The sequence below is a fragment of the Megascapheus bottae genome, chromosome X (genome assembly GCF_031878675.1).
Source record: "Megascapheus bottae isolate mThoBot1 chromosome X, mThoBot2.hap1, whole genome shotgun sequence".
Lineage (NCBI taxonomy): Eukaryota > Metazoa > Chordata > Mammalia > Rodentia > Geomyidae > Megascapheus > Megascapheus bottae.
Window position 1 is genome coordinate 80,623,625 of NC_143547.1, and position 70,154 is coordinate 80,693,778.

At 44.3% G+C, this 70,154-nt stretch overlaps 4 protein-coding genes across 6 annotated transcripts in view; 2 read left to right on the top strand and 2 right to left on the bottom strand.

The window, feature by feature from the left end:
* Positions 1–2,001: 2,001 nt before the first annotated feature.
* On the bottom strand, positions 2,002–22,866 carry LOC150041437 (double-strand-break repair protein rad21-like protein 1). The gene is made up of 13 exons (XM_090327160.1): positions 22,787–22,866; positions 19,611–19,767; positions 18,099–18,228; positions 15,913–16,006; positions 14,236–14,309; positions 12,675–12,845; positions 11,964–12,059; positions 10,718–10,840; positions 8,576–8,802; positions 8,277–8,370; positions 6,873–6,979; positions 4,146–4,244; positions 2,002–2,190 (listed from the first exon to the last, which is right to left on the bottom strand). Exons 2-13 carry the CDS (start codon positions 19,752–19,754, stop codon positions 2,002–2,004), a joined length of 1,548 nt encoding a protein of 515 aa, XP_090183286.1. The 5' UTR covers positions 19,755–19,767; positions 22,787–22,866.
* Positions 22,867–25,503: 2,637 nt separating this feature from the next.
* Positions 25,504–29,933, bottom strand: LOC150041438 (uncharacterized). 2 transcript variants are annotated; one of them, XM_090326887.1, is made up of 4 exons: positions 29,269–29,933; positions 28,070–28,115; positions 26,704–26,922; positions 25,630–25,713 (listed from the first exon to the last, which is right to left on the bottom strand). In XM_090326887.1, the coding sequence occupies exons 1-3, from the start codon at positions 29,670–29,672 to the stop codon at positions 26,728–26,730; spliced, it is 645 nt and encodes a 214-aa protein (XP_090183013.1). In that variant the 5' UTR covers positions 29,673–29,933; the 3' UTR covers positions 25,630–25,713; positions 26,704–26,727. The 2 variants fall into 2 exon arrangements, with proteins under 2 accessions (XP_090183014.1, XP_090183013.1); XM_090326888.1 differs by lacking the exon at positions 26,704–26,922 and having other exon boundaries at positions 25,504–25,713; positions 29,269–29,928.
* A 20,113-nt stretch (positions 29,934–50,046) lies between these two features.
* On the top strand, positions 50,047–54,477 carry LOC150041439 (uncharacterized). 2 transcript variants are annotated; one of them, XM_090326885.1, is made up of 4 exons: positions 50,047–50,711; positions 51,862–51,907; positions 53,059–53,277; positions 54,268–54,351. In XM_090326885.1, exons 1-3 carry the CDS (start codon positions 50,308–50,310, stop codon positions 53,251–53,253), a joined length of 645 nt encoding a protein of 214 aa, XP_090183011.1. In that variant the 5' UTR covers positions 50,047–50,307; the 3' UTR covers positions 53,254–53,277; positions 54,268–54,351. The 2 variants fall into 2 exon arrangements, with proteins under 2 accessions (XP_090183011.1, XP_090183012.1); XM_090326886.1 differs by lacking the exon at positions 53,059–53,277 and having other exon boundaries at positions 50,052–50,711; positions 54,268–54,477.
* Positions 54,478–57,293: 2,816 nt separating this feature from the next.
* LOC150041440 (double-strand-break repair protein rad21-like protein 1) overlaps positions 57,294–70,154 on the top strand; it is a 22,281-nt gene continuing 9,420 nt past the window's right edge. Inside the window, exons 1-8 of the mRNA XM_090326884.1 lie at positions 57,294–57,373; positions 60,400–60,556; positions 61,948–62,077; positions 64,167–64,260; positions 65,847–65,920; positions 67,311–67,481; positions 68,097–68,192; positions 69,316–69,438. Of these exons, the coding sequence (XP_090183010.1) occupies positions 60,413–60,556; positions 61,948–62,077; positions 64,167–64,260; positions 65,847–65,920; positions 67,311–67,481; positions 68,097–68,192; positions 69,316–69,438 (832 nt within the window). The 5' untranslated portion in view covers positions 57,294–57,373; positions 60,400–60,412. The remainder of the gene's footprint in view (positions 57,374–60,399; positions 60,557–61,947; positions 62,078–64,166; positions 64,261–65,846; positions 65,921–67,310; positions 67,482–68,096; positions 68,193–69,315; positions 69,439–70,154) is intronic.

The following is a 70,154-nucleotide window of genomic DNA, read 5'->3' on the forward strand; positions in this document are numbered from 1 at the left end:
TATGCTAATTTTTAAGTGGATGGGTTAAAATCAGACATAGCCCCAATATACACATGTAATATTATTCTGTCATATGAGTTGGAGACAGACATTAAAGACCATGAAAAAAGGTCATATACTCAGAAGCCTGTTTTAAAATTGTTTCAGAAAAAACCCCCCGAGATTCTGAGATGCTAGTGTTAGCATGTGCTCCATTTAAGGACCTCAACCCCTCCCACAAAACAAGTTGATGTGGCCAGGACTAAACACAGCTGGCCTTCAGCCCTGGCCACGTGTTCCACTTCACTTCCTGCAGCCAGCTTTACCCCTAATCCCCTGACTCTAAATCTGACCCTGAGAAAGGAATGGGTACCATCTCTCCCTCTTCTGAGGGTCAGGCGGCCTTGTCAGCCTCAGCTGGCAACAAACTGCCTTGACTGTGTGACCGTATCCATGTAGTATTCTGACACAGGTGCTTTCATTGGTGACGTGACTGTGATGTAGACTTCCCCAGTGAGTTCTGCTCTTCCCCTCTGGGGAATCTTAGCTTCCCCAAAGACCTGGTACCAAGCTCAGGCCAACCCAGACAAGCAATGAGGTGAATTCCTCTTGACTGAGCGCCTTTCCTACACTCAACTCTGGCTGATCCACTCCTCTTCAGTGGTAAGGGACAGCTGAGGGCACAGACACAGGGGTAAGAGCTCAAGGCCAACTTCCACATCTACCCCAGGTGGCAAAGGACACTTGCCAGCCAGCTTAGGCAAGGGATGCAACAACTGCATGGTGATGGCTTCTCTTGTTGCTTGCTCACCCAGGTGGTCCCTCTGGGGACCCTCATGGAAACACTAGCCAAGTATGCACTCCCCATGGAGGGGCCCCATCTGAATTCCCAAGATTCTCCCCTAGGCTGTCCTTGCCATAATTTGGATGGAGCCTTTAAAGCTCTGGCCTTACCTTAAGTCTCACAAGATTATACACATGCAATCAAAGTTAGCATGAATATTCACTGGACAATGGGTACACATGGCCCCTTCATGGGACACTGGACCCCAATATTTTATGGGACCTATATATAAGCCCACAGGCTGGTGAAAAAGCCACCTATGTACAATCCCTTTCCCCCATCTGTGCTTGTGCCCTTGAAAAGTAGATATGCAGCACGCTCTTCCCCACGTTGGGTTCCCACTCAAGGCCAGCTAATCTACTTAAAATTCTCTTAGAGAACATTAATTACAACTTTCATTTTCTTAACAAGCTGGAGTCCTGCTTAGATATAGGCTCCTTCACTATAATTCACTCCAGTTTCTTGTAGTTCTTATCATCTGACAGACCACTAGAGCCGATTACTTGAGTTAAACACCTTTTATTTCTTTTTATGTTCAGCAAAGTTCAATTTTCACTTCTACTGCACATGACCATGCAATTCAACCCCTCTATGTACTCAATGAAAGTGGTAAAATATGCAAACAAAAACTTATCCACTGGGCTGGGAATTTGGCCTAGTGTTACAGTGCTTGCCTAGCATGCACGAAGACCCAGGTTCAATTCCTCAGATCCACATACACAGAAAATAGCCAGAAATGGTGCAGTAGGTTCAAGTAGTAGAGGTCTAACCTTGAGAAAGCCCAAGGACTGCACTCAGGCCCTGAGTTTAAGCATAGGACTGGCAAAACAAAAACAAAACAAAAACTTATCCACATACATTAAGAGCAAAGGCACTCTTTAAAAACACATACTTGTTAGAAATATACCCTAAACAAAGTGCAAATGTAACATCCAAATAACAAAAATGGTGGATGAAATATTCAACAGAGCTAAGAAACAATTGCTCATCTGTAACTATGTACTTCTACTATACACATATAAGCTTCCAATTCTGGATATGATTGTTCAAACTTTACAAAGAGGGAATAGGAAATCAGCATGACTAAGAAATGGATCACACCTTCAGTTTTCATCATAGACTAAACATCCTCTACAGAAAAGCCACCGGCAACACATCCCACAGAATCTGGACTTCTTTCACACGTCATGGAACTTAGGCCCCACTGTAACTAGAATGTCACCATAGGGAGAACTCTGGTTCAGCTCAACCACCTGCTTCTTTGCTAGGATTAACAAGCTACTAAACCTGGCAGCTACTTCTTTGGGGTTATTGTATTTGCAGAGCTCCTTCAGGCTAAAGGACCGTAATCCCATCTTGTTGTATTCCTGGGAAAGTAATTAGGAAAGAGAAAAGTAAAGGGAAACAAAATCATTAGAAGGAATGCAGGATATGGCTATACAATAACCAACACAATACTGACAATTTTCATAATGACTATGATAGCCTTCAAAGGAGCAAAACAGCATAATATACTTAGAATAAATACCACTGGTCACACAGCAAAAAATATTTCACAGAGGAAATACATATAAAAGAATTCCAAAGTGTTCCATCATTGTGTAGTGTGACAACCAAATGTTAGCTCACTTCGAAATGCATGTTACTGCTGGGCAGGATGACACACGCCTGTAATCCTAGCTAATCAGGAGGCTGAGATCTGAGAATCACAGTTCAAAGCCAGCCCAGGCAATAAAAGTCTGTGAGAGTCTTATGTCCGATTAACCACAAGAAAACCAGAAGTGGCACAGTGGCTCCAGGGGTAATGTGGTAGGTTTGAGCTAAAGAGCAGATGGACAATACCCAAGTCTGAGTTCAAGTCCCACGACTGACCAAAAAATACTGCATGTTAGTAAAAATGCCTCCCATCAAAATTGCAACTAGTCTTGCCTACAACTGTAAGAATAATCCACAGTGCATTAGGATGCTTCAAATCCAAAGACAATGATCACATTAGGTTTCAAATTAGTTTTTAAAAGGAGTTAGTGGTGGGAAGGACTGTAGAACCTCTTGGGTAAAGGTAGAAAGCATTTGAAGGGCAGTGGTAGGGGATGGGCAAACTTTGTCAGGCTGGGGCAGGGACTCAGGAATCTTTAGGGGTGGTTGGATGTGTTAACTACAATGACAATGGTACAGTATACTATGCCTTATACATGTACACACTGTTAACCATACCTCAGCAGAGATTTGAAAAAAACACCTTAATTATGATTCTATGAATTCCTTATAATGTTATCCTTTGCTAGAATAACTTTATCTTGGTGGTTAATTAGAGATGCGAGTCTCACAGACTTTCCTGCTAATGTTAGCTTTGAAAAGCAATCCTTAGATCTCAGCCCGCTGAGTGATTAGGATCCTAGGTTTACTCTCCTTGCACCCAGTTTATTAATCCCCTTTAGAACACATCAGAATAAAACAGGACTAAAAAATTCTCAGTAAAGTAAAGGTAAAGAAAGAAGTGCAAATTTCTTCAAAACTGAAATATGAAGTAGTCACTGGAAAATATAAAATCAGGGGCTGGAAATTTGGCCTAGTATGCATGAAGACCTGGGTTTCATTACTCAGTACCAAAAACACATAGGCAAGGCTATTCTGGAGGCTGAGATCTGAGGATCCTGGTTGGAAGCTAGCCCATGCAGAGAAGTCCCTGTGAGACCCTTATCTCCAATTCATCACCCCAAACCCAGAAGTGGTGTGGTGGCTCAAGTGGTAGGGACCTAGCCTTTAACACAAGGAGCCTCAAGGAGAGCACTCAGGTCCAGACAAAAAAGTATGACAGAAGTGAATGCCATATCTGGAATTATGTGGTGTCTGCTAAAATAAAAATGGGACACACAATAGATGTCTGGGGACATGAGTGTGACTCCGAATGTGATTAGACCTTTCTGGCATCACTCCCAACTTCTATACTTCACAGTAGGTACCATTACCCAAAAGCATCTCTAGTGGAATCTGCTTCATACAGAAACCGTTTCTTTTTTAGAGCAACCTGTAATCCTAGCTACTCGGGAGCTGAAATCTGAGGAACACTGTGTGAAGCCAGCCCAGGTAGGAAAAGTCCCTAACTCTAACCTCCAAAGAACCACCAAAAGGTCAAGTGGAGCTCTGGCTCAAGTGGTAGAGCACCAGCCTTGAGCAAACAATTATAGCTCAGGGACAGCGTGTAGGTCCTGAGCTCAAGCTTCATGACTAGTACAAAAATAACTAATGGTTATGTTTGTAAAACTCATTGCCTGTGGACACTGCTCTACTTCTGTTCCAAAGTAGAGCTGATAAACCTTACCTGTAAAGTAGCTAACACATGACACATCGTTCCATTCTTCCTCACTGCCTTGGGGACTTTTCTGCTGTTCAGTAAGTCCTCTTTGCTGTTCAGTAAGTCCTGTCGCAATAAACAAAAAGCTTTTTAAGTCCTGCCCAACAAATATTTACAGTTTGCCCAGTTAAAGCATTTGCATTCAATGGAGAGGACAAAATTAACACAAATATACAGCAACATGTGCTGATTTGCGTTGTTACTTGTTCTTCAATACAGGGAAACTCAAAGTAGGAGATGCTGCCATCTTTCTTCGAAGTATCTTTCTTGCAAAGCACTGTGTCCTTTCTCTATTTTGAAATGCAAACTCAGCTAATAGCCACGTTCTATCCCTGGCCAATCTAACTCAATTGACTGAAGTAAATACAAATCAATAGAAAAAATTGGATTGTAAATGTCAAATTCAGTGATGATATAAAAGTTCTAAGAGGGGGCTGTGAGTTTGGCCTAGGGGGAGAGTGCTTTCCTAGCATGCACGAAGACCCACGTTCCATTCTTCGGTACCACATACATACAAAAAAGCCAGAAGTGGTCCTCATGCTCAAGTGGTGGAGCTCTAGCCTTGAGAAAACCCAAGGGCAGGGCTTAGGCCCTGAGCTCAAGCCCAGGCCTGGCAACAAAATAAAATAAAGAAGTTCTAAGAGTAAGTGATAGTTTGTGATCATTACCAAGCTTTAGAAATCTTCAGCTTTCGGGGGAGGGAAATGGGGACAAAAATATGAGAAGGGGTATAAATGTGTGAGAAGTAATGCACGTACTATCTGATGAAGGTAATTGTAACCACTCTATACATTATCCTGACAATTAAAAAAAGAAATCTTCAGCTTTCAAGGCTTCTCCTCTTCCAAAAATGAATAACTCACTGCCTGACCTGAGAGCTATCCGAATATATTCATTTAAACATTCTAGGCCATCTACCTAATATAGCACTTTTTCTGGCGAATGAAGTATCATGTAAAGCACAGGTCACAACTTTTCAACTTTTCAGTCATTTTCTGTGATAAGCATAAAAATCCATGCTTTCCTGTACATTGGAAGTTCCAGTATAAATTAAGAAATTAACATGTCAGAGAATGCAGGCATGTTTCATCAAACTATTCACAGACCCTTTTTCTTTCCCATTTTTAGGGAAATAGGGGTCATCTGCTGTCAGAATATAGCCCAGGCTAGGCTGCCTCCACTTCCAGAATTCTGAAATTTAAATAACTGCCAACACATCTGGGTAAGTCTTGATTGTTCAGGAACGGGTGGTGTGCCTCAGGAGCTATAGTGCCACCCTGAGTGAAAAGGCTAGAGACATATCCTAAGTTTTTTTCATTCAGTCCCCTTGGGTTAGAAATGAATGCACGAATGGATGAAAAAATAAATACTTGTCTGTTCAGACTTTGAATGAAAATTATAATTGGCACAATTGTAGAAAAGGTATTTGCAAGCTAGAAACAGCTTTTCAATAAACTGCCAGGAATTCATTATCTATCAATTCAATTAGACAATTTTCTTGGTCTGAGAAAGCATGCATTAATGCTAATTTCTCAGAAGCTGGAAAAGCATTTTCATGACATCCTGTTAAGGCAAATCAGGAAGGAGAGGTCAACTTGCTGGTAGTTTTCACAGGGACAATCTAATTGGATAAATGGTCTTTTAATCATAAAATCCCACTTTTCCATTTTTAGCCTCATTTTGGAGAACTCTAGAGCCCTGTGTAGACTATGACTGGCTGCAGGAGAGTTGCCTGGTATTGGAATAATGCCACAGGAAGATCCTTGGGGTGTATGTGTGTGTGTGTGTGTGTGTAAAACTTTCTCTGGCCTCCTGTTTTTTGATAGGATGAGTCTCTGTGTTTTCATATATCAGTGATTCTGGATCTGTAACTGCCTATTTATGCACTGTCTGATCGATCTCTATCAAAGTACAGTGAGGATAGAACAAACCAGTAGCATACTGGCCCAGTTTTGCCTGGTGCTTCTATTTATACAACCAGGAAGATGACTATTGAGAAAAAGAAAGTGTATGGTATTCTCAATTACCAATGGTATTCTGAAATAACTGGCTTGCTAAAGGAATATGAACTTTTTATGCATTTTTTTCTGTGCTCCTCGAGATTGAGATAATGTTTCAGATTATAGGTAAACATGATTGGTAGGTTGGACTCATGTGACCTTACCGTGAGGGTTGAATTTAGGATGAGACAGAACACAGGTTTAAGGAAAAGGTGCAAGTGACATAGATCCATAGGAGAGTGATGGGATGGGGTGGGTCACACTGATCAAGAGCCACTGAGCACGTGTTCAATGGAATCAACGCCCTAAACACATAAATAACTAAAATGGGAAGCAAAATTTAAAACGGGCTCATTGACCAGAGTCGGAAACGATTCTGTGACATACTTATTGGAGGGAACCTACTGAATTCTCTGTAGATAGATTCAGATATAGAATTCTCAGGCAAAAATACTAGTTCAGTATAAAACTGTCTTATCCAACCTTCTAAACAAGAGTGCCTTGCAAGTGCAATCTTGTGAGATCCTGCAGTACTGAGATTTTAAAGAAGAGAACTGGAGAATGAAAAGAAATGAAGCATGTGCTGCACATGTAAGGAGGTACACTAAAATGCCCCATTCATCCACTAGGGCAATGCTGGAAAAATGTTGTTCTGATTCTCCCTCGTTTCCCTACATGAGGGGTTTATCTTTACCTTGGAATTCTTAGAAGAGAGATCCTTTGGTACTTGAGTCACATGCTTCTGAATTGGGGGGAGATTTAATTGTTCCTGGGAATTTGCTTCTTCCATCGTGGAGATATCTGAATAATCAAGGAAGTAAAGAATATTTCTCCAACATGGTATTGAGACTGGTACTGGGGGATGGCTGTTCCTAGGAAGACTTCAGACAACTTGGAATCCAAGAATACAGGCCAAGAGTGCTCAAACTTTCTTTGGTCTCCTGGAAGTCTCACACATTCATCTTCCCTTCCCCTTCTCTGACTCCAGTCAACTCACAGCTCATCCTCTTCACCAGCCCCTCCACACTCACACACTTATTCACAGGACGACATGGGGACGTCAAGCTGACTGGAGTACATTATCACAGGGTTCTTGTGTCTCCATGAACGTGATGGGGACAGGAGACTCATTCACCACATAAGCGGACTGTATTTATAATCAATCCAACAGTAATCAAGATCATTAGAAATCCATAAACCCTGCTTTTGGGTGGCAATTGCTCAATTTGAGATGAATTGCATTAGGACTCTCTCTATAACTGAATTTCATGTTGTTGTTTAAAGGACACATTATGAGGCTAAATTTGTTTTGTGTGGATTGCCTTTGAGGAAGATGGGAGATGCGAGTCAGATAAGAATCAGAACAGTACACATCAGAATCATCACGTTTCATCTGTGGAGGGTGTGGCTCTGGGTTTTGAACTCATTGCCTTGTATCAGCTATGTAAGCATCTTATCCCTGTTGCCTCACCTCCAGCCCCTTTCCCTTTAGCAAAATGTCAGATAGTGTCTTTTGCTTCCTGCCAAGTCTGACTTCATTCAGCCATACCTCCTGTGGAGCTAGGATTACAGGTCAAAAGCTTCACGGTTGGGCTAATGCTCAACCTGTGATACTCATGCAGTCACTTCCACATAATGAGAAGTATAGCATAGACCACCAGCAGTAAGACTAGGTATTTCAACCTATTAAACGTGAATCAAAAAAGAAAAAAAATGACAGACTAAAGTAACTATATTATGCTAAAACATTCTATTCTCAAGCCAGGTGCCGATGGCTCACACCTGTAATCCCGACTAATCAGGAGGCTGAGATCTGAGGATCTCGGTTCAAATCTAACCAGGACACGAAAGTCCATGAGCCTATGATCTCCAATTAACCACCAAGAAACCGGAACTGGGGCTGTGGCTCAAGGGGTAGGGTGGTAGAAGTCGGCTGAAGAGCTCAAGGACAGCACCCAGACCCAGAGTTCCAGCCCCATGACAAGCAAATCAAGCAAAGAAAAAAGTCCTATATAAATATCCCATTTTCATTGGGACATGTAAAAGATTTTTGTTTCCAGGAGTTTCTCTTCCCTATAGACAGCACTAGAAATCTCACCATGTGTTTCGCAGGATTCATCTTCCTCCTCTAACTTTCTCTTCATTGATCTTCTAGGTGTCAAAGCAGAAGACGAAAGGCAATTTGAAAACAACTGTGAAAACAGACATGTGTGTATGTTCTCTTTGTCCTTAAAACACAAACATATATGCCCTAAGGTCAAAAAAAAACCACTAACAACTCATACACATGTTCTTCAGGGTCTTGTCACACAACACCTAATGCTGATTTAAATACGGAAAACTTCAAAAGCCCATATTTCCTTCATGCCAAAGAGTGGCCTGAGTCCATTCTGTTACCTTCTTCAAGTGATCAGAAGCCAAACACTGGCACGGTGTTGATAGAAGCGTACTCGCTTTGTTCCTCTCCTTCAGCAACATGAGTTTTCGAGTAGGAGGTGCAATTTCGAAAGCCTTGAGGGTGTCCTCGCAGGAAGTAAACTGTTCACATATTCTTTGGCTACTGAGCTCCTTGACTGGATCTATGAGCAATCTCCTCCTTTTCCTTTTCCTGGTCCCAGAAGTTCCTAAATATAGAAAATAGGCATCCATGGGCCGAGGAGTTTGGCCTAGTGGTTAAGGTGCTTGCCTAGCATGCATGAAGACCCGGGTTCGATTCCTTGGTACCACATACATAGAAAAAAGCCGGAAGTGGTGCTGAGGCTCAAGTGGTAGAGCTCTAGCCTTGAGAAAGTCCAAGGACAGTGCTCAGGCCCTGAGCTCAAGCCCAGGACTGGCAAAAAAAAAAAAGAAAAGAAAATAGGCATCCATGTGATTTGGAGATAGGCTTGCAAAATGGTATTCTAGACACCACATATATAAGCTATGTAAGAAGCACACACAGACGGACACATGCACTAAACCTGCAGAGAAGTGACCGCTTCTTTTATTTCCCAGGAATATGCTTTGAAAGTTTTTGGGTTTTTTTGGTAAGTTAGAGTGCTGAGCACTCAAAAGTGTTCCTCCCAAATGCTTCAGAAGGATTTGTTGACCTGTCAGGTGGGTACCTGAGCACACTTAGAGCAGAGGCTACACTGAGAGGGAAGGTAGCCTATTTGGAGGTCCCATAAGAATCTCCCTTGAACACAGAGCCTGGGGTTTGAACACAGAGCCTGGTTGCTGTCCTTGAGACCTTCTTGCTCAAAGCTAACACTCTTCCACTTGGAGCCACAACATTCTTTCTGGTTTTCTGGTGGTCAATTGGAGTGGCAAGGGCTTTCCTGCCTGGGCTGGCTTTGAACACCATCCTCAGATCTCAGCCTCCTGAATAAGCTAGCATTATAAGCAGGAGCCCATAGGTCAGTTTAACTGGAATGGTCATTTGTATTTTTCCCGTGCAATGCTCCTTCCTCTTCTACTGAAATTCATATATCAGTTCAAAGTAGGTAGCTAGGTGCCTGGGATGGAACCACACCAGGAAATTGAATTCAGAGAAAGTAGAAGTCAGAATTTCCTTAGTAAAGCTGAAAATGAGGAGAACCAGATATTTTAGATGCAGACCCGTGTCACACAAGGCACGGTGACCTGGGGCCTGCTGGTTTGAGGTGCTTTAGGGAAATCTTGGAAACATGATTCAGAGGGCTGGCTGTGTGCTTAGGACAGATGGTCTAACTGCAAACCCATATGACTACTGACCAGGATGTCTCACCTACCTCTTCCCTCCCTCCTGAAACATTCGTACTAACATGGCTCAGGACAGAGAGGGAAGCCAAGCAGATGAACTTTTCTGCAAGCCCTGTGGAATAAAAGCTCAGAGTTGAATCCTGGAGAGTAAAATGGAATGCTCTAGGGTCTTGGATACCCGAGTCTACGATGCAAGATTCTTATCAACTACACTACTAAAATTTGAATGTTTCCAAATGTATCTAAATACAGATCGAGGTCATACTGTTTAATCCTGAAATCATGTTAACATTCCAAGTGAAAAGTTAAGGATTCTCCCCACTGCCCTTCCCATCCTGCTTTGGACTGTACTCTTAAAATCTTATATTAGCATCTCATCTTCTCTCTAAGCAGATTGAATCTTCTCCTTTGTGGTCTGACTATTGCACTTTCGGAGGCTGGCCCCAGACTATGTAAAACAGGCTGGCATGGAACTCAAAATCCTGCTAACTGAGCTGCTCAAGGACAGAAATTCTAGGGATGCACCGCCATGCTCGCCTCAAAGACAGAAGCCATTTTTCATTCCTGTTTCTAACTCCCAGCCATGCCTCAGAAACTTCCTGAACTAAAGTCAGATTGAATTTTCCAGTTCCTCAAGGTGGATGAATAATGTGAGCAGGACTGAATATCATGAATCACCTCAAAGTCATTTCATACCCTTTACCTGACAAATGGGACTGCTATTCTGCCTTCTTTAACAATCACTAAATTAGCCGTGTACCTCAAACAATGTAATGAAAGATATCCCAGACAAAAGAAAAACATGGAAATGCCACTGACCGGAAACATCCACTAGTGGAAGACTAAATCCTTCCTGTTCGGCTGTGATGGTTGTTGCATCCATCTGTCCAGTCTTAGGGAAACACGTGTCATCTGAACTGAAACATGCGCCATCTGAATTATCTGGTTTTGTTCGTGAACATCACCATAAAAAGAGTAAAAGATAAGAGTTATGTTGCAAGGTAGGAGCCTACATGAACAGTACATTCAAGTGAAAACACACGGGAAGTTTACACTACCGGGGCAGACTTTATCCCAATGATTCGAGTCCTGTGTTTAAGAGAGGAATCAGGGCTCATAATTATAGATTCTGGGAACTGCAGCATTTGGGTGAGTTCACTCTTTGTACCTGCGACATCTAAGGGGGCCCCAGCCGCCTAACCATCGTGCAAACAGTACTAGCAACTGACATACACCTGCTTTGTCTCCTGGCCAATTCATAGTCTGTTGAGTAACAACAATTGACCATAAAGACCCATGATTAAATTATTTACTAGCTTTGCTTACATTTTCTGTTCTACTACTGTTTCTGGCTGATCTTGAGGCTTCAACTCAGAGCCTACTCACCACAGTCCCTGAGCTTTTTGGCTCAAGGCTAGTGCTCTATCCCTTGAGAGCCACAGTGGCACTTCAACATTTTTCTGTGATTCATTGAGGTAAGAGTCTCGTGGCCTTTGCTGCCAGGGCTGGCTTCGATCCATGCTTCTCACATCTCAGCCTGTAGAGTAGCTAAGATTACAGGAATGAGCCACTGGGGCCAGCATGCTTTCAGTTTCTACTAGTGTGTTAAAAGGCAAATAGGCCAGCAGCAAGGTTGTGAGGAATCACAATGGACCAATTTACAGTTTCAGATAAACTTAGAAGACCTCAACTCATACGAGGTACTTTTTAGAATTTCAGGCTGGGAAAAATATCCCATTTGCCACTGCTCTCAAATTGCACCCTGTCAAACCACATCTTACAATTGTTAATGTGTACCACATGTTCTCAGGATTTGGAGGTAGAGTATTTGGGGCAGAGTACTTGATGTGCTCTCATATTAAATGCGATCCTAGTCAAATATACTTCGGTGGCCCTTCCTTAGCACCCAACACCCCAGTCCACATGACCTAGATTTAGACAAAGGGGTTACCTTCTATTTTACCTCTCACTATCCTACTCTACTAACTAAACTTGAACGTTCTCAGGTGTCGCTAGAATAGTGGTCATTTTTCAGCTTTCCGCACAGAAAGAATCTTCCACATACTCAGTGTATTCTGGTGAGGTTCAGGAGTCAGTGGGAGTTTTTCCTCCAAAGGCATGTCTTCTAACAGGCAATTCCCATCTCCGTTCCAAAGAAAGTCTTGAAAAACATAGAAATCTTTGTCATACAGACTTGAACTTGTCATTTGTCCACAAAACACTAATATTACTTCATAAAGCGAACTGCAAAGGGACAACCAGATTTTAATTCCAAACAGAAAATTTTCACAATATATTGGATATAAACCGTTTATGAACTATCTTTAAATACTGACAAGTTTCTCAGACCCTGTGTGATCCATTTCTATAATTATATAAAATTAATAATAACAGAAATACAAGAACATAATATGAAACGCTAGAAAGGGAATCTTGTAGAGCTATTCCACAATTTGTGGTAAAGATCTTGTCTACAGGATACATTGACCTCACGCCTCAGCAAAAGTAATGAATTTGGCAAAATAATAAGAGTAAGTACTTCCCAAACTCTCTGAAGGCTTTGTTTCAATAATGACTTCCTTTAGGCCTAAAAGTATCACTGTCTTCAGTGCAGGGCTGTATAAAGCTTTAGTGGATGCGCAACAACTGGTGTACTTTATTAATATGTACAAGACACACAAAGTTACCTCCAAATGCCCTTTTGATGTGACCAGCCCACGAGTATATCATAGTACCAGAATGAAGTACTTCATTTCCGCACAACCAAAGAGCCTACCTATCGTGGGTTCAGCAGCTCCTTCATCTCCAAATCCGTCTCCACTGTTGAACATCAAAGAGTCTTCTCCACTGAGGCTTCCAGTACCGTGTGCAGATAAAGCCACACTGCAGCTCGGCAATGCATTCTCTTCCTCAAAGCTCTGTCCTCTGAGAATTTGAGATACTCCCCCTAAATAAATATATGCACATAGATATCATTAAGGCATTAGGTTCAAGTTTCTATAGCAAGCATGTTCTTTAAGAGTTGAAACATATTTACCTATTACAGTTGAACAGTTAATAAACTCTAAGGAAAATGGACAGTATTTTGGTAAGGCGTAAATGCATATATTTACATATAATAAGATGTATATGGAGCATGAAACACTAACAGTAATGAGAGAAGGGAAGAGTTGGAACGACATTGATATGAAATTAAGGTGAAATTTTAAAGAATACGCTTGCCACGTGTATTCAACAAGACAGTTGGCGGCAGACCACTAGCCACCTGTAGCATAACCAGATGACATTAACTGAGTACACTGTGCACGAGATTATGCAACCGAAGCTACTGTTCTATCTCTCATCCTAAAAAGACGGGAACACATCATTGAAAGGGATTTTTGAATTGGTGCAGTTCCCACCTTAACAAATGGCATAGCCAGGACCTCAACTCAGTTTTTTGTTTCTCCTGCTGTAAAGCTTATATTCTCAATATCATACTGATATTCCTGGGCATCAATGACAGCTACCTTATTTTCAGACATTTGATTCAGATCCCATGTGAAATCTGTTGTATATGTTAGCTATAGCATGTTCGTCTCTACCCAGGCAGAAGCTGCTGGATGGCAGAGACTGCCTCTTCCAGCTGGTGCTGCCCACGCCTCCGCAGCAGCTGACCCATAGTAGAAATTCAAGAAAGGGAAGTACACTGACAAATGAAGCAGATGCCAACACCTGGAGCACAGTCCAACTTAAAAAAAGAAAGAAAAGTCTTATGCAGGATGACACTGACTTCTACAGAAATGTCCATTCCTTGGATATCCTTGGCTGAATTGGAGCTTGGACTCAGGGTCTTACATACTTACATGGCGTTTTCAGTCAAGGTGGGCACTCTACCACTTGAGCTGCATCTCTACTGCTGGCTAATTGAAGCCAAAATTCTCCAAGACTTTTCTCCCCAGACTGGCTTTGAACCTTCATCTTCCCGGCCTTAGTAGCTCAGATGACATACATGTGACACACACACTTAGATTTGATACATATTTCTATTGCATTGTTTCACCAAATAAAATACGAATACATTGGCTTATGACCTGGAATTTTGATTTCTTATATGTGAGCACCAAAATTCTGTGCTTCAAAAGACAGATCCTTGGGTCAGAAGCTTGGCCTAGTGGTAGAGTGCTTGCCTAGCATGCACAAAAACCCGGGATCCATTCATCAGTGCCACAGACACAGAGAAATCTCAAAGTGGTTATGGCTCTGTGGTAGAGCTCTATCCTTTAGAAAGCCCAACGATAGGGCTCAGGCCCTGAGTTCAAGTCCCATGACTGGTAGAAAAAAAGAACGATCCTTACCATAATCTTCTTTGAGCGTAATCTCCTCTGGTCTGCTTTGGTTTTGAGTAAAGTATTCAGGTGCATCAATACTGCTATAGACATATGGAAGTTTGAGCAAGAAATAGGAAGAGTTACTTTGCCATGTATACAAAACATGGAAAATAAAATGCGGCTCCTTACTTAAAACTACAGGAGACTTGCTTATCAGTGGTCCTATTTGTGAACAGAAACACTATTTTTTGCCAGTTCTGGGGCTTGAACCCGGGGCCTTGAGCCACAGTTCCATTTCAGCACACACTGAATCACCAGGCTCTTCGTTCTATCTTTCAAGGCTTTTGCGAGGCTGAAAATAAAGTACATCATACTGGGCAATTTATAAGCAAGAGAAATTCGTTACGCATAGAGTTTAGGAAGTCCCACATGAGTGTGCCATCAGATTCTGTGCCTGTGAGAACCTGTTCCTCCTAGGGGGCCTTCTTTTTATATTCTCAGGGAGCAGAAAATGCAAGAAAATGACCTCACACCGCGCTTACGAGTGCGTGCATCCCATCACGAGGGCCCTCTTCATGCCATCATCCTCAGAATCCTCACTTTTTAAAGTACTATTTCCCTACAGACTGGGTTTCAATATCGAAATTCAAGGGAACACAGATATTGAGAGTAAAACCATGCATGGTTCAAAACTGTTCCTCCTTCTCTCTCCTTTTAAAACCTGTCATTCTCCTTTTAAAATCTGTTCTCATTTTATTAGGAGGTAACTCAGTCAAATGCCCCGAATCAGAGTGATCCTTTGCTTCTTTCCCACATAGCCACGTTCATCATCAAATGAGGATACTCTGCCTTCCACACGTATCCAGTTTGACTCTCACAACCTTCCTCGGGTGAAGACAGAATTGCTCACAGGTTCTGTCTTCTCCTAGCTGATATTGTCTTGCTACAATGATCTTCTCACAGCTTCTCTGCTTCTTTTTCCTCTTGCAGTAAAGAGGGAACTCAGATCTGGCCACACCCCTGTGCTCTATTCAAAACCTGCCTGTGTTTCCTTACTTAAAAAAGAAAAGCTTGTACTGCACTGGCAATGACCCACACATTACCTGATTCCCTGAACCTCCTGCTACCTCTGTGATCTCATTTATCTACCCCTCAGTTGCTCATTCTCTCCACTCCAATCTTACTTGCATTCTTGCCTTAGGACTTCTACACATGGTCCTACCAGGAACATTCTTGCTCCACATTATGGTTCTGTCCTTTTAGCTTCTTCAGGCTTCTAGAATTACCACCGCAGAAAATCCTTCACCATCCTAGCATTCACCTTACTTTCCTTCACATTAAGCATTTCTTACCTCCTGGAATAACATTTTGTGTTTCCCAGTCTTGCCAATTAAAATGTAAACTCCACAAATCCAGGAGCTGAGATTTATCCGTGGCTATGTCTTCAATGCCTGAAACAGTGCCTTGCACAGGTAAGGCACACAATGGACTCTTGGAGAATACATCAGTGAATATATCGTCACCACTGCAAACTATATGCAATAACTACAGTAAGACAATTTTTTGGTCGTAAGTTTGAATTTGATAGTAGTCTTTAATTTCTGACAACCACACGTGATCTTCTATCCTACTTGTCTACCTGCACCCTGAGTATGAAAATAGCAAAATGTCATAAACATCTTACAGAAAAGGAAAAATATTTACTTTATATTATCAGTGTCAAAATCATAAAATTCTTCTTTAAATGTGATAGCACTATAAGATGCTTCTAATTCTCCTTTACTGAGGTCAATGAGTCCTGAAAAGTATAAAAGAAAACAATCAGTCGGCAAATCTGTTGTATAAAGTAAGTCAATCCCACTAAATCTCTTATGCGCAGGGCCTGAGCACTATCCTTGGGCTTTCTCTAGGGCAGAAGTCTACCACTTGAGCCACAGCACCACTGCTGTCCTTTTCTATGTATATGGTACCAGGGAACTGAACCCGGGTCTTTGTGCATGCTACGCAAGCACTCTATCACTAGGCCAAACACCCAGCCCCCCATTAAATCTCTATTGTTTCCCACTAGATAGGTGCTTCTTCTCTGGTTTCCTCATATGCACTCTTGCCCCTGTGCAGTCCATTACACAGCGATGAACATATTAGTTCGCAAGGGCAAACACATAACAATCTCTATGTTTAAAGTGGTTTAAGAACTACCCTTATGTAATTAGACCAAAATTTCCATGTCTTGAAACCTAAAAGTCTATCAGGCACCCTTGGAGCTCATGTCCTTCTTGTTACCTTCCCAGTCTACTGGTCTCTGTGTTCTCTCAGAGCATCCAACAATCTTTTCATATAAGCCCTTTATTTCCATGTTCTAGCTGCCTTTTATGCCATTATTTCAGGGTCTATTTCTGTGCCTGGATACTTTCCATTTGCAATTCTGAGTAGGCTAGAATTGTATCTTCCCTCCAGAAAGCATTTCCAAGCAATCACGTGGAAACTTAATGTTATTTTTTTGTGGCAGTACTAATTTGATTTGCCTGTATAACAAACACATAAGCCATGAGAATTTATTACAATTTTAAGACAATTTCCTTATTTGTGTTCCTTACCAGAAAGAAAACAAGGGCCCTTTTCTTGTTGGTCCTTACTTCCCAGAACCTAGCATATTTGGCACAAAGTATGAGATCCATACATACTTGTGAAATACATAACTGAAATAATAAAGAAGTTGCTGTATTGATAGGTTTATTTATCTACCTAGAGACTTTACACATATTATAAACAAAGAATATGAAAAACTTCAGCCCAGATTCAATAATGTTGATTGAGGGGTCGGTACATGAAGAGCCGTCAGACAGGCTGTCACATTCAGAAAGTCAGCTGTGTCTCCATGGCCAATGCACATATTTCTAGCTACCGAGGAGACTGAGCCTGAAAGATCAGCAGCTTCGAGGTCAGCCCTCAAACATTCAAGAGGCCTTTCTTCCCACTGACACTTTGGTATGGTAGTGAACACTCATCAGAGTAGCTATATGGCAGGCTAGGACTGGTAGCGTCTCAGTTCAGGCATCTCCACAGAAGAGGCCGGGAGGCTACTTCAAAGGAAGCAAAGTTGCACTGGTAGTGCATACATGTCATTTCAGCTATAATGACGATCCTAAAATAGGCAGATTATCATCCAGGTACATACCCAGGAGGGAGAGAGACCAGTGCTAGAGAATGGGCGGGTAGCATGGCTGGGTTCTCTAGTACCTGCCTGACAAGCAGAAGGCCTGAGGTCAAGCTGCAGCCAACAACAGAGGTTCTGAAAATGGGTATAACAAAGATACTTGAAGTCTGGTGAGAAGGGAAAGACTGATGTCTAAATCACCATGATCAAAAGAGGAACAATGATGAATGTCTCCAACGCCAAATACGTGCTGTGCAGATTAGAATCAGAAAGGCATTATAGTCGAAGCTCGTGTAGTACTTTCAAAGCCTTATAGATTTTGGTAGCATTTCATGAATAGAAGAAAACTTAGAAAAATGACCATTCTGAGAAGACTGTCAATTACACTATTTTCAATGTCTCCCATAAATGCAAAAGCAAATGAGAAATTACAGGAATCATTAAGAACAGGGCATCAGATCCTCACAAAAATGCAGTGGGCTTCAGTATATTTGCTATATGCACACAGAAAGAATGAATTTTAGACCGCCTAACCTATCATATAAATACCGGAAAGGAACAAGGGAGAGAATATAATTCCTTCTTAACCCTAGATACTGAGATTCTGTCAAAATGAAGCTGCCATTCACTAAGCTCATCTGGAACTACAGCATGCTGTCAGTTAAAAGAGCACAGCCCCACAAAATGCAAAGGAAACCGGGACACGTCAGACAAGCTAACACTGTGTGTTTACCTGGGCGAAATGCCATATTCATTTTAACAACCGCTTCACTGCAGTCTTCAAAAAGATACTTCACCTTCTTCTTATAGATTCGAACAACTCCCAGAAGAAGATACCCCGAAGTTCGAAGTGCAAACTTCACCTTTTGATAATATACAAAGTATTAGAAGAATAAAAATTAGCTTTACAAAGTCTACTCTAAATTCATAAGAATTCCTTCTCCTTAAAAAGCAACCTTGTTGGGAAGGCATATTAGTGTACAAGAAGTAATATACCCCTTCCTGATGAAAGTAACTCTAACCCCTCTATACATCAACCCCGGCAATGAAATGTAATTCAAAAGAAACACCTTGCATTTTTAATCTAAAATCCATTTAGCTTTTACCTATCCTGTAAAAAAAAACCAAAACTGTGAACATTCGTTATATTATTCACCAAATGTAATAAGACATGGCATGCTATTGTTAATATTAAGGAAAGAACATAAACTATGCAGTCAATCAAGCTGGGTTGAAGTCTTTAGTAATTTGCTCAAGGTGACTCATTACGCCTTCTTCAACATCAGTTCAACAAAAATGGTTACAACTTTTATGTACTTACATTATGCCAGACAGTGCCCAAAGAGCTTTTCATACATTTATACATTGCATTTTAACTTTGATGTCTATTCACACAAGAGAGACCTAGCCTCAGACACCTGAAAAATGACATAAGATCTAAATATCAACCGGAACGATGCATAAGTCCAGCCTGTGGACCACCACACTTAACTAAGTTATGTTAAAAATTAACCAGTTAGGGCTGGGAGTTTGGCCTAGTAGTAGAGCACTTGCCTAGCGTGCATGAAGACCCGGATACGAATCCTCAGTACCAAATACATAGAAAAAATGCCAGAAGTGGTGCTGTGGCTCATGTGGTAGCGTTCTACCCTTAAGAAAGTCCAAGGAGAGCGCTCAGGCCCAGAGCCCAAGCCCAGCACTTGCAAAAATAAAATTACAAGTTATCCCCATGCCCATCAAATAATCTTTCAATCATACCTGAAGGTAGATGCCATATACTTAACTTGGAAGATATCAATATATCAAAGCTGAATTCTAGCAGGATTTTATACACATATTCGAAATGCAAAAAGTAAAAGGAATTATTGACAAATCAAGGGTACTTTCTTTTTATGAAAATATCTTTACATTATTTGATCTATAATCAATGATTCGGTATTCTACCCACATTCAATCATTTTTTCCATTGGAAATACTGCTTTGGTACCGGCCACGGACATGTTATTCTCTGAGGGAAGAATAAAGAATTACAAAACAGAAATTCCTGATGAAGATATAAAATAGGTGTGCACTAAACTTCACATTTGCTGGTGTTCAGACAAAAGACACTATAGGAATTAAAAGCCACCATTGGAAAAGTAAAACAGTCTCAGAAATACATGGGTCCTGAGACCCATGTATTCTAATTGCTTTCCTCTCCAGCACTGAGGCTGAATAGATCTATCATTTAGAGTCGGTTATATACCTTAGGTGACACAAGTTTCCTGATGGTTTTCTCTATACTGCATTCAAATACATGGTCCTTTGTGAGCTTCTTCTCCCAATGAGCTGCCAGCCATACTTTGGTCAATGGCCCATGCTTAGTCAAAAGGACATCAGTGTAGAACATGCTGCCTTGCTTCCTGTATTGAAGCAAGTGGAGAAAAGAGAAAACAATGCTTACGAGTGGACAACAAGACTTTTTACTGACATTTGACTACAAACAGGAACATCAGCCATCACATGATGATATCAGCTCCTCCTTTAATACATTGTTTAGTGAACATCATTTTCTTGTAAAACAGGGAGCACTGGGGCCAGGAGTTTGGCCTAGTGGTAGAGTGCTTGCCTAGCATGCACAAAGACCTGGGATCTGTTCCTGGGCACCACATACATAGAAAAATGCTGGAAGTGGTGCTGAGGCTCAAGTGGTAGAGCTCTAGCCTTGAGAAAGTCCAAGGACAGTGCTCAGGCCCTGAGCTCAAGCCCAGCACTGGCCATAATATATAAATATATATATGTATACATATATATATATACATATAATTACAAATGACAATACTCTTGTAAGAGTGTGAACTGCATGTGCTTTAAGTGATGTCTTCTCAGAGTTTATTTTCTATTACGAAGGCTTTGTGGGTCATTTGGATAACAGAAGCCTGCTGTTAATAGCAAAACACTCAGTTAAACAAAAGGACCCCAAAATTACATGAAGCAACGTGGAAAAGAAGAGAAAGAATAGGAAGCAAGGGACACAAGAAACTAGCTATTGGGGCCTGGGAGTTTGGCCTAGTGGTAGAGTGCTTGCCTAGCATGCACGAAGCCCAGGCAGGGTTGGACTCCTCAGCACCACGTAGTAGTGATGCTGTGGCTCATGTGGTAGAGTGCTGCTAGCCTCGACAAAGCCCAAGGATAATGCCCAGGCTCCGAGTTCAAGCCACAGCACTGGCCAAAGGAAAGAAAAGGAAAAGGAACCTAGCTATCATGCCCTTTCTATCTAGGTTTCTAATTCTGATTTTTCAGATTTGATGGCTAACACAAGAGATATTAATTTCCACCCTAAAACGTTAGAATTCTATCGAATCATAAAGTGTAAAGTCATGAAGGATACAAGTAGGGAAGCAGAATCAGTAACAAATGGACACCAAAAATGTTCATGTTTTGAATTGATGGGAAAAGAAAACCCACACGCGCCCAGGTCATTGCCTATGAACTGCTTATACAGAGCAAACTGGAATCTACATGAATTCAGTTCAAATCGGCTCTGACAGGACACTTAGCAGACTCAGCTCTAGACATAAGCAGCAAAAAGCTATGCCTTCTGAGGTGTGGCTCAAGTCAGAGAGTAAGGGCTAAATAAGCAAACCTAGGGGGCAAGAGGCCCTGAGTTAGAAATTCCAGTGCTCCACAAAAAAAGGAGGGACTGGGAGACAGATAGTAGAGGAGGGGAGAAGAAGGAAGAAAGTCCACAGAGATGGTAAACAAAGACCATCATTCAAATAGAATAAATTAGTGACATTTTCAGCAACCTAATGGCTCTGATTCTCAGTTCTAAAGACAAAACGGAGAAGGGAAGTTACAGTACTCTGGTTGATACCTAGAAGACAGTCAAATGATTTCTTACATATAAGTACCATGAAACTGCCCTTATGGAACCTTCCTTTGCTAAGAGTTTCATGTACATTTAGCCAACCTGAACCCCAAGCCAGCCACGGAATTCAACCCTTAGGTGAGAAATTGGTCACTTGTCCCATTCCACTGCAAGTAGCAGATCATAAAGTGCAAAGTCAAAGTTAAGCAGTGCACAGACCACATTCTCCCCAGGGAGAACTACAACTTATTGTATGCATGGTGTTTGCCTTGTATGGGTTGCTCTTCTTTCAGTTGTAATTCTATCCCCAAGACAATCCTGAGTGTGAATATTGCTGAGGCGACATTCCCTAAGCCCCTATTGTGTCCCCAGACCCCCCCAAAGGCCTGGGGGTGTTTGCAGATCTAATTTAGTTCATGCAAAGCAGGGGCCAGGCCACTAGAGAAGGAGGGGGAGGGCCTAGAGGTGGAAAGGGTAACTACTGAGGCCAGGTTCTCTAAACATGGGGACAGGGATCCCAGGATGAGGAAGGGAGGGAGAAGTGGTGAGGCACCTGCCACACTTGTCTACACAGAGAGGGAAACTGAGGACAGGAAGAGCAGTGGCTGAACTTCTGATCTGTTGATTCTGTCCATGGCGCCCCTCAATAGCTTGGGTGGCACCTTCCTCCCTGGACACCAACAGCCATGGCTATGGTGAGTGGGAGTGAGGTGGCAGAGTCCCCATCACCAAGCCAACCATCCTCTGGCCATCTACTTGCCTGAACACCTCTGTGGAAAGGGGATCAGCGGGAGGGGGCGGGGGGATGTGGGAGGGGCAGAGGGAGTAGAAATGTTTTCCCCCAGCAAGTCCCAGCCCCCACCCCATCCCCCTGTCCCTTTCACAAGCCTAAACACCCTCAGCCATGGATGGGACTTTGGGCCACAAAGCCCTTACCACCTAGGTTCACTGGGCCCCCAACCACACACCACAAGCCCCAGCCCTAGCCTGAAGATCTGCAGCAGGTGGGAAGGTGGGGGCCCCTCCCACACCAGGTGTTCTCCCTTCTCCCCAAGCAGAAGACAAACAGTACAGGAGAAAATGGGACTGCTGCCTGAGCTCCCCTGGCCTGAAGATCTGAGGTGGGAGGGAACACATGCTCTGCTCCACTCTCCTACCAGGTGCTCCTGCTCCCTGCAGTCCTGCCCTGGGTGGGAGGGAGGGCGCTGCTCCCCTCCAGCTCTCCGTGCCCCCACCCCAACCCCCATCTCTTAGGCTGAAGACTGGCACTGGGCCTGGCTCCCCTCCACCAAAGATCGCCCCCCCCCATCTCCCCACTGCTACCTTGAAGACCTGCAGAGCCTGGAAAGGGGGCAGCAAAGTCCGCATCACCCGACCCCAACCACTCTTTCTGAGAACATGAGCAGCCCCAGCCTTGTCTCTGCCATGGGTGGGGGAGCCTGGCACAGGAGGCCCCACCACCATGCTCCGCTCGGGCCCGCCCCCTCTAGCTTGAGGACATAAAGTAAGAGGGAAGGAGGGTACCGTTCCCCCCTCCCAAATCCCCTGTCCCCTGAGCCCCAGAAGCCTACTTTCCAAGATGGGTCTGGGGACAGTGAGGAGGAGAAGCCTGAGCAGCAGCCAAGTCCCAGCCAGGAAGCACAAGTGTAGAGTGCGAATATTTCCAGGGGAGAAACGTGGAAGAGGAGGGGTTTGAACCCTCAGGACCATGGGAAGGGGGAGGGACCCACGAGGGCGGGCAGGGCTATCATGACTATTGCCAGGACCACAGTAGGATGAGGCAGGAAACAGCAAAAGTGGGTGGGGCAAGCGGAGCAGAGCTCAGCCTGGGCAGGAGGCGGGGCACATGGGGAGGGGGCGGGGCATCGTGGACATTGCCAGGACCACTAGGGAGTGAGGCTGGAAGCAGAAGTGGGTGGGGCAAGTAGGGAGGAGCAGCAGGAGTAGAGGGAGGGGCACACGTGGAGGGGGAGAGGCAGAGCTGGCTCTTTGAAGGACCTGGGGAGGAAGAGGTGGGGAGCTGGAGGAGTGGGGGGGGGCTCAGCTGGGAGAGGGCTGCATTGAGAGGGGGAGAGGCAGGGCTGGCTGTTGAAGGACCTGGGGAGGAAGAGGCAGGAAGCTGGAGAAGTGGGTGGGGCTGAGGGGGGGGAAAGGCTGCATGGGCAGAGACAGGTACACAGAGACTGGGAGAGGCAGCCCAGCTCTTCAAGGACCTGGGGAGGATGACCAGGGCAGGAAGGTGGAGAAGTGGCTTGGTTAAGTGGGGCGGGCAGCATGGGGAGGGGAAGAGGCTTTTGGAGAACCTGGGAGAATGAGGCAGGAAGCTGGAGAAGTGGATGGGACTGAGGGAGGGGAGGGCAGCTCAGCTAGAGGCACCAAGGCCAGGTGGGGAGGAGAAACGCAGCTAGGGAGGGAGCAGGACGTCACTGAAAGGACAGACAGAGTAGTGGGCAGGGGGAGCGTCCCTGGGAGCAAGGCTGGCACGGCAGGGAGGGCTAGGGTACCAAAGGGGAAGAAAACCCTGTCCCAGAGGCAGCAGGATATCACGGGGAGAAAGCAGGGCACTGAGGGCACTTGAAGGGCAGCAAGAGGAGGGGGGGCACCGAGAAGGGAGGGGCATCTAGGGACAGAGCGGGACACCAGGGTGGGAGCTGGGCAGGTGGATATTGGAAAGGCCACAGGAGGAATGGGCGGGCACCTCGTGCTGGGTGCAGGCATCATGAGAGCCCGCCTGCACTGGAGCCCTGGTTAGCAGGAAGGCAGCATGGAGAAGGGGAGGCCCCAGCTGCAGGGGGGCAGAGGCAGGAGCAGTGGCTAGGGCACCTGGGAAAATGGGAAGGGCAGCTTGGGGAGGGAGTGGGGCACCACCAGGGAGACCTGGGAAGAGCAGCATGGGAAGGAGGCCACCATCCATGGGGAGGGGAAGGGCACTGGCCTGATCAACTCCCTCCCCCACCCTGCACATGACTTCCAAACAGCCTTGTGACCCGGCCTTCTTATGACCATCTGTTACACACAACTCCCTACACGAATGATGATTCTCTTCAGCCTCACCTAGAAAATGAGTAGGGTAGGAAAAATGCGATGTGCTGGGCACTGTGCCTCCTATCTACTCAACAGGTTGAGATCTGAAAGTCACACTACAAACCCCACATGGGCAAAAAAGAAAAAGTCTTAAGACTTGCACCTAAGCTGAACCAGCAAAAAGTCCAAAGTGGAGCTTTCCTCAAGTGGTAGAATGCCAGCCTCTATAAACAAAGGGCAGACAACTGGAGCTAGGCCTGGACTTCAAGCCCCAAGACCAACACACACACACATACACACCTGGAGCCAGGCCTGGACTTCAAGCCCCAAGACCAACACACACACCTGGAGCCAGGCCTGGACTTCAAGCCCCAAGACCAACACACACACACACACACACACACACACACACACCTGGAGCCAGGCCTGGACTTCAAGCCCCAAGACCAACACACACAAACACAAACACACACACACACACCTGGACGCAGGCCTGGACTTCAAGCCCCAAGAGCAATACACACAAGCACACACACCTGGAGGCAGGCCTGGACTTCAAGCCCCAAGACCAACACACACACACACACACACACACACACACACGAAAGAAACAAAGCAAGCCTGGGTTGGGTGATGGACACCCACTCAGGAAGGAAAGCCTATGAAGAAAGAAAAAGAGGGGGGGGAGGATGGCAGGAATGCAGGGAGGAAGGAAGAAAAGGCCAGGCCAAGAAAGGAAAGACAAAACAAGGAGCTGGTGCTATAGAGAACATGACAGTGAAGCCTACAGATACCCAAGACAGTTTCTAAACTCCTCTCACTGGGGAAAATCACATGTCTCCCAACAACGAAGTGAACCCAGCCTTATCAACACAGCTTCTGGGGCTCATAGCCACTGTGCGCCTCTGACAGGCTTTAGGAGCTTCTGCCCTGATATCCGCTCCAACTGCACAAACGGTGAGCACGCAGCTAAATACTGCATGGGCCAACAGCATGGGTTCTCAACTGGAGGACAACCTCCCAGTCACTGCTTCACACAGGAGTAACCCTGTCTCCTGGAGGAAGCCCTTAAGCATTCTGGAGGTCCTTTTGCTGGGAAAGCTTGCTAAGCAGCCAGAGAGGCTGGAGACTCCAGGGCACGTACACTGCAATGCCTTTCCCTTAACAATTTACACCCATAGCCTCCTAACACAAGAACACACATACACACACACACACACACACACACACACATACAGAAGGAGGATGTGCCTCTTTATTGATAGTATGAGTCGTGTCAGCATGGAGGCCAAATGTAGACAGCACTTGAAGAACCCATCTGCCTTGGATTCCGGCAGAAGATGGAACTCTGAGGCTCTCCCAAGCACATGGAGAAGATGATGTCTCAGTCCTCACTGTCACTGCTGTTTTCATCTTTTTCCATGATTGTCTTCAGGGTTTTTCTATGCTTGAATCTCCTATTCTGAAACCAAGTCTGCAATTAGAGTGAAAAATCATTTGTTTACTATAATGAACACTGAATACAATCGTGGGGAATGCAAATCATGCAACTTTATAAGTCACTGAGATGTGAACGTGCACAAGGTGACAAATCTCTGATTGCTTTGATCACTCCTTGGGGTGTTAAGGGTACCCAGTGATGGAACAGGCGACTACAATATGTGAAGCCATGCTCTAAATCCACAACACCACAACCAACCACCCAAACTCCGGAAGAATGAACACACCCCTCCTTCAGAACACACAGATGGAGCGCCCCCCAAGCTGTGCCAAGGGCTCTAACAGATTGAAGGTGGGTAAGGGAGGTGAACAAATTGGCTGGTAAATTTAGAGAAGCTATAGCTTCATAGAACGTTTTGGTGAGACATTCAAAATGAAGTACAAACTAATGTCACCACATCAAATTTGAATCATCTGTATTTACAGTATAGACTAAAAATTATAGCAGGTTTTGCAAGATAGGCCTCACAGATTCCTCTTCATCACCTTAGAGTTTGAAGAGCATTGGCAAACTATGCTTACCACATGCAGTCTCACTGCTAGTTTTCAGATTTTGAGACTTAAACTAATCCACCAAAAGGCTTCCTAACTTCTTTATATTACTTTTCTTTTTTCTTTTTGCCAGTACTGGGGCTAGAACTCAGGGTCCGAGCACTGTCCTTGGGCTTTTTCCTCAAGTCACATGCTCTGCCGCTTGAGCCACAGCACCACTGCTGGCTTTTCTACGTATGGGGTACCGAGGAATCCAACCTGAGCCTTCGTGCATGCTAGGAAAGCACTCTACCACTAGGTCAAACTTCCGGACCTGTATATTTCTTAAGGAGAGTTTCTGAGCACTGTCCATTAAAGAGCAAGAATTGTTTTCGTGCAAACTAAACTACCGAAAGGTCACTTAAGAGAACCTGTAAAATTATTTTTATTATTTACTTCTGTGTAGAAATATAGACGAAGATGACATATTTACGGTTTCATAAGTATTCGTGCCATTTCACTGCATTCCTTCATGCGAGAGAAGTCTAAAAATCCCATGAATACCAGTGGTGACAGTGGTTCCTCTTGGTCCTCCAGATCTTGGCTCCAGGAACAGGAAGAAACCAAGCAGTGCTAGGTTCTGCTGGAGGTGGTGTGGCAGCAGGATGGCCCAAATCAGGTTCACATGTGGAATCGGCCACAGCGGTGCCTTCTTGCAGGGTCCAAGATGAGCCACAGGGTAAGATGCCAAGGAGCAGCAAATACCAGCCCAAACCAACTCCCACAGCCAGGTCCACCCAACTCCCAGTCTGGTGGACCTTGCTATGACACATTCCTCTTCCTCCAGTATCCGATTTGCCCACTTTCATCCTCTTCCATTCTATCTTTTTGCATTTATCCTTTTTCTCTTTGCCCTTTTCTTTCCCTTATGAGAGAATGAGAAGCTAGGGCTTCACAGTCCTTTCTCCATCAAAAGCATTCTAAGACTCAGCAACTTTTTGCCAATGGAAAGCACTGTTAGGAAAATGGCACTGAGGCTCTAAGGTAGAGTGCTACCTTAAGCGTAAAGAGGCTCGAAGACAGGGCCCAGGCTCTGACCTCGAGCCCAGGCCTGGCAAGCAATAAACAAACAAACAAACAAACAAACAAATAAATGAAAGAAAGTAGGAAGGCATGGGGCCGGGAGTTTGGCCTAGTGGTAGAGTGCTTGCCTAGCATGCACGAAGACCCGGGTTCTATTCCTCGGTACCACATACACAGAAGAAATCCGGAAGTGGTGTTGAGGCTCATGCGGCAGAGCTCCAGGCTTGACAAAGTCCAAGGACAGTGCTCAGGCCCTGAGCTCAAGCCCAGGTCTGGTCAAAATAATAATAAAAATAAAAAGTTCGAAGGCAGGGAGGGAGGCAAGAAGGAAAGAAGGAAAGGAGGGTGGGAAGGCAGTTGGTAGGGAAGGAGGGATAAAGGAAGGGAATCGGGAGAGGAAAGCAAAGGGAAGGAAGTAAAGAAGGAAGCGAGACAGTCCTGCTAGGAAGTTGAGCTCCCAACAACAGATGTCCAAAGGCAGCCAGGGTATAAAAATATGTGAGGCTTCATGTCCAAAATACCCAGCAATACAGGCCTGGAGATGTGACTCATGTACATTTTTGCCTCTGCTTCTGAAGGAGCTGAAACACAAGCAGGTTCCACTATACCCAGCCAGACTCTTAATAATGATTTTTACATTACAGTTCCCAAAAGAAAAAGGGAACAAGGTACCATTAATCCACATCAACTTGAAACTACCTAGGACAAAGGTGTTTGGAGGTCTGGACTATGTTTCTCTTGACTAACTTCAAAACGCTTGCTTCAGGTTTACTGACCTTCACTCGGTCATCAGATTCATCTATGCATGTTGCCAGCCGCTTCCTACGGAAAGAAAACGACAAGGGTTCATGTTTCCTGTTGTTAAAGGAAATAACATCCAATCTGTCCATCCTATGCATCATCGTACGTGCAAGGCACACCTTGACAACTCACCAGTGCAGATTTCTATAATTCTGAGAACTCATGCTGCTTTTGCAACGGTTTCGACGCATCACAAAACCGCTGCTGGCTTTAAACCTCATGAGTTAGGATACTAATTCCTAACACTTTACTATTGAAGAGTAACCTTTTATTGTCATTGATTACGTTATAGATTAACATATTACAATTACTCTTGTATCACTAGCTTCACCAGCGCTTCAGAACAAAAAGGGGAAAAAAATCTAGATTGAACAAATTAACTAAGTTTAAACACTACAGAAATGCTATAAAGACTCGAGCTACATTGACTGGGTCTTATCATGAGGCAGGGCAGGAACACAGATAAAAAAAGTGAAACAGATCAATTGGAATATGTCAAAAATGATAACTTCCATCTACCAAAGGTATTAAGGCAAGCCTACAGTTGGCAATAATATTAAAAGATGAGAGAAGCACTAGTGGCTCATGCTTGTAACTCTAACCACACAAGAGGCAAAAACCTGGACGACTGCAGTTGGAAGCTAGCCTGCATAAAGAAAAAAAAAGAAAGTCCTGGGCAAAAAGGTGCTCAGAATTTCTTGCTAATTAACCAGCAAAATGCTAGACTGGAACCATGATTCAAGTGGTAGAGCATTAGCCACTAGAGAAGACTTAGGGAGAGAGTGAAGCAGTGTTGACACGGCCCCGAAAATACGAGCATACACACCTAAATGAATCAATAGTTAAGTAAATACACTGTAAAGCCTAGGACAGATGGCAGTTTCCCGGTGGGTAACCAACCAGTGCCGCCAAATCCCCAGCCTAATTTGCTTTTCCAGCTCTCACGAGCAAAAGCCGCCCAAAGCAATGGCTGCTGGTCGGTTCCTAGACAAGTCTCCAGTCTACACTGCATGCACGGAGTGCTGGGGCACCCCAAGGCATTCCTCCCGGCTCCAGTGCCACGGAAGGCAAAAAGCTCCAGTGGGTCGGGCGTAAAGCGGAGAAACGGGGGCGAAGCGATGGGAAATGGCCGAACGCGATGGAGGTCGAGTACCAACCCAGAGCAACCACTGACCTGGTGGGGGCATCCGGATAGTGCGTTTCTTGGAAGAGGTTTTCCATTTCCTCCACCTGCCACGGCTGGAACTTGCGAATCTGCCTGCGCTGGGGCTGCGGAGCCGCCGCGGCCGCCTCCTCCGGCTCCGGGGCCTGCGGGGCCTGCGGCGCCGGTGGGGGCAGTGGGGGCCCTGGAGGCACCTGGAACCCGCAAGCGCCCTCACAGGAGCTGGAGCTGCCACTGTGGCCGTCGCCGTCGTCGTTCCCCACGTCTTCGTGGTTCCCGGCCCCGTCATCGTCGTCGTCGTCATCGTCGTCGTCGTCGTCGTCCAGGTCAGCTATGAGCCTCATGTAATCCTTGAAGGCCAGCGCTCCTTCTCGAAAGTGCTGGCTCTCGGCTCCACCTGGCTCGGGCTCAGCCATTTCTATGGCCAGGCTCCTGGCGGAGTGGTGGTGGGAGGCCCAGGCGGAGGAAGGCGGCTGTGCCTCGTGGCGACTCGGGCGATGCCGCTCTGTGGAGAGCACGGACGCACTGACGCCTCAGCAGGATTGGCCAGGCGGCACAGGCTCTCCAGCCTTGCGCAATGCACGGCGGCGCACTACTTCTCCTGTGGCGCGCGAATCATCCGCGTGGCGGGAAGCCCAAGGGGGCCCACTGCTCCTCCTTTACCTTGCAAGGCACCGGGCTGCACTACCTCCCCAGTGCTGCGCGAGGCACCGCGGCGCACTATTTGTCCTCCTCTGCGCAAGGCAGTTTGGGTGCACTGCCTCCCCTCTGCCGCACCGGGCAGAGGAGGCGCACTACTTCTCTCCTGCTGGCTAAGGCCCGCCCTGCTACCTTTCTCTCTCTGGGCCGTGCCAGGCCCAAGTGCCCCAGAAGCTTCCCTGCGTGGCAGGAAGCACAAGGGGGGCGCACTACCTCTCCTCTGATGCGCAAGGCACAGGGGGCCCTCTACCTCTACTCTGCCGCCCAAGGCCTTGTGGGTGTACTACCTCTCCTGGGCCGCGCATGGCACTGGGGTGCACGACCTCTCCTCTGCCACGCAAGGCACTGGGAGGGGGCGCGCTGCTTCTCTTCTGCGGGGCAACGCACTGTTGCGGGGGACTACTTCCCCTCTGCTGCACAAGGCACAAGTGCCGCGGAATCTTCTCTGTTTGGCGCGAAGCACAGGGGCGCGCACCACTTCTCCCGTGATGCGCAAGGCACCAGGGATGCACTAGCTGCGCTAGGTGGCGCGCGGCACCGGGGTCGCAGTCTTTCTCCTCTGCCGAGCCAGGCCCCGTGGGCGCACTGTCTTTCCACTGCCGCACAGGGCAGTGCTTGGGGGAACGCGCACTACGGTTCCTTTGCCGCGCAAGGCAGAGTGGGCGCACTGCCACGCCTCTGCCGCGCAAGGCACTGTGGGCATCGTGGCACTGCTGTGCTTTATAATTCCTGCACATACTTGCTGCCGCCTGCTGACCGCTATTGCCTTTCCAAACAGACTGTGGCCGTGGGCAAGGAGGGATTCCTTACACGCAAAAGCGTCTAATTAGTCTGAGACGAAATAAACTTTCCGAATCAGGCAGGAACTGCTCAGGACAGGTGGAATAGAATGTCCCTTCTAGGGCACGATCACAAAATAGTGTCTAACTTGGCTATGAGTTGACTACTCCTGGTAGGACTCACTGTACCCCAGTGAGGACACTAAGGGAAGGCCTATGCTGCTCTTCTGAAATAATGCATGGTGTCCGGGCGGCCGACATTGAGAGAAGGGGGGAGCCTTCATGAGAAAGTCATGGTCGCTGAGATAATAAGCAAAAACTCCTGGCCCACTCTCAGCAGACCACTTTTTTTTTTTTTTTTGCCAGTCCTGGGGACTGAACTCAGGGCCTGAGCACTGTCCTTGGGCTTTTCTACCACTTCAGCCACAGCACCACTTCTGGCTTTTCTATGTATGTTATACCGACCAATCGAACCCGGATCTTTCTTTTGCCTTTAATGGGTTATGGGGCTTGAACTTGGCCTGGCTGCTGTCCCTGAGCTTTTCAGCTCAATGCTACCGCCCTACCCCTAGATCGGGCGTTGTCCCTGTGAGCCAAGCCCTATTTCCGTTTTCCAGGGGTCGAACCCAGGTCTTTGCGCATGGTAGGCGATCACTCTACCACTAGGTCGAACTCCCGGTCCACTCGGTCTATACTTCACAGCCTACACACAGCCTGGGCTGGGAGTTAGTTTGACTTGATCAGTTGTGACACTGATTTTTCCTGAAATTTGAAAGCACATTAAAAATATATTGGATGGTGTCTTTTTTTTTAAATTTCACATTTGTGCCAGTACAGAGGTCTTACACTGCCTCTTAGCTTTTTCTTCTCAAGGCTGGTGCTCTACTGCTTGAGCCCATCTCCACCTCTCCGCATTGTCTTGTATGTTTGGGCTCTATATAGTATTCTAGCTAGAGATGACCATATTGTCGTAAACTGAGTGGCACCCTTGTCTTGATCACCGAGGTGGAGCCTCAATACCAAGAATAAAAGGGAAACACTCTTACCAGTCTTTCACATGGAAGGATAAGGAGGCTCATTCTTGAAATGAGCAAGTCAGGAATTTTCGGTGTTTTTTTTTAAATTCTTTTTTATTTTCTCTTTTTCTGAATGTATTTGTGACAACTTTTTATTGGACTTAGGAAGTGTGTGTGTGTGTGTGTGTGTGTGTGTGTGTGTGTGTGTGTCCATGTCTATGTGTGTTCTGGGACTTCAACTCATGACATTGTCACTGCCTCTGAGTTTTTGCTTAAAGAACACATACTATCACTTGAGTAACTGCCCAATGATGGCTTTTTTAAAATTAATGTACCGTGTTATTTCTCATCTCTTTTGTTGTCCCTTGGTTATTCTCATATTGTTACAGTATCTTACCTTCTTATCTGGTATATTATATATATATATGTGTGTATGTTTATTTGAAATAGGATAGTGAAGGGGAAAAAACAAAATGAGGGTAGAGGGTGGGGGGAAATGGGGACAAAAACATGAGAAGGGGTATCAGTGTGAAGTAATGCACCTTCTATCTGGCGAATATAATGTAATCTTTCTATTAGTTACAATTAAAAAGAAAATAGGCCATGAAATTTTGAAACTATTACAGGGAAATCAGATCAAGTAAGCCAATGACATGAAAATACACTTTGGAAAATACCAAGTTTACTTGTAGTCCAACAAAATACCAAATATGAATGATGGAGATAAAATGAGAAGAAGAAATAATAAATCCAGAGGTGTAGAAAACCTTCTTAATAAAAGACTAGTATTTAACTTTACTAAATTCAGGAAAGTTGTAATGAAGGTTTACAAATTGCCATACAAGTAAGATTAGAAATCGAATACCCCTAGTATCTCACTTTGTTATCTGATATATTGAATTTATTTGTATTTGGATATTTGTAATTTGATAGGGAATGGGGGAAAACCAAGACGGGTGGGGGGTGTGGGGGGGGAGGGAAATGGGTACCAAGACATGTGAAAGGGTATCAATGTATGTGAATTAATGCACCTTCTATCTGGCAAATATCATGTAACCCTTTTACTAATTACAATAAAAAAAAGAAATCAAATACCCCTAGACAAATTAACACAGAGTAAGAAAAATTGAGTAAAGAAAATTAAAACCTGCATGAAAGGGAAACAAAAACCTAATAAACCCCATTAGGATAATAACATATATCTAAAATCAGATAATGAAATAAAAAATAAATGCAGAAAGATATAGTTCAAGCCCTAAAGGAAAGCAACTGCAAACTAAGACAACTAAAGAGACAAAAAAAGCCTTGCTGTTCATAATGCTTAATGTTCACATGACTTGAGCAGAAAGAATGCTCAAAGGCTACAAAAACACTCTTCACACAAATAACAAGAGATATGAGGTATAAGAAATAGGGTTGTTTATGCAGAATGTGACAGGTGCAAATTTCTGCCTTCAGCTGAGAGACAGGTGGAGACAAGTCACAAGGATGGGATAGGTTGTCAGGCAAAACTGTAAGTGATCCATAGAACTAGGGACATGTGACAAGGGGCTAACTCACACTCTAGCATTTGTCCATCGTGTGTGTGTATAAGTTCTTAAGGCTGGTTTTATCCACAGTGAAGTCTTGAGACCTTACAGAAGTTTGTGTTTAGTTGTTTTAAATGAAGTAAAAATCTTGGCCAGCCTTATAGAAGTTTGTGTTTAGTTGTTTTTTTTTTTTTGCCAGTCCTGGGCTTGAGCTCAGGGCCTGAGCACTGTCCTTGGACTTTCTCAAGGCTAGAGCTCTACCACTTGAGCCTCAGCACCACTTCTGGCTTTTTTCTATGTATGTGGTACCAAGGAATTGAACCCGGGTCTTCGTGCATGCTAGGCAAGCACTTTAACCACTAGGCCAAACTCCCGGCCCTGTGTTTAGTTGTTTTAAATGAAGTAAAAATCTTGGCCAGCCACTAAAGCTGTAACACTTTTTTTTCAAGGATAATTAATAATTTTATTTCGACATACCTTGTTGTCATGCTTTCCTTTGTCTCCAGCGTCATGCTTTTTTCTTTCTTTTCTTTTTTTTGTAACACTTTTTTCAGTGTAATTTCCTCCTTGAAGTATTCAAAGCAACTAGATTTTCACCAATTTCCTTAAGTCTGTGAACTTCCAATTTTTAACTTTTAATGTTGATTCTACTCTTTGAAATCATACCCTGGGGATTGTCCTTGATCTTTGCTCAAGGCTAGCACTCTTCCACATGAGCCACAGTTCTACTTCTATTAGTGGTGATAAATTGTAGATGAGTCTCACTTTTCTTGCCTAGGTTGAATTTGAACCATGGTTCTCCTGAGTTGCTAGGATTACAGGTATGAGTCACTGGTGCCTGGACAATTTTTGCCCTTTTACAAAGACCAATCACAGCATTCACATCGGGACTAATGGTGGCCCCCTACTGCACCAGTCACACAGAACTGACAGAAGTGTCATGTTGTCACCTCACCTGAGGGATAAAAGCATCAAGGTGAGCAGACTCATCAAGAGCATTTGAAGTCTTATCCACAGTGATATCTTCAAATTGGAATAGTTTATCTGGAGGGGATGTGCAAGGTCCTTGTAGCTGAAGTTATGGCTAGCAGTCAAAGCTGTATTGAGGCAGCTATAGTATAGCCTTAAGGCATCCTTGAAAGTGTTCAAAGTAGTCAGGTTTTCACAGTTTCTCATGAGTCACCCAAAGAATGGCTGCTCCTTCCATAGCTGTCTGCTTAAGGGAAGTGTCTTAAAGGTGTAAATCACAAGGTCAGATTTGCTGGAATCAACATGAGATGAACTTTTTCATTTGCAAGTCCTGGCTTGGCCTCAGAGCCAGAGCATTGTCCTTGGACTTTCTCAAGGCTAGCATTCTGCTACTTGAGCCACAGCACCACTTCCAGCTTTTTTGTGCATGTGGTATTGAGAGATTGAGCCCAGGACTTCATGCATACTAGGCAAGCACTCTATAACTAGGCCATACTCCCGGCCCCTGAGATGAACTTTTAAAAAGTTATATTAATATAGCATGTAAACATGATGAACCATGATTTTTTTTCTGGTACTCTAGCTTGAACTCTGATTTTTTCTCAAGTGTAGTGCTCTATCACTTTAACTAAATCTTGACTTGCAGCTTTTAGGGGGTTAACAAACAGGATGTGTGTTATAGACTCACCGCCCAGGTTTGGCTTTGAACCATGATCCTGAATAACTAGGATTATAGTCATGAACAACACTAATATTTTAACATTATTAAACACTGTTGGTTATCTTTAAAAAATGCTCATAGAAGCCAGGCGTGGTGGCTCATGCCTGTAATCCTAGCTACTCAGGAGGCTGAGATTTGAGGGTCAAGGTTCAAAACCAGCCCGGGCACAAAAGAACCTGAGACTCTTATCTCCAATTAACCTCTAGAAAATGGTTCAAGGGTAGGGCAGTAGCCTTGAGCTGAAGAGCTCAGGGACAACACCCAAGCCGAGTTCAAGCCCCATGATACACACACACACACACACACACACACACACACACACACAAATGCTCATAGACAGAGTGGTCTTTCTCTAGGTCCTCTTACCTGTCTCAGGAAGAATAAGGAAGAGGAAAAGGAAAAGGAGGGGGAAAGTCTAGTAGTACAACAAGTCTCCACATATGCTCAATCCATGCAGATACCATTTGAAATTCGATAGAAGCTCTGTAGATAGAGGCTCACCAGAGTAACATAAATCAGCATGTGTTCAGTGTTCCCTAGTTGCATCAAGAAGGACAAAATGGGACACATGATGTGGACATGCAAAAAAGTTTCTACAGGTGGGCTACAATATGGAGTACTTGGCGTTTTCTCCAAGAAACTGGTCTGGACCTTTTACTTGAACAACCAAAGTGCTCTGAAAACCCAATCCCATACTTCCGCTCCCTTGAGCCTCTAAAGAACAGTTCATCTTTTACTTTCCTTACAGATTCTAGTGAGCTACCTGATCATTTTACCTTGAACACTTGCCCTGTTTTGTTACTGGGGAAAAAATGGATTAGAAGAAAGAAGAAAGAGTGGTTCTCAGAGACCTCACCAAAAGGCTCACTGCATTATGTTGCTAATGCTGGAACTGCTAGGCTCTCTGGGTTGTGTGGATCTCACTAGTTCTCAAGGAGTTAAGGATAAGGTGACTTAGGCCAAATAGTCTACAGAGAGGTTTGAATTCGAGTATATTCTCTGAGGGCTAGTGTGAAGGCTAGTTTCTTTGCCTCTCCCTATGTCTGAAGTTAACTTGGGAAATTATGATTCCATTTTTTTCAGTTGAGGTAATGTAAGAAGAGGAGTGAGAAAATATTCCACTAAGCTACATGTTTCAGCATCCACAATAGAAACACAAAAACAAGCACACAGATACACACACAGACACCCTCCAGAAACCTCTGGCAGCCACACCCTCTACTCTATGTCCACACCTCAGAGGTCCCAGTGCCTCATAAATGAGTGGCTCATGTGCCCCAGAAGATGCAACCACTTCATGTAGTACAATTACAACTTGTGAGGACTTTAGACTTCAAACTAGAACTCTAAGACCCCTTGAAACACACACCAGACACTGGAAAGGAAGTAGCAGCTCGGAGCTGGAGCTGTGCACACCCTGGAAGACATTCCAGTATGGAACATTCCCAGGAGAGCAGGTGTCAGAGCCTGGAAGCTCACGAGCTCCAAAAAAGTGTTCAGGGTAAGTGAACAGGTGATTTTCAGTGAATTCCTAGAAACAAATCTGAGGACGGTTGAGTGGAGGGGTGGCTCCATTGTCACCATTCCCATAAATGGCCCTCACTTCGAAGTCCCTTATGTCACAGTGATAGCTTTCACCACCTCATGGTCTACTCCTAGCTCCTCACCTCTAGATGTCTCCCACTTTCTGATCTCTGGGGACATTTCTCACCTTCCTCTTTTTCAGATGTGGCGTCCACAGTGAATTCGGTGACTGGAGGGGGAGGAGACGAGGCCTGGGAGAAAACATGGTACCAAGATGAGCAGGGAGCTCCAAGAGGAGGGAACTGCGTGGGGGCCAAAGCTCCAGACAGCATGAAAGAAGATGAGGCCCACCCCAGCGGTGGCAGAGGCAGCGATGTGGAGAAACCCACTCAGTGGGAGTGGAAAGAGTCAGCCAGGGAAGAGCCTAAAGGGGAGGAGTTTGCTCAGGAGAGAGCCATGGCATATGATCCTCTGGATATGGATGGCAGAGTCTGTTTCCCCATCCAGTATTTTGAGCTGGAAGATCTGGAGAACATTTTCTTACGCATTAACTACCCTGAATTGCTCATTGGGTAAGTAGCTTCCACTGTGCCCCCCCGCCCCCCCCCGCGCTGTTCTGTTCTCTTCCTCATCATGTTTGTGTTGTTCCAGTCTCCTTCTATTCCCTCCTCTCCTTAAAACTCCCTTCGGGGCATCAAGGACATCAAGGGAAATACAAGTGGTATGGAAATAGCTCAAGTCCAGGAAATTTGTGCTCCTACTACTAGGAATATCATTTTATTGGAGTTAGGATTGGCATTAGGATGAAAAGGAGGGACAGACTTTTGTGTATTTAAAATTCAAGCTGGGAGAATAGCTATATGGACAGAGCTTGCCCAGAATGAGCAAGGCCATGGGTTCCATCCCCAGCACCACATGGGAACAAAAGCAATCCCCCCAAACAACAGTAAAATAAAAATTCTGACAATTTGTTCATCGTTGCCTTTTCACTAGTGTAGATTTTTTTTGTCAGACCTAGGCTTGGTCTCAGGGCCTGAGCACTGTCTTGGTTTTTTTTTTCCTCAAGGCTAGAGCTCTACCACTTGAGCCTCAGCATCATTTCTGGCTTTTTTCTATGTATGTCGTACTGAGGAATTGAACCCAGGAGTTCATGCATGCTAGGCAAGCACTCTACCACTAGGCCAAACTCCCAGCCCTTAGAATTTTAAAGACTATATTGAAACATCATTAGTCTTAGATACTTTCTTAATACCTCCTTCATTTATCAACAACTACTGTACATGAAGGAAATATGTAAGTGGGTATGAATGAGCTGTGGATTGAGGAGGACAGAGATTTTGAGCATAAAGTCTGTATTCTTATATTTTATTTTACTGACAACCTCAAATATGAACCATGTGCTGCTTTCTCCCCTCAGAGAGGAACTTGCTGTAGACTTGAGTTCTACTGAGACCCAGGGTAGAGAAGTGAACCTGAAAACATATGCTCTGCCTAGGAAGCCATCCTAAGACCTGCTTCAAGAATTCAACCCTTCTCCTAGATATTCTCAAGTGTGTGTGGGTTTTATTCCTCTTCTGTGTTTGTGGGACAAAGTTGGAATGTTCAGGGGTGGGCTCTTTGTGTTGTAAAAAATTAGATAAATAAACCACAGCACATAGAAATGTCTGTTACCAGTATAAAAAGTACAAATGAATTTTGACTCTCATTTCTTACACTAAATTAAAAACAAAGTTGAATAGTAAAATTTTGGGAAACTCATTTGTATATAGACAAAGTGGGCATCAATCTGACTTGGGAAGTGTGCAAATTGATGCAACCAGCAACTAGCTTATGAGACTTTTGAACTGATCATTAAAAATATGAAACCCAGGTATAAGCCTCAGTGAAATTCATGAGTGGATTTGTAAGTGTTTCAACACCAGGGAATTCAATAAATATGCACACAGAGAAAGTGATATATGAGTCATTAATAGGTTTTAAGTATGACAAGACTCATAGGAGGATACAACTTTGAAATACAAGTGGCTGTTGTGTTTACACAGGTATAAGGAAGATGGAAATTTCTTATAGTGGATCATTTTATGAGCCTGAAGAGGTTACTAAAACATTTTGATTATCATGATTCATGGGGAAAATTCTTACAAATGATATTTTAAAATTAGTACAAAAATGAACAATTGAGAATAACCTAAGAAAAACATAAATATACAAATTTCCAATACTTGAATATGTATCTTGAGAATATGCCACACAGTGGATTTAATGAGTGCATATTTGCTTGAGAAATTTCTAACATCTCAGAATAGTTCATCTATTGCTGCACTATTTTTATTTATTTTTGATTTTTTGTTTTTTTGCCAGTCCTGGAGCTTGAACTCAGGGCCTGAACACTGTCCTTGTGCTTTCCTCAAGGCTAGAGCTCTACCACTTAAGCCACAGCCTTTTCTATGTGCGTGGTACTGAGGAATCAAACCTGGGTTTTCGTGAATGTTAGGCAAACACTACCACTAGGCCAAACTCCCAGGCCTACTGCAGTTTTTTTAGAGAGTAAGTTTTGTATTCATTGAGGACAAAGGTAGAAGTTCTCAATTCACACCAGGATCTTACCTATATGAACTTGGAATATTTTTATCTTTGCCTTAGGCAGTGAAAATCAATCTGAAGGTCATGGCAACAAATGCTAATATTTGAGACCATGGAGAGGTATCAGTTGTATTAAGAGCCTGACTGGCCAGAGATGTTGAACACTTCTTCAGGGATCTATTTGCCCATTCTTTTTTCTTCATCCGAGAAGTCACTTTTTAAGCCTTTTGCTCATTTATTGATTGGGTGGTTGAGTTTCTGAGGGTATATTTTAGAGGACTTAATTTTTTGAGCTCGGATTATATTTTACAGAAGAGCCGCTTGTCTGCATTAAACTGCAGAGCTTCTGTATGGCAAAGGATATAGCTAGCAAGTTAAATAAAAAGCCCATAGAGTGGGAGAAGATCTTCACTAATGATACAACAGACAAAGGCCTCATATCTAAAATATATCTACAGCTAAAAAAATTGAATCTCTCCAAAACAAATCTTCAAAGAAACAACCATCCCATTAAAAGATGGGCGAAAGACTTAAAGAGAGACTTCTCTGTGCTGCAGTGAACATCGTTGTGCTAGTGGCTTTAGTATGGCCTTGTTTCTGGATGATTGGATAAATGCCAAGGAGTGGAATTGCTGGGTCATAGGGGAACTCTATGTTTAGTCTATTGAGGAATTGCCATACTGATTTCCATAGTGGTTGAACGAGTTTACACTCCCATCAACAGTGTAGTAGCCATCCCTTCTGGCCACATCCCCTCCAGCATCTGTTATTAGATTTCTTGATCATGGCCATTCTAACTGGAATGAGGTGGAATTTCAGAGTTGTTTTGGGTTGCATTTCTTTTATGGCCAGAGATGTTGAGCATTTCCTCATGTGTCTATAGGCCATTCTTATTACAATACCTTACAAAATAGAGTTTGAAGTTTGGTATTGCTATTCTTCCAGCACTGTTTTTTTCCTAAGGATTGCTTGTGCTATGAGGATTTTCTATTATTTCATATGAATTTCTGGATTGCTTCCTCTATTTCATTAACTCCTTTTGCAATAGCCTCAAAGAAAATGAAATACGTCTTAATTAAATAAGAATGTAAAGGATCTTTATGATGAAAACTTTAAAAACCTGGAAAAGGAAATTGAAGCAGACTTAAGGAAATGGAAAAAACCTCTCATGCTCCTGGACTGGAAGAATTAACATTGAGAAAATGGCAATCTTGCCAAGGGCTATCTACAAATTCAGTGCAATACCCATCAATATCCCAATGTCATTCTTTAAAGAAGTAGAAGAGGCAATCCAAAATTTTATATTGGCATAATAAAAGACCCCGTATAGCAAAAACAATTCTTAGCAGAGTGAACAGCACTGGAAGAATTTCAATACCAAACTTTAAACTCTATTACAGAGCTATAGTAATCAAAACAGCTTGGTAGTGGCACAAGAACAGGCCTGAGGAATGATGGAATAGGACTGAAGACCAGAAATCAACCAGCAGACCTCTTTGATAAAGGAGCCAAAAAACAGAATATAAGAAAGACAGTCTCTTCAACAAGTGGTGCTGGCAGAACTGGCTAATCACCTGCAGAAAACTAAAGTTAGATTCTTCTGTATCACCCTGCACCAGGATTAATTTCAAATGTATCAAAGACCTTGAGGTAAAAGCAGATATACTAAAAACTTTACAAGAACAAATAGGAGGTACACTAGGACCCCTTGGCACAAGTCGAAACTTTCTAAATAAAGACCCAGAAACATAACAAATTAAAGAAAGTTAGGACAAACAGACCCTATTTCTTTAATGGCTATCTATGCAAACTTCTTAATAAAATTCTGACCAAGTGACTTCAAAAACATCATATAGGGGCTGGGAATTTGGCCTAATGATAGAATTATTTCCTAGCATGCATGAAGACCCAGCTTCAATTTCTTGGTACCGCATACATCAAAAAAGCTGGGAAAAAGGGGAAAAGGTGGAAGTGGTGCTGTGGTTCAAGTGGTAGAGCTCTAGACTTGAGAAAGCCCATGGAAAATGCTCAGACCCAGAGTTCAAGCCCCAGGACTGTCAAAAAAAGAAGCCATTATATACTATGATCAAACGGGATTCATTCCAGGGATGCACAGCTGCTTCAATACACACAAGTCAATCAATATAATTCAACACATCAATAGGAGCAAGGACAAGAAACACATGATCATTTAAATAAATGCAGAAAAAGTATTTGACAAGATACCAAACCTCTTTATGGTGAAAGCTCTAGGGAAACTAGGAATCCATGGAACATTTCTCAACATAATACTGTATATGACAAACCTACACCCAGCATTATACTTAATGATGAAAAGTTAAAAACATTTCCTCTAAAATCAGGGACAAGACAAGAATGACTGCTCTCTCCACTCTTCTTCAATACAGTATTGGAATTCCCAGTCAAACAATAAGGCATGAGACAAACATAAAGGGGATCCAAAAGTGAAAGAACTCTCTCTCTTTGCACATGACATGATCCTATATTTAAATAACCCCATAGATTACTCTCCCAAGTTACTTGAGCTCATTTTAAACCTTGGCAAATTAGCAGGATATAAAATTAACCTACAAGAATCAATCTTTTCTGTATAGCAACAATGAGAAGAGTGAGGCTAAGATCAGGAAAGCAACTTCTCAAAAATACCTAGGAATTAAACAAAGATGTGGAGGTTTTCTATAATGAACAATTTAAAAATCTGGAAAAGGGGGCCGGGAGTTCGGCCTAGTGGTAGAGTGCTTGCCTACCATGCACGAAGACCTGGGTTGGATTCCTTGGTACTACATACATAGAAAATGTGGAAGTGGTGCAGTGCCTCAAGTGGTAGAGTGCTGCTACCTTTGAGGAAAGCCAAAGGACAGTGCTCAGGATCTGAGATTAAGTGCAGCACTGGCAAAAAAAAATCTGACAAAGGAAATTAAAGCAGACTTAAGAAAGTGGAAAAACCTCCCATGTTCCTAGATTGAGAGGATTAACCTAATGAAAATGGCAATACTGCTCCAAACTATCTACAAATTCAATGGAATACCCATTAATATCCCAACCACATTCGCTAATGAAATAGAGAAAGCAATCCAAAAATTCATATGGAAAATCATCAATAGCACAAGCAAGTAGCAGGAAAAAGAGTTCTGGAAGAATAACAATACCAAACTTAAAACTTTTAGTTTATAAGCTATAATAATGGGGGGAAAAGCTTGGTACTGGGACACAAGGAGGCCTGAGGACCAATGGAATAGAATTGAAGACCCAGAAATGAACCCAGAGACCTATGGCCACCTACACATTCTAAGGGAGCCAAAAGATAACAGGATGAAGAGAAAGGCTGGATAAGTGAGACTACATTAAACTGCAGAGCTTCTGTAAGGCAAAGGACATAGCTAGTAAATTAATTAGGAAGCCTACAGAATGGGAGAAGATCTTCACTAACCATACAACAGACAAAGGCCTCATATCTAAAATATATCAACAGCTCAAAAAATTGAATCACTCCAAAACTAATCTCCAAAGAAACAACCATCCCATTAAAACATGGGCTAACGACTTAAAGAGAGTCTCTTTGCTATGGTAAATAGTGCTGCAATGAGCATCGTTGAGCTAGTGGATTTAGTATGTCCTTGTTTCTGGATGAGTGGGTAAATGCCAAGTAGTGGAATTGCTGGGTCATAGGGGAGCTCTATGTTTAGCCTTTTGAAGAACTGTCATACAGCTTTCCATAGTGGTTGAATGAGTTTGTACAATGTAGTAGTGATCCCTCCTGGCCTCAAGTGGCCATGTGACGGAGAGTGTAGGAAGCGGTGAGCCTTCATGAGAAAGTCATGATCTCTTGTGTGAATAAGCAGAGGATGTCTCTTGGCCCCTGCCTCCAGATTTGCAACCAACACATAGCGTGGCTAAGAATCAGGTTGATATGATCAGCTGGGGCATGGATTGATTGCTTCTGGGATTTGAAGGCACACTGAATGCATACTGGGCATTGTCATCTTTATTTTTAAATTTCTTTTTTGTGCCAGTACTGGAAGTTGAACACAAGGCCTTACACTGTCATGTAGCTTTCTGCTGAAAGGTGGTGCTTTCAGTGAGTTCAACCATGTTCTATCTAATTTAGTACAGGAAGCAGGCATGGAAATGTGGTCAAATTTAGTACAGGAAATAAGAGTCCTCTTCATAACAGGCATTTCTACATGCTGTGGTTTATTAATCCAATTTCTCCTAACACAAAGGCCCCCTCACATTCAAACTTCGTCCCATAAATACAGTAAGTGCAACAAAACCACATAAACTTAAGCATCTAGAAGAGGGGGTAAATTCTTTCTCTTTCTTCCTTCCTTCCTCTCTCTCTCTCTCTCTCTCTCTCTCTCTCTCTCTCTCTCTCTCTCTCTCTCTCTCTCTCTCTCTCTCTCTCTCTCTCTTTCTTTCTTTTGCCAGTCCTGCCCATGAACTCAGAGCCTGAGCACTGTCTTTGGGCTTTCTCAAGGCTTAGGGCTCTACCACTTGAGCTACAGCGCCACTTCTGGCTTTTTCTATGTATGTGGGACCAAGGAATCAAACCTGGGTCTTCATGCATGTTAGGCAAGCACTCTACCACTAGACCAAACTCCCAGCCCCAAGACCAGAATCTTACCTGTATAAACTTTATGATCTTTTCTTTGATGAAACTCAATCTGTAGATCATGGCATCAAATGTTACTATTTGGGATCACAGCAAGGCATCAATTTTATTAAGAGACTTGTCCATACTGTATGGCTAATACAGTAACTGCTTCACAGTACCTGAATGCCAGGAATAGACCTGCAGGCCTTGGTATGGTAAGTATCAGTAAGTTTGGTCCGTTACCTAAATTTCAGTCCTCAGACTGAAATGTGAAAGCATGAACCAGGTCAGCAAGTGTCCTGTTAAACCTGGACACACTACAGTTTATGGTTCAGCCATGAATGACCTTTCCTTTTTGGTCCACCTTTTTAACTAAAGATCTTTCAGAGGAGAGATGCACCTTAGACACTCTTAATCTTGTTTAAAAATCCTGCTTGTAACCACATAGGAGAGGCTTATGCATACAACCCTACTACTCAGGAAGCTGATATAGATGATTATGGATTCAAGCCAGCCTGGTTGGAAAATTAGAGACTCCATTTCCAATTTCCTTATCAAAAAAACATGTGGTTGTAGTGGCTTAAACTGAGCCAGCCAAGCAAGTAAGTGGGAAGCTCTGATTTCCAACCCTGGGACACTCCCCACTCCCCAAAAGCAACAGCTTGTGGAATATTTATTTTAAATTAAAAGTACATGACCTTACAGAAGGTTTATATTTATGTAGACCTGGCAATGATTAAATTTCTTTTTGGATCATGATACTCCTTCCCTCACTGTTTTACAAACTGAAAAAAGTAAAATCACCTTGGAGTCCATGAGGTCCCAAACTTGTTTAAGATCACACAACAACAGTGATGACTGAAACAATACCAGAAGTAAACTCCAGGGCTTTGTAAATTATTACCCAGGTCAATTAACATAATTCAGATTTTAAAGGAAAGGATATATATATATAAATGACTAAAGTTTGTTTTACAACTGTTTGGTTAGGATTTTTTTCAAAGCTCCCATAATTCTGATAGTTTTGGGGAAGGAAATTAATTCACTACCGGATTTAGAAGTGTATGTGTTTCTAAACATTTTGCTATAATGTTTGATTTGAATCATGTAAAACAGATATAATTAGTATGTATTTCTGCTGATTTATGAAAGACTGTAAGAAACTGGCACAAACCAAATGAACAAGGGGTGAGGATACTCAAGAAGTATCATAGGAAAGATAAATGGCCTGGTTAGTATGTGCATGGAATAATCCTTTTCTTTGATAACTTTGTCAACTCTCAAAATTCCCAGTTTTCCTCTCCATATTAATTATGCAGTTATTTATTTTCTGTCAGTTTTTTCAGTATACTTTCATATGCATACAGATAACTCTAACAATGATGGTATTATTTTGTCACAAAACAGAATAATTAAATTTAATACTAACCAGTGAAAGGAGAAAAATATTTAATATTTATTAAATTGAATTTAATACCAACTAGTGAAATCTCAAAAATATTTAATGGCAGACTTTTGGAGTAAGGGGAAGACAGTTCAATACATAGAGCTCTTGGCTGTGTTCGAGTCACAGTTCTGCAAAAAGTTTTTTAAAAGTCTTCATTTTGTGTCAGTATATGATAGGGAAAAATTTTGATTTTATATAAACTGGAGAAAGTATTTTGCTTTAGCACTTGTCAAGCTACAACTTATTTAAATTTAATTTTAAATTAGTGTTTAACAGGATTCTTCACAGGGATGCAAAGCTGGTTCAACATACAAAAGTCAATTAATACAATTCAACACATCAACAGGAGCAACGACAAGAATCACATGATTGTCTCAATAGATGCAGAAAAGGCATTTGACAAGATTCAACAAACCTTTATGCCAAAAGCTCTGGAGAAACTAGAAATCCATGGAACATTCCTCAGTTTAATAATGGCTGTGTATGACAAACCCACAGCTAGTATTATACTTAATGGCGAAAAGGTAAAACCATTTCCTATAAAATCAGGAACGAGACAAGGATGCCCACTCTCTCCACTCCTCTTCAACATGTAATTCGAATTTCTAGCCAGAGCAATAAGGCAAGTATAAAGCAAGAAGCAAGTATAAAGGGGATCCAAATAGGGAAAGAGGAAGTGAAACTTTCCCTCTTTGCAGATGACATGATTCTGTATTTAAAGAACCCTTGAGACTCCACTCCCAAGCAGCGTGAGCTGGTTTAAAACTTTGGCAAGGTAGCAGGGTATAACATTAACCCTTAAAAATCAACTGCCTTCCTCTATGCCAACAATGAGAGGAATGAGGCAACAATCAGGAAAGCAACTACTTTTGCAATAGCCTCAAAGAAAATACGGTACCTAGGAATTAACTTAACAAAGAGTGCAAAGGACCTTATTGGTGAAAAGTTTAAAAACCTGAAAAAGGAAATTAAAGCAGAGTTGAGGAAATGGAAAAACCTCCCATGCTCCTGGATTAGAAGAATTAACATCGTGAAAATGGCAGTCTTGCCAAGGACTATCTACAAATTCAATGCAATACCCAAAATATCCCAATGTCATTCTTTAAAGAAGTAGAAAAAGCAATCCAAAATTTCATATTGGCATAATAAAATACCCCATAGAGCAAAAACAATTCTTAGCAGAAAGAACAGCGCAGGAGGAATTTCAATACCAAACTAGTGAGCTATAGTGACCAAAACTGCTTTGCCGGGGCCAACCGGCAGCGAACCAGGGTTCGCAGACTGGGGTTCCTGAAATAGGGGGCAAGGACTAGGAAGAAATAGAAGAGAGACAGACACACCGGGTCCGGGATGTCCGCAGTCCAGGTAAAGACTGCCGCGTTTATTTTTCACTCCCCCTTCTTCTCTCCTTCAGACCCAGGGAACCTCCAGGTGTTACATTCATATGGTAAATCTCAGGTCATTTACATAGAATAAGGCCAGAAAACAATAAGACAATAAAGCCATTGTCTGATGCAAGTCAAGGTACAGTTTGATTTCACTCTGGCTCCCAACACTGCTTGGTAGTGGCACAAGAACAGGCCTGAAGACCAATGGAATAGAACTAAAGACCCAGATATTAACCCACAGAACTATGGCCACCTAATCTTTCATAAAGGAGCCAAAAAAATAGAATGTAAGAAAGACAGCCTCTTCAACAAGTTGTGCTGGCAGAACTGGTTAAGCACCTGCAGAAAACTAAACTTGGATCCTTTTTTGTCAACCTGCACCAGGATTAACTCCAAATGGATCAAGGACCTGGAGGTAAAAGCAGATACACTGAAAACTTTACAAGAAGGAATAGGAGATACAAGGATATGTCTCCTTGGCCCAGGTCAAAACTTTCTTAATAAGGACCCAGAAACACAACAAAAGTCTGGATAAGTGGGACTGCGTTAAACTGCAGAGCTTCTGTATGGCAAAGGACATAGCTAGAAAACTAACTAGAAAGCCTACAGAGTGGGAGAAGATCCTCACTAACCATACAATAGACAAAGGCCTCATATCTAAAATATATCAACAGCTAAAGAAAACTGAATCAATCCCAAACTAATCTCCAAAGAAACAACCATCCCATTAAAACATGGGCCAAAAACTTAGAGTCTTCTCTGAAGAAGAAATAAGAATGGCCTACAGACACATGAAGAAATGCTTCACATCTCAGGCCATAAAGAAAGGCAAATCAAAACAACTCATAAGATTCTACCTCACTCCAGTTAGAATGACCATGATCAAGAAATCTGAAAACAGCAGATGCTGCCGGGGATGTGGCCAGGAGGGATCACTACTACACTGTTGGTGGGAGTGCAAACTGGTTCAACCACTATGGAAAGCCATATAGTGGTTCCTCAACAGACTAAACATAGAACTCCGCCAGCATCCAGCAATTCCACTACTTGGCATTTACCCAATCGACCAGAAAAAAGGACATACTAAATCCACTAGCACAACGATGTTCATTGCAGCACTATTTACCACAGCAAAGACAGGGAAGCAACCCAGATGCCCCTCAGTTAATGAGTAAAATATAAACACACCTACACAGACATAAACCCCTATGACTCTAAAGACATGTTTTATTACATAAGTTAATATGTATCTCTTACATTCAAACCCTTAGCCTAATTTTGATTATGTTCTAAAAACTAAGTGCCACTGTTTATATAGAGAGATTTCCTTCTTGAGCACTCATAAGAAATATGATGTAAAAATCAATGTTAATAAATTCTTTAATAAAAAAGCCATCATTGGGCAGTTACTCAAGTGATAGTATGTGTTCTTTAAGCAAAAACTCAGAGGCAGTGACAATGTCGTGAGTTGAAGTCCCAGGACACACATAGACATGGACACACACACACACACACACACACACACACACATACACTTCCTAAGTCCAATAAAAAGTTGTCACAAATACATTCAGAAAAAGAGAAAATAAAAAAGAATTTAAAAAAAAACACCGAAAATTCCTGACTTGCTCATTTCAAGAATGAGCCTCCTTATCCTTCCATGTGAAAGACTGGTAAGAGTGTTTCCCTTTTATTCTTGGTATTGAGGCTCCACCTCGGTGATCAAGACAAGGGTGCCACTCAGTTTACGACAATATGGTCATCTCTAGCTAGAATACTATATAGAGCCCAAACATACAAGACAATGCGGAGAGGTGGAGATGGGCTCAAGCAGTAGAGCACCAGCCTTGAGAAGAAAAAGCTAAGAGGCAGTGTAAGACCTCTGTACTGGCACAAATGTGAAATTTAAAAAAAAAGACACCATCCAATATATTTTTAATGTGCTTTCAAATTTCAGGAAAAATCAGTGTCACAACTGATCAAGTCAAACTAACTCCCAGCCCAGGCTGTGTGTAGGCTGTGAAGTATAGACCGAGTGGACCGGGAGTTCGACCTAGTGGTAGAGTGATCGCCTACCATGCGCAAAGACCTGGGTTCGACCCCTGGAAAACGGAAATAGGGCTTGGCTCACAGGGACAACGCCCGATCTAGGGGTAGGGCGGTAGCATTGAGCTGAAAAGCTCAGGGACAGCAGCCAGGCCAAGTTCAAGCCCCATAACCCATTAAAGGCAAAAGAAAGATCCGGGTTCGATTGGTCGGTATAACATACATAGAAAAGCCAGAAGTGGTGCTGTGGCTGAAGTGGTAGAAAAGCCCAAGGACAGTGCTCAGGCCCTGAGTTCAGTCCCCAGGACTGGCAAAAAAAAAAAAAAAAGTGGTCTGCTGAGAGTGGGCCAGGAGTTTTTGCTTATTATCTCAGCGACCATGACTTTCTCATGAAGGCTCCCCCCTTCTCTCAATGTCGGCCGCCCGGACACCATGCATTATTTCAGAAGAGCAGCATAGGCCTTCCCTTAGTGTCCTCACTGGGGTACAGTGAGTCCTACCAGGAGTAGTCAACTCATAGCCAAGTTAGACACTATTTTGTGATCGTGCCCTAGAAGGGACATTCTATTCCACCTGTCCTGAGCAGTTCCTGCCTGATTCGGAAAGTTTATTTCGTCTCAGACTAATTAGACGCTTTTGCGTGTAAGGAATCCCTCCTTGCCCACGGCCACAGTCTGTTTGGAAAGGCAATAGCGGTCAGCAGGCGGCAGCAAGTATGTGCAGGAATTATAAAGCACAGCAGTGCCACGATGCCCACAGTGCCTTGCGCGGCAGAGGCGTGGCAGTGCGCCCACTCTGCCTTGCGCGGCAAAGGAACCGTAGTGCGCGTTCCCCCAAGCACTGCCCTGTGCGGCAGTGGAAAGACAGTGCGCCCACGGGGCCTGGCTCGGCAGAGGAGAAAGACTGCGACCCCGGTGCCGCGCGCCACCTAGCGCAGCTAGTGCATCCCTGGTGCCTTGCGCATCACGGGAGAAGTGGTGCGCGCCCCTGTGCTTCGCGCCAAACAGAGAAGATTCCGCGGCACTTGTGCCTTGTGCAGCAGAGGGGAAGTAGTCCCCCGCAACAGTGCGTTGCCCCGCAGAAGAGAAGCAGCGCGCCCCCTCCCAGTGCCTTGCGTGGCAGAGGAGAGGTCGTGCACCCCAGTGCCATGCGCGGCCCAGGAGAGGTAGTACACCCACAAGGCCTTGGGCGGCAGAGTAGAGGTAGAGGGCCCCCTGTGCCTTGCGCATCAGAGGAGAGGTAGTGCGCCCCCCTTGTGCTTCCTGCCACGCAGGGAAGCTTCTGGGGCACTTGGGCCTGGCACGGCCCAGAGAGAGAAAGGTAGCAGGGCGGGCCTTAGCCAGCAGGAGAGAAGTAGTGCGCCTCCTCTGCCCGGTGCGGCAGAGGGGAGGCAGTGCACCCAAACTGCCTTGCGCAGAGGAGGACAAATAGTGCGCCGCGGTGCCTCGCGCAGCACTGGGGAGGTAGTGCAGCCCGGTGCCTTGCAAGGTAAAGGAGGAGCAGTGGGCCCCCTTGGGCTTCCCGCCACGCGGATGATTCGCGCGCCACAGGAGAAGTAGTGCGCCGCCGTGCATTGCGCAAGGCTGGAGAGCCTGTGCCGCCTGGCCAATCCTGCTGAGGCGTCAGTGCGTCCGTGCTCTCCACAGAGCGGCATCGCCCGAGTCGCCACGAGGCACAGCCGCCTTCCTCCGCCTGGGCCTCCCACCACCACTCCGCCAGGAGCCTGGCCATAGAAATGGCTGAGCCCGAGCCAGGTGGAGCCGAGAGCCAGCACTTTCGAGAAGGAGCGCTGGCCTTCAAGGATTACATGAGGCTCATAGCTGACCTGGACGACGACGACGACGACGATGACGACGACGACGATGACGGGGCCGGGAACCACGAAGACGTGGGGAACGACGACGGCGACGGCCACAGTGGCAGCTCCAGCTCCTGTGAGGGCGCTTGCGGGTTCCAGGTGCCTCCAGGGCCCCCACTGCCCCCACCGGCGCCGCAGGCCCCGCAGGCCCCGGAGCCGGAGGAGGCGGCCGCGGCGGCTCCGCAGCCCCAGCGCAGGCAGATTCGCAAGTTCCAGCCGTGGCAGGTGGAGGAAATGGAAAACCTCTTCCAAGAAACGCACTATCCGGATGCCCCCACCAGGTCAGTGGTTGCTCTGGGTTGGTACTCGACCTCCATCGCGTTCGGCCATTTCCCATCGCTTCGCCCCGGTTTCTCCGCTTTACGCCCGACCCACTGGGGCTTTTTGCCTTCCGTGGCACTGGAGCCGGGAGGAATGCCTTGGGGTGCCCCAGCACTCCGTGCATGCAGTGTAGACTGGAGACTTGTCTAGGAACCGACCAGCAGCCATTGCTTTGGGCGGCTTTTGCTCGTGAGAGCTGGAAAAGCAAATTAGGCTGGGGATTTGGCGGCACTGGTTGGTTACCCACCGGGAAACTGCCATCTGTCCTAGGCTTTACAGTGTATTTACTTAACTATTGATTCATTTAGGTGTGTATGCTCGTATTTTCGGGGCCGTGTCAACACTGCTTCTCTCTCTCCCTGTCTTCTCTAGTGGCTAATGCTCTACCACTTGAATCATGGTTCCAGTCTAGCATTTTGCTGGTTAATTAGCAAGAAATTCTGAGCACCTTTTTGCCCAGGACTTTCTTTTTTTTCTTTATGCAGGCTAGCTTCCAACTGCAGTCGTCCAGGTTTTTGCCTCTTGTGTGGTTAGAGTTACAAGCATGAGCCACTAGTGCTTCTCTCATCTTTTAATATTATTGCCAACTGTAGGCTTGCCTTAATACCTTTGGTAGATGGAAGTTATCATTTTTGACATATTCCAATTGATCTGTTTCACTTTTTTTTATCTGTGTTCCTGCCCTGCCTCATGATAAGACCCAGTCAATGTAGCTCGAGTCTTTATAGCATTTCTGTAGTGTTTAAACTTAGTTAATTTGTTCAATCTAGATTTTTTCCCCTTTTTGTTCTGAAGCGCTGGTGAAGCTAGTGATACAAGAGTAATTGTAATATGTTAATCTATAACGTAATCAATGACAATAAAAGGTTACTCTTCAATAGTAAAGTGTTAGGAATTAGTATCCTAACTCATGAGGTTTAAAGCCAGCAGCGGTTTTGTGATGCGTCGAAACCGTTGCAAAAGCAGCATGAGTTCTCAGAATTATAGAAATCTGCACTGGTGAGTTGTCAAGGTGTGCCTTGCACGTACGATGATGCATAGGATGGACAGATTGGATGTTATTTCCTTTAACAACAGAAAACATGAACCCTTGTCGTTTTCTTTCCGTAGGAAGCGGCTGGCAACATGCATAGATGAATCTGATGACCGAGTGAAGGTCAGTAAACCTGAAGCAAGCGTTTTGAAGTTAGTCAAGAGAAACCTAGTCCAGACCTCCAAACACCTTTGTCCTAGGTAGTTTCAAGTTGATGTGGATTAATGGTACCTTGTTCCCTTTTTCTTTTGGGAACTGTAATGTAAAAATCATTATTAAGAGTCTGGCTGGGTATAGTGGAACCTGCTTGTGTTTCAGCTCCTTCAGAAGCAGAGGCAAAAATGTACATGAGTCACATCTCCAGGCCTGTATTGCTGGGTATTTTGGACATGAAGCCTCACATATTTTTATACCCTGGCTGCCTTTGGACATCTGTTGTTGGGAGCTCAACTTCCTAGCAGGACTGTCTCGCTTCCTTCTTTACTTCCTTCCCTTTGCTTTCCTCTCCCGATTCCCTTCCTTTATCCCTCCTTCCCTACCAACTGCCTTCCCACCCTCCTTTCCTTCTTTCCTTCTTGCCTCCCTCCCTGCCTTCGAACTTTTTATTTTTATTATTATTTTGACCAGACCTGGGCTTGAGCTCAGGGCCTGAGCACTGTCCTTGGACTTTGTCAAGCCTGGAGCTCTGCCGCATGAGCCTCAACACCACTTCCGGATTTCTTCTGTGTATGTGGTACCGAGGAATAGAACCCGGGTCTTCGTGCATGCTAGGCAAGCACTCTACCACTAGGCCAAACTCCCGGCCCCATGCCTTCCTACTTTCTTTCATTTATTTATTTGTTTGTTTGTTTGTTTGTTTGTTTATTGCTTGCCAGGCCTGGGCTCGAGGTCAGAGCCTGGGCCCTGTCTTCGAGCCTCTTTACGCTTAAGGTAGCACTCTACCTTAGAGCCTCAGTGCCATTTTCCTAACAGTGCTTTCCATTGGCAAAAAGTTGCTGAGTCTTAGAATGCTTTTGATGGAGAAAGGACTGTGAAGCCCTAGCTTCTCATTCTCTCATAAGGGAAAGAAAAGGGCAAAGAGAAAAAGGATAAATGCAAAAAGATAGAATGGAAGAGGATGAAAGTGGGCAAATCGGATACTGGAGGAAGAGGAATGTGTCATAGCAAGGTCCACCAGACTGGGAGTTGGGTGGACCTGGCTGTGGGAGTTGGTTTGGGCTGGTATTTGCTGCTCCTTCGCATCTTACCCTGTGGCTCATCTTGGACCCTGCAAGAAGGCACCGCTGTGGCCGATTCCACATGTGAACCTGATTTGGGCCATCCTGCTGCCACACCACCTCCAGCAGAACCTAGCACTGCTTGGTTTCTTCCTGTTCCTGGAGCCAAGATCTGGAGGACCAAGAGGAACCACTGTCACCACTGGTATTCATGGGATTTTTAGACTTCTCTCGCATGAAGGAATGCAGTGAAATGGCACGAATACTTATGAAACCGTAAATATGTCATCTTCGTCTATATTTCTACACAGAAGTAAATAATAAAAATAATTTTACAGGTTCTCTTAAGTGACCTTTCGGTAGTTTAGTTTGCACGAAAACAATTCTTGCTCTTTAATGGACAGTGCTCAGAAACTCTCCTTAAGAAATATACAGGTCCGGAAGTTTGACCTAGTGGTAGAGTGCTTTCCTAGCATGCACGAAGGCTCAGGTTGGATTCCTCGGTACCCCATACGTAGAAAAGCCAGCAGTGGTGCTGTGGCTCAAGCGGCAGAGCATTTGACTTGAGGAAAAAGCCCAAGGACAGTGCTCGGACCCTGAGTTCTAGCCCCAGTACTGGCAAAAAGAAAAAAGAAAAGTAATATAAAGAAGTTAGGAAGCCTTTTGGTGGATTAGTTTAAGTCTCAAAATCTGAAAACTAGCAGTGAGACTGCATGTGGTAAGCATAGTTTGCCAATGCTCTTCAAACTCTAAGGTGATGAAGAGGAATCTGTGAGGCCTATCTTGCAAAACCTGCTATAATTTTTAGTCTATACTGTAAATACAGATGATTCAAATTTGATGTGGTGACATTAGTTTGTACTTCATTTTGAATGTCTCACCAAAACGTTCTATGAAGCTATAGCTTCTCTAAATTTACCAGCCAATTTGTTCACCTCCCTTACCCACCTTCAATCTGTTAGAGCCCTTGGCACAGCTTGGGGGGCGCTCCATCTGTGTGTTCTGAAGGAGGGGTGTGTTCATTCTTCCGGAGTTTGGGTGGTTGGTTGTGGTGTTGTGGATTTAGAGCATGGCTTCACATATTGTAGTCGCCTGTTCCATCACTGGGTACCCTTAACACCCCAAGGAGTGATCAAAGCAATCAGAGATTTGTCACCTTGTGCACGTTCACATCTCAGTGACTTATAAAGTTGCATGATTTGCATTCCCCACGATTGTATTCAGTGTTCATTATAGTAAACAAATGATTTTTCACTCTAATTGCAGACTTGGTTTCAGAATAGGAGATTCAAGCATAGAAAAACCCTGAAGACAATCATGGAAAAAGATGAAAACAGCAGTGACAGTGAGGACTGAGACATCATCTTCTCCATGTGCTTGGGAGAGTCCCAGAGTTCCATCTTCTGCCGGAATCCAAGGCAGATGGGTTCTTCAAGTGCTGTCTACATTTGGCCTCCATGCTGACACGACTCATACTATCAATAAAGAGGCACATCCTCCTTCTGTATGTGTGTGTGTGTGTGTGTGTGTGTATGTGTGTTCTTGTGTTAGGAGGCTATGGGTGTAAATTGTTAAGGGAAAGGCATTGCAGTGTACGTGCCCTGGAGTCTCCAGCCTCTCTGGCTGCTTAGCAAGCTTTCCCAGCAAAAGGACCTCCAGAATGCTTAAGGGCTTCCTCCAGGAGACAGGGTTACTCCTGTGTGAAGCAGTGACTGGGAGGTTGTCCTCCAGTTGAGAACCCATGCTGTTGGCCCATGCAGTATTTAGCTGCGTGCTCACCGTTTGTGCAGTTGGAGCGGATATCAGGGCAGAAGCTCCTAAAGCCTGTCAGAGGCGCACAGTGGCTATGAGCCCCAGAAGCTGTGTTGATAAGGCTGGGTTCACTTCGTTGTTGGGAGACATGTGATTTTCCCCAGTGAGAGGAGTTTAGAAACTGTCTTGGGTATCTGTAGGCTTCACTGTCATGTTCTCTATAGCACCAGCTCCTTGTTTTGTCTTTCCTTTCTTGGCCTGGCCTTTTCTTCCTTCCTCTCTGCATTCCTGCCATCCTCCCCCCCCCCTCTTTTTCTTTCTTCATAGGCTTTCCTTCCTGAGTGGGTGTCCATCACCCAACCCAGGCTTGCTTTGTTTCTTTCGTGTGTGTGTGTGTGTGTGTGTGTGTGTGTGTGTGTGTGTGTGTTGGTCTTGGGGCTTGAAGTCCAGGCCTGCCTCCAGGTGTGTGTGCTTGTGTGTATTGCTCTTGGGGCTTGAAGTCCAGGCCTGCGTCCAGGTGTGTGTGTGTGTGTGTGTGTGTGTGTGTGTGTTTGTGTGTGTTGGTCTTGGGGCTTGAAGTCCAGGCCTGCCTCCAGGTGTGTGTGTGTGTGTGTGTGTGTGTGTTGGTCTTGGGGCTTGAAGTCCAGGCCTGGCTCCAGGTGTGTGTGTGTGTGTGTGTGTGTGTGTGTGTGTGTGTGTGTGTGTGTGTGTGTGTTGGTCTTGGGGCTTGAAGTCCAGGCCTGGCTCCAGGTGTGTGTGTGTGTGTGTGTGTGTGTGTGTGTGTGTGTGTGTGTGTGTGTGTGTGTTGGTCTTGGGGCTTGAAGTCGAGGCCTGGCTCCAGGTGTGTATGTGTGTGTGTGTGTTGGTCTTGGGGCTTGAAGTCCAGGCCTAGCTCCAGTTGTCTGCCCTTTGTTTATAGAGGCTGGCATTCTACCACTTGAGGAAAGCTCCACTTTGGACTTTTTGCTGGTTCAGCTTAGGTGCAAGTCTTAAGACTTTTTCTTTTTTGCCCATGTGGGGTTTGTAGTGTGACTTTCAGATCTCAACCTGTTGAGTAGATAGGAGGCACAGTGCCCAGCACATCGCATTTTTCCTACCATACTCATTTTCTAGGTGAGGCTGAAGAGAATCATCATTCGTGTAGGGAGTTGTGTGTAACAGATGGTCATAAGAAGGCCGGGTCACAAGGCTGTTTGGAAGTCATGTGCAGGGTGGGGGAGGGAGTTGATCAGGCCAGTGCCCTTCCCCTCCCCATGGATGGTGGCCTCCTTTCCATGCTGCTCTTCCCAGGTCTCCCTGGTGTTGCCCCACTCCCTCCCCAAGCTGCCCTTCCCATTTTCCCAGGTGCCCTAGCCACTGCTCCTGCCTCTGCCCCCCTGCAGCTGGGGCCTCCCCTTCTCCATGCTGCCTTCCTGCTAACCAGGGCTCCAGTGCAGGCGGGCTCTCATGATGTGTGCACCCAGCACGAGGTGCCCGCCCATTCCTCCTGTGGCCTTTCCAATATCCACCTGCCCAGCTCCCACCCTGGTGTCCCGCTCTCTCCCTAGATGCCTCTCCCCTTCTCGGTGCCCCCCCCTCCTCTTGCTGCCCTTCAAGTGCCCTCAGTGCCCTGCTTTCTCCCCGTGATATCCTGCTGCCTCTGGGACAGGGTTTTCTTCCCCTTTGGTACCCTAGCCCTCCTCGTGCTGCCCCTCGCCCTCCCTGCCGTGCCAGCCTTGCTCCCAGGGACGCTCCCCCTGCCCACTACTCTGTCTGTCCTTTCAGTGACGTCCTGCTCCCTCCCTAGCTGCGTTTCTCCTCCCCACCTGGCCTTGGTGCCTCTAGCTGAGCTGCCCTCCCCTCCCTCAGTCCCATCCACTTCTCCAGCTTCCTGCCTCATTCTCCCAGGTTCTCCAAAAGCCTCTTCCCCTCCCCATGCTGCCCGCCCCACTTAACCAAGCCACTTCTCCACCTTCCTGCCCTGGTCATCCTCCCCAGGTCCTTGAAGAACTGGGCTGTCTCTCCCAGTCTCTGTGTACCTGTCTCTGCCCATGCAGCCTTTCCCCCCCCTCAGCCCCACCCACTTCTCCAGCTTCCTGCCTCTTCCTCCCCAGGTCCTTCAACAGCCAGCCCTGCCTCTCCCCCTCTCAATGCAGCCCTCTCCCAGCTGAGCCCCCCCCCCACTCCTCCAGCTCCCCACCTCTTCCTCCCCAGGTCCTTCAAAGAGCCAGCTCTGCCTCTCCCCCTCCACGTGTGCCCCTCCCTCTACTCCTGCTGCTCCTCCCTACTTGCCCCACCCACTTCTGCTTCCAGCCTCACTCCCTAGTGGTCCTGGCAATGTCCACGATGCCCCGCCCCCTCCCCATGTGCCCCGCCTCCTGCCCAGGCTGAGCTCTGCTCCGCTTGCCCCACCCACTTTTGCTGTTTCCTGCCTCATCCTACTGTGGTCCTGGCAATATTCATGATAGCCCTGCCCGCCCTCGTGGGTCCCTCCCCCTTCCCATGGTCCTGAGGGTTCAAACCCCTCCTCTTCCACGTTTCTCCCCTGGAAATATTCGCACTCTACACTTGTGCTTCCTGGCTGGGACTTGGCTGCTGCTCAGGCTTCTCCTCCTCACTGTCCCCAGACCCATCTTGGAAAGTAGGCTTCTGGGGCTCAGGGGACAGGGGATTTGGGAGGGGGGAACGGTACCCTCCTTCCCTCTTACTTTATGTCCTCAAGCTAGAGGGGGCGGGCCCGAGCGGAGCATGGTGGTGGGGCCTCCTGTGCCAGGCTCCCCCACCCATGGCAGAGACAAGGCTGGGGCTGCTCATGTTCTCAGAAAGAGTGGTTGGGGTCGGGTGATGCGGACTTTGCTGCCCCCTTTCCAGGCTCTGCAGGTCTTCAAGGTAGCAGTGGGGAGATGGGGGGGGGCGATCTTTGGTGGAGGGGAGCCAGGCCCAGTGCCAGTCTTCAGCCTAAGAGATGGGGGTTGGGGTGGGGGCACGGAGAGCTGGAGGGGAGCAGCGCCCTCCCTCCCACCCAGGGCAGGACTGCAGGGAGCAGGAGCACCTGGTAGGAGAGTGGAGCAGAGCATGTGTTCCCTCCCACCTCAGATCTTCAGGCCAGGGGAGCTCAGGCAGCAGTCCCATTTTCTCCTGTACTGTTTGTCTTCTGCTTGGGGAGAAGGGAGAACACCTGGTGTGGGAGGGGCCCCCACCTTCCCACCTGCTGCAGATCTTCAGGCTAGGGCTGGGGCTTGTGGTGTGTGGTTGGGGGCCCAGTGAACCTAGGTGGTAAGGGCTTTGTGGCCCAAAGTCCCATCCATGGCTGAGGGTGTTTAGGCTTGTGAAAGGGACAGGGGGATGGGGTGGGGGCTGGGACTTGCTGGAGGAAAACATTTCTACTCCCTCTGCCCCTCCCACATCCCCCCCCCTCCCCCTCCCGCTGATCCCCTTTCCACAGAGGTGTTCAGGCAAGTAGATGGCCAGAGGATGGTTGGCTTGGTGATGGGGACTCTGCCACCTCACTCCCACTCACCATAGCCATGGCTGTTGGTGTCCAGGGAGGAAGGTGCCACCTAAGCTATTGAGGGGCGCCATGGACAGAATCAACAGATCAGAAGTTCAGCCACTGCTCTTCCTGTCCTCAGTTTCCCTCTCTGTGTAGACAAGTGTGGCAGGTGCCTCACCACTTCTCCCTCCCTTCCTCATCCTGGGATCCCTGTCCCCATGTTTAGAGAACCTGGCCTCAGTAGTTACCCTTTCCACCTCTAGGCCCTCCCCCTCCTTCTCTAGTGGCCTGGCCCCTGCTTTGCATGAACTAAATTAGATCTGCAAACACCCCCAGGCCTTTGGGGTCTGGGGACACAATAGGGGCTTAGGGAATGTCGCCTCAGCAATATTCACACTCAGGATTGTCTTGGGGATAGAATTACAACTGAAAGAAGAGCAACCCATACAAGGCAAACACCATGCATACAATAAGTTGTAGTTCTCCCTGGGGAGAATGTGGTCTGTGCACTGCTTAACTTTGACTTTGCACTTTATGATCTGCTACTTGCAGTGGAATGGGACAAGTGACCAATTTCTCACCTAAGGGTTGAATTCCGTGGCTGGCTTGGGGTTCAGGTTGGCTAAATGTACATGAAACTCTTAGCAAAGGAAGGTTCCATAAGGGAAGTTTCATGGTACTTATATGTAAGAAATCATTTGACTGTCTTCTAAGTATCAACCAGAGTACTGTAACTTCCCTTCTCCGTTTTGTCTTTAGAACTGAGAATCAGAGCCATTAGGTTGCTGAAAATGACACTAATTTATTCTATTTGAATGATGGTCTTTGTTTACCATCTCTGTGGACTTTCTTCCTTCTTCTCCCCTCCTCTACTATCTGTCTCCCAGTCCCTCCTTTTTTTTGTGGAGCACTGGAATTTCTAACTCAGGGCCTCTTGCCCCCTAGGTTTGCTTATTTAGCCCTTACTCTCTGACTTGAGCCACACCTCAGAAGGCATAGCTTTTTGCTGCTTATGTCTAGAGCTGAGTCTGCTAAGTGTCCTGTCAGAGCCGATTTGAACTGAATTCATGTAGATTCCAGTTTGCTCTGTATAAGCAGTTCATAGGCAATGACCTGGGCACGTGTGGGTTTTCTTTTCTCATCAATTCAAAACATGAACATTTTTGATGTCCATTTGTTACTGATTCTGCTTCCCTACTTGTATCCTTCATGACTTTACACTTTATGATTCGATAGAATTCTAACGTTTTAGGGTGGAAATTAATATCTCTTGTGTTAGCCATCAAATCTGAAAAATCAGAATTAGAAACCTAGATAGAAAGGGCATGATAGCTAGGTTCCTTTTCCTTTTCTTTCCTTTGGCCAGTGCTGTGGCTTGAACTCGGAGCCTGGGCATTATCCTTGGGCTTTGTCGAGGCTAGCAGCACTCTACCACATGAGCCACAGCATCACTACTACGTGGTGCTGAGGAGTCCAACCCTGCCTGGGCTTCGTGCATGCTAGGCAAGCACTCTACCACTAGGCCAAACTCCCAGGCCCCAATAGCTAGTTTCTTGTGTCCCTTGCTTCCTATTCTTTCTCTTCTTTTCCACGTTGCTTCATGTAATTTTGGGGTCCTTTTGTTTAACTGAGTGTTTTGCTATTAACAGCAGGCTTCTGTTATCCAAATGACCCACAAAGCCTTCGTAATAGAAAATAAACTCTGAGAAGACATCACTTAAAGCACATGCAGTTCACACTCTTACAAGAGTATTGTCATTTGTAATTATATGTATATATATATATATATATGTATACATATATATATTTATATATTATGGCCAGTGCTGGGCTTGAGCTCAGGGCCTGAGCACTGTCCTTGGACTTTCTCAAGGCTAGAGCTCTACCAATTGAGCCTCAGCACCACTTCCAGCATTTTTCTATGTATGTGGTGCCCAGGAACAGATCCCAGGTCTTTGTGCATGCTAGGCAAGCACTCTACCACTAGGCCAAACTCCTGGCCCCAGTGCTCCCTGTTTTACAAGAAAATGATGTTCACTAAACAATGTATTAAAGGAGGAGCTGATATCATCATGTGATGGCTGATGTTCCTGTTTGTAGTCAAATGTCAGTAAAAAGTCTTGTTGTCCACTCGTAAGCATTGTTTTCTGTTTTCTCCACTTGCTTCAATACAGGAAGCAAGGCAGCATGTTCTACACTGATGTCCTTTTGACTAAGCATGGGCCATTGACCAAAGTATGGCTGGCAGCTCATTGGGAGAAGAAGCTCACAAAGGACCATGTATTTGAATGCAGTATAGAGAAAACCATCAGGAAACTTATGTCATCTAAGGTATGTAACCGACTCTAAATGATAGATCTATTCAGCCTCACTGCTGAAGAGGAAAGCAATTCGAATACATGGGTCTCAGGACCCATGTATTTCTGAGACTGTTTTACTTTTCCAATGGTGGCTTTTAATTCCTATAGTGTCTTTTGTCTAAACACCAGCACATGTGAAGTTTAGTGCACACCTATTTTATATCTTCATCAGGAATTTCTGTTTTGTAAATCTTTATTCTTCCCTCAGAGAATAACATGTCCGTGGCTGGTACCAAAGCAGTATTTCCAATGGAAAAAATGATTGAATGTGTGTAGAATACCAAATCATTGATTATAGATCAAATAATGTAAAGATATTTTCATAAAAAGAAAGTACCCTTGATTTGTCAATAATTCCTTTTACTTTTTGCATTTTGAATATGTGTGTAAAAGCCTGCTAGAATTCAGCTTTGATATATTGATATCTTCCAAGTTAAGTATATGGCATCTACCTTCAGGTATGATTGAAAGATTATTTGATGGGCATGGGGATAACTTGTAATTTTATTTTTGTAAGTGCTGGGCTTTGGCTCTGGGCCTGAACACTCTCCTTGGACTTTCTTAAGGGTAGAACGCTACCACATGAGCCACAGCACCACTTCTGGCATTTTTTCTAGGTATTTGGTACTGAGGATTCGTATCCGGGTCTTCATGCACGCTAGGCAAGTGCTCTACTACTAAGCCAAACTCCCAGCCCTAACTGGTTAATTTTTAACATAACTTAGTTAAGTGTGGTGGTCCACAGGCTGGACTTATGCATCGTTCCGGTTGATATTTAGCTCTTATGTCATTTTTCAGGTGTCTGAGGCTAGGTCTCTCTTGTGTGAATAGACATCAAAGTTAAAATGCAATGTATAAATGTATGAAAAGCTCTTTGGGCACTGTCTGGCATAATGTAAGTACATAAAAGTTGTAACCATTTTTGTTGAACTGATGTTGAAGAAGGCGTAATGAGTCACCTTGAGCAAATTACTAAAGACTTCAACCCAGCTTGATTGACTGCATAGTTTATGTTCTTTCCTTAATATTAACAATAGCATCTCTTGGATGCCATGTCTTATTACATTTGGTGAATAATATAACGAATGTTCACAGTTTTGGTTTTTTTTTACAGGATAGGTAAAAGCTAAATGGATTTTAGATTAAAAATGCAAGGTGTTTCTTTTGAATTACATTTCATTGCCGGGGTTGATGTATAGAGGGGTTAGAGTTACTTTCATCAGGAAGGGGTATATTACTTCTTGTACACTAATACGCCTTCCCAACAAGGTTGCTTTTTAAGGAGAAGGAATTCTTATGAATTTAGAGTAGACTTTGTAAAACTAATTTTTATTCTTCTAATACTTTGTATATTATCAAAAGGTGAAGTTTGCACTTCGAACTTCGGGGTATCTTCTTCTGGGAGTTGTTCGAATCTATAAGAAGAAGGTGAAGTATCTTTTTGAAGACTGCAGTGAAGCGGTTGTTAAAATGAATATGGCATTTCGCCCAGGTAAACACACAGTGTTAGCTTGTCTGACGTGTCCCGGTTTCCTTTGCATTTTGTGGGGCTGTGCTCTTTTAACTGACAGCATGCTGTAGTTCCAGATGAGCTTAGTGAATGGCAGCTTCATTTTGACAGAATCTCAGTATCTAGGGTTAAGAAGGAATTATATTCTCTCCCTTGTTCCTTTCCGGTATTTATATGATAGGTTAGGCGGTCTAAAATTCGTCTTTCTGTGTGCATATAGCAAATATACTGAAGCCCACTGCATTTTTGTGAGGATCTGATGCCCTGTTCTTAATGATTCCTGTAATTTCTCATTTGCTTTTGCATTTATGGGAGACATTGAAAATAGTGTAATTGACAGTCTTCTCAGAATGGTCATTTTTCTAAGTTTTCTTCTATTCATGAAATGCTACCAAAATCTATAAGGCTTTGAAAGTACTACACGAGCTTCGACTATAATGCCTTTCTGATTCTAATCTGCACAGCACGTTTTTGGCATTGGAGACATTCATCATTGTTCCTCTTTTGATCATGGTGATTTAGACATCAGTCTTTCCCTTCTCACCTGACTTCAAGTATCTTTGTTATACCCATTTTCAGAACCTCTGTTGTTGGCTGCAGCTTGACCTCAGGCCTTCTGCTTGTCAGGCAGGTACTAGAGAACCCAGCCATGCTACCCGCCCATTCTCTAGCACTGGTCTCTCTCCCTCCTGGGTATATACCTGGATGATAATCTGCCTATTTTAGGATCGTCATTATAGCTGAAATGACATGTATGCACTACCAGTGCAACTTTGCTTCCTTTGAAGTAGCCTCCCGGCCTCTTCTGTGGAGATGCCTGAACTGAGACGCTACCAGTCCTAGCCTGCCATATAGCTACTCTGATGAGTGTTCACTACCATACCAAAGTGTCAGTGGGAAGAAAGGCCTCTTGAATGTTTGAGGGCTGACCTCGAAGCTGCTGATCTTTCAGGCTCAGTCTCCTCGGTAGCTAGAAATATGTGCATTGGCCATGGAGACACAGCTGACTTTCTGAATGTGACAGCCTGTCTGACGGCTCTTCATGTACCGACCCCTCAATCAACATTATTGAATCTGGGCTGAAGTTTTTCATATTCTTTGTTTATAATATGGGTAAAGTCTCTAGGTAGATACTTAACCTATCAATACAGCAACTTCTTTATTATTTCAGTTATGTATTTCACAAGTATGTATGGATCTCATACTTTGTGCCAAATATGCTAGGTTCTGGGAAATAAGGACCAAGAAGAAAAGGGCCCTTGTTTTCTTTCTGGTAAGGAACACAAATAAGGAAATTGTCTTAAAATTGTAATAAATTCTCATAGCTTATGTGTATGTTATACAGGCAAATCAAATTAGTACTGCCACAAAAAATAACATTGAGTTTCCACGTGATGGCTTGGAAATGCTTTCTGGAGGGAAGATACAGTTCTAGCCTACTCAGAATTGCAAATGGAAAGTATCCAGGCACAGAAATAGACCCTGAAATAATGGCATAAAAGGCAGCTAGAACATGGAAATAAAGGGCTTATATGAAAAGATTGTTGGATGCTCTGAGAGAACCCAGAGACCAGTAGACTGGGAAGGTAACAAGAAGGACATGAGCTCCAAGGGTGCCTGATAGACTTTTAGGTTTCAAGAAATGGAAATTTTGGTCTAATTATATAAGGGTAGTTCTTAAACCACTTTAAACATAGAGATTGTTATGTGTTTGCCCTTGCGAACTAATATGTTCATCGCTGTGTAATGGACTGCACAGGGGCAAGAGTGCATATGAGGAAACCAGAGAAGAAGCACCTATCTAGTGGGAAACAATAGAGATTTAATGGGGGGCTGGGTGTTTGGCCTAGTGATAGAGCGCTTGCGTAGCATGCACAAAGACCCGGGTTCAGTTCCCTGGTACCATATACATAGAAAAGGACAGCAGTGGTGCTGTGGCTCAAGTGGTAGACTTCTGCCCTAGAGACAGCCCAAGGATAGTGCTCAGGCCCTGAGCATAAGAGATTTAGTGGGATTGACTTACTTTATATAACAGATTTACCGACTGATTGCTTTCTTTTATACTTTTCAGGACTCATTGACCTCAGTAAAGGAGAATTAGAAGCATCTTATAGTGCTATCACATTTAAAGAAGAATTTTATGATTTTGACACTGATAACATAAAGTAAATATTTTTCCTTTTCTGTAAGATGTTTATGACATTTTGCTATTTTCATACTCAGGGTGCAGGTAGACAAGTAGGATAGAAGATCACGTGTGGTTGTCAGTAATTAAAGACTACTATCAAATTCAAACTTACGACCACAAAATTCTCTCACTGTAGTTATTGCATATAGTTTGCAATGGTGACGATATATTCACTGATGTATTCTCCAAGAGTCCATTGTGTGCCTTCACTGCGCAAGGCACTGTTTCAGGCATTGAGACATAGCCACGGATAAATCTCAGCTCCTGGATTTGTGGAGTTTACATTTTAATTGGCAAGACTGGGAAACACAAAATGTTATTCCAGGAGGTAAGAAATGCTTAATGTGAAGGGAAGTAAGGTGAATGCTAGGATGGTGAAGGATTTTCTGCGGTGGTAATTCTAGAAGCCTGAAGAAGCTAAAAGGACAGAACCATAATGTGGAGCAAGAATGTTCCTGGTAGGACCATGTGTAGAAGTCCTAAGGCAAGAATGCAAGTTAAGATTGGAGTGGAGAGAATGAGCAACTGAGGGGTAGATAAATGAGATCACAGAGGTAGCAGGAGGTTCAGGGAATCAGGTAATGTGTGGGTCATTGCCAGTGCAGTACAAGCTTTTCTTTTTTAAGTAAGGCAGGTTTTGAATAGAGCACAGGGGTGTGGCCAGATCTGAGTTCCCTCTTTACTGCAAGAGGAAAAAGAAGCAGAGAAGCTGTGAGAAGATCATTGTAGCAAGACAATATCAGCTAGGAGAAGACAGAACCTGTGAGCAATTCTGTCTTCACCCGAGGAAGGTTGTGAGAGTCAAACTGGATACGTGTGGAAGGCAGAGTATCCTCATTTGATGATGAACGTGGCTATGTGGGAAAGAAGCAAAGGATCACTCTGATTCGGGGCATTTGACTGAGTTACCTCCTAATAAAATGAGAACAGATTTTAAAAGGAGAATGACAGGTTTTAAAAGGAGAGAGAAGGAGGAACAGTTTTGAACCATGCATGGTTTTACTGTCAATATCTGTGTTCCCTTGAATTTCGATATTGAAACCCAGTCTGTAGGGAAATAGTACTTTAAAAAGTGAGGATTCTGAGCATGAAGAGGGCCCTCGTGATGGGATGCACGCACTCGTAAGCGCGGTGTGAGGTCATTTTCTTGCATTTTCTGCTCCCTGAGAATATAAAAAGAAGGCCCCCTAGGAGGAACAGGTTCTCACAGGCACAGAATCTGATGGCACACTCATGTGGGACTTCCTAAACTCTATGCGTAACGAATTTCTCTTGCTTATAAATTGCCCAGTATGATGTACTTTATTTTCAGCCTCGCAAAAGCCTTGAAAGATAGAACGAAGAGCCTGGTGATTCAGTGTGTGCTGAAATGGAACTGTGGCTCAAGGCCCCGGGTTCAAGCCCCAGAACTGGCAAAAAATAGTGTTTCTGTTCACAAATAGGACCACTGATAAGCAAGTCTCCTGTAGTTTTAAGTAAGGAGCCGCATTTTATTTTCCATGTTTTGTATACATGGCAAAGTAACTCTTCCTATTTCTTGCTCAAACTTCCATATGTCTATAGCAGTATTGATGCACCTGAATACTTTACTCAAAACCAAAGCAGACCAGAGGAGATTACGCTCAAAGAAGATTATGGTAAGGATCGTTCTTTTTTTCTACCAGTCATGGGACTTGAACTCAGGGCCTGAGCCCTATCGTTGGGCTTTCTAAAGGATAGAGCTCTACCACAGAGCCATAACCACTTTGAGATTTCTCTGTGTCTGTGGTACTGATGAATGGATCCCGGGTTTTTGTGCATGCTAGGCAAGCACTCTACCACTAGGCCAAGCTTCTGACCCAAGGATCTGTCTTTTGAAGCACAGAATTTTGGTGCTCACATATAAGAAATCAAAACTCCAGGTCATAAGCCAATGTATTCGTATTTTATTTGGTGAAACAATGCAATAGAAATATGTATCAAATCTAAGTGTGTGTGTCACATGTATGTCATCTGAGCTACTAAGGCCGGGAAGATGAAGGTTCAAAGCCAGTCTGGGGAGAAAAGTCTTGGAGAATTTTGGCTTCAATTAGCCAGCAGTAGAGATGCAGCTCAAGTGGTAGAGTGCCCACCTTGACTGAAAACGCCATGTAAGTATGTAAGACCCTGAGTCCAAGCTCCAATTCAGCCAAGGATATCCAAGGAATGGACATTTCTGTAGAAGTCAGTGTCATCCTGCATAAGACTTTTCTTTCTTTTTTTAAGTTGGACTGTGCTCCAGGTGTTGGCATCTGCTTCATTTGTCAGTGTACTTCCCTTTCTTGAATTTCTACTATGGGTCAGCTGCTACGGAGGCGTGGGCAGCACCAGCTGGAAGAGGCAGTCTCTGCCATCCAGCAGCTTCTGCCTGGGTAGAGACGAACATGCTATAGCTAACATATACAACAGATTTCACATGGGATCTGAATCAAATGTCTGAAAATAAGGTAGCTGTCATTGATGCCCAGGAATATCAGTATGATATTGAGAATATAAGCTTTACAGCAGGAGAAACAAAAAACTGAGTTGAGGTCCTGGCTATGCCATTTGTTAAGGTGGGAACTGCACCAATTCAAAAATCCCTTTCAATGATGTGTTCCCGTCTTTTTAGGATGAGAGATAGAACAGTAGCTTCGGTTGCATAATCTCGTGCACAGTGTACTCAGTTAATGTCATCTGGTTATGCTACAGGTGGCTAGTGGTCTGCCGCCAACTGTCTTGTTGAATACACGTGGCAAGCGTATTCTTTAAAATTTCACCTTAATTTCATATCAATGTCGTTCCAACTCTTCCCTTCTCTCATTACTGTTAGTGTTTCATGCTCCATATACATCTTATTATATGTAAATATATGCATTTACACCTTACCAAAATACTGTCCATTTTCCTTAGAGTTTATTAACTGTTCAACTGTAATAGGTAAATATGTTTCAACTCTTAAAGAACATGCTTGCTATAGAAACTTGAACCTAATGCCTTAATGATATCTATGTGCATATATTTATTTAGGGGGAGTATCTCAAATTCTCAGAGGACAGAGCTTTGAGGAAGAGAATGCATTGCCGAGCTGCAGTGTGGCTTTATCTGCACACGGTACTGGAAGCCTCAGTGGAGAAGACTCTTTGATGTTCAACAGTGGAGACGGATTTGGAGATGAAGGAGCTGCTGAACCCACGATAGGTAGGCTCTTTGGTTGTGCGGAAATGAAGTACTTCATTCTGGTACTATGATATACTCGTGGGCTGGTCACATCAAAAGGGCATTTGGAGGTAACTTTGTGTGTCTTGTACATATTAATAAAGTACACCAGTTGTTGCGCATCCACTAAAGCTTTATACAGCCCTGCACTGAAGACAGTGATACTTTTAGGCCTAAAGGAAGTCATTATTGAAACAAAGCCTTCAGAGAGTTTGGGAAGTACTTACTCTTATTATTTTGCCAAATTCATTACTTTTGCTGAGGCGTGAGGTCAATGTATCCTGTAGACAAGATCTTTACCACAAATTGTGGAATAGCTCTACAAGATTCCCTTTCTAGCGTTTCATATTATGTTCTTGTATTTCTGTTATTATTAATTTTATATAATTATAGAAATGGATCACACAGGGTCTGAGAAACTTGTCAGTATTTAAAGATAGTTCATAAACGGTTTATATCCAATATATTGTGAAAATGTTCTGTTTGGAATTAAAATCTGGTTGTCCCTTTGCAGTTCGCTTTATGAAGTAATATTAGTGTTTTGTGGACAAATGACAAGTTCAAGTCTGTATGACAAAGATTTCTATGTTTTTCAAGACTTTCTTTGGAACGGAGATGGGAATTGCCTGTTAGAAGACATGCCTTTGGAGGAAAAACTCCCACTGACTCCTGAACCTCACCAGAATACACTGAGTATGTGGAAGATTCTTTCTGTGCGGAAAGCTGAAAAATGACCACTATTCTAGCGACACCTGAGAACGTTCAAGTTTAGTTAGTAGAGTAGGATAGTGAGAGGTAAAATAGAAGGTAACCCCTTTGTCTAAATCTAGGTCATGTGGACTGGGGTGTTGGGTGCTAAGGAAGGGCCACCGAAGTATATTTGACTAGGATCGCATTTAATATGAGAGCACATCAAGTACTCTGCCCCAAATACTCTACCTCCAAATCCTGAGAACATGTGGTACACATTAACAATTGTAAGATGTGGTTTGACAGGGTGCAATTTGAGAGCAGTGGCAAATGGGATATTTTTCCCAGCCTGAAATTCTAAAAAGTACCTCGTATGAGTTGAGGTCTTCTAAGTTTATCTGAAACTGTAAATTGGTCCATTGTGATTCCTCACAACCTTGCTGCTGGCCTATTTGCCTTTTAACACACTAGTAGAAACTGAAAGCATGCTGGCCCCAGTGGCTCATTCCTGTAATCTTAGCTACTCTACAGGCTGAGATGTGAGAAGCATGGATCGAAGCCAGCCCTGGCAGCAAAGGCCACGAGACTCTTACCTCAATGAATCACAGAAAAATGTTGAAGTGCCACTGTGGCTCTCAAGGGATAGAGCACTAGCCTTGAGCCAAAAAGCTCAGGGACTGTGGTGAGTAGGCTCTGAGTTGAAGCCTCAAGATCAGCCAGAAACAGTAGTAGAACAGAAAATGTAAGCAAAGCTAGTAAATAATTTAATCATGGGTCTTTATGGTCAATTGTTGTTACTCAACAGACTATGAATTGGCCAGGAGACAAAGCAGGTGTATGTCAGTTGCTAGTACTGTTTGCACGGTGGTTAGGCGGCTGGGGCCCCCTTAGATGTCGCAGGTACAACGAGTGAACTCACCCAAATGCTGCAGTTCCCAGAATCTATAATTATGAGCCCTGATTCCTCTCTTAAACACAGGACTCGAATCATTGGGATAAAGTCTGCCCCGGTAGTGTAAACTTCCCGTGTGTTTTCACTTGAATGTACTGTTCATGTAGGCTCCTACCTTGCAACATAACTCTTATCTTTTACTCTTTTTATGGTGATGTTCACGAACAAAACCAGATAATTCAGATGGCGCATGTTTCAGTTCAGATGACACGTGTTTCCCTAAGACTGGACAGATGGATGCAACAACCATCACAGCCGAACAGGAAGGATTTAGTCTTCCACTAGTGGATGTTTCCGGTCAGTGGCATTTCCATGTTTTTCTTTTGTCTGGGATATCTTTCATTACATTGTTTGAGGTACACGGCTAATTTAGTGATTGTTAAAGAAGGCAGAATAGCAGTCCCATTTGTCAGGTAAAGGGTATGAAATGACTTTGAGGTGATTCATGACATTCAGTCCTGCTCACATTATTCATCCACCTTGAAGAACTGGAAAATTCAATCTGACTTTAGTTCAGGAAGTTTCTGAGGCATGGCTGGGAGTTAGAAACAGGAATGAAAAATGGCTTCTATCTTTGAGGTGAGCATGGCGGTGCATTCCTAGAATTTCTGTCCTTGAGCAGCTCAGTTAGCAGGATTTTGGGTTCCATGCCAGCCTGTTTTACATAGCCTGGGGCCAGCCTCCGAAAGTGCAATAGTCAGACCACAAAGGAGAAGATTCAATCTGCTTAGAGAGAAGATGAGATGCTAATATAAGATTTTAAGAGTACAGTCCAAAGCAGGATGCGAAGGGCAATGGGAAGAATCCTTAACATTTCACTTGGAATGTTAACATGATTTCATGATTAAACAGTATGACCTCGATCTGTATTTAGATACATTTGGAAACATTCAAATTTTAGTAGTGTAGTTGATAAGAATCTTGCATCGTAGACTCGGGTATCCAAGACCCTAGAGCATTCCATTTTACTCTCCAGGATTCAACTCTGAGCTTTTATTCCACAGGGCTTGCAG

Excerpts from the sequence above, each read along its gene's own strand:
- LOC150041437 (XM_090327160.1), bottom strand. The coding sequence starts at position 19,754 with ATGTTCTACACTGATGTCCTTTTGACTAAGCATGGGCCATTGACCAAA. Across the intron at positions 10,841-11,963 it reads ACCTCACCAGAATACACTGA|ATAATTCAGATGGCGCATGT; the intron begins GTATGTGGAAGA and ends GAACAAAACCAG. Across the intron at positions 2,191-4,145 it reads ATGTGTTAGCTACTTTACAG|GAATACAACAAGATGGGATT; the intron begins GTAAGGTTTATC and ends TTACTTTCCCAG.
- LOC150041438 (XM_090326887.1), bottom strand. The coding sequence starts at position 29,672 with ATGGCTGAGCCCGAGCCAGGTGGAGCCGAGAGCCAGCACTTTCGAGAA. Across the intron at positions 28,116-29,268 it reads TATCCGGATGCCCCCACCAG|GAAGCGGCTGGCAACATGCA; the intron begins GTCAGTGGTTGC and ends TTCTTTCCGTAG. Across the intron at positions 26,923-28,069 it reads AATCTGATGACCGAGTGAAG|AAGGCACCGCTGTGGCCGAT; the intron begins GTCAGTAAACCT and ends GGACCCTGCAAG.
- LOC150041439 (XM_090326885.1), top strand. The coding sequence starts at position 50,308 with ATGGCTGAGCCCGAGCCAGGTGGAGCCGAGAGCCAGCACTTTCGAGAA. Across the intron at positions 50,712-51,861 it reads TATCCGGATGCCCCCACCAG|GAAGCGGCTGGCAACATGCA; the intron begins GTCAGTGGTTGC and ends TTCTTTCCGTAG. Across the intron at positions 51,908-53,058 it reads AATCTGATGACCGAGTGAAG|AAGGCACCGCTGTGGCCGAT; the intron begins GTCAGTAAACCT and ends GGACCCTGCAAG.